At 42.6% G+C, this 72,089-nt stretch overlaps 1 protein-coding gene across 5 annotated transcripts; it reads left to right on the top strand.

Annotated features, from left to right (window-relative positions):
* The first annotated feature begins 20,547 nt into the window (after window positions 1–20,547).
* On the top strand, window positions 20,548–68,647 carry TSPAN33 (tetraspanin 33). 5 transcript variants are annotated; one of them, XM_075857548.1, is made up of 10 exons: window positions 20,548–20,848; window positions 27,246–27,285; window positions 31,106–31,140; window positions 33,325–33,382; window positions 36,630–36,757; window positions 40,273–40,347; window positions 52,621–52,716; window positions 52,860–52,988; window positions 58,759–58,920; window positions 66,341–68,647. In XM_075857548.1, exons 1-10 carry the CDS (start codon window positions 20,696–20,698, stop codon window positions 66,440–66,442), a joined length of 978 nt encoding a protein of 325 aa, XP_075713663.1. In that variant the 5' UTR covers window positions 20,548–20,695; the 3' UTR covers window positions 66,443–68,647. The 5 variants fall into 5 exon arrangements, with proteins under 5 accessions (XP_075713663.1, XP_075713664.1, XP_075713666.1 ...); XM_075857549.1 differs by having other exon boundaries at window positions 66,337–68,647; XM_075857551.1 differs by lacking the exon at window positions 27,246–27,285.
* The last annotated feature ends 3,442 nt before the right edge of the window (window positions 68,648–72,089 follow it).

Below are 72,089 nucleotides of genomic sequence, written 5' to 3'. Positions count from 1 at the left end.
GAAGCGGGTGGCCCCCTTTTTTCTAGCATTGTGGCCGGGTCACTGACTGCAGTACCAGCTGTACTGCCCTGACGGCGGCCCCGATTGTGGCGGATAAGCCTCTGATTTCTACCTCAGATCCAATGGTTAAAATGGCCTATGGCAAATCCGACCTGTATGAATATAGCCTTACCGTTGGTGTTCAGCTCGGACCTTCACCAGACAGCAGACCCAGGTAAATGGACCTTCACTAAAAATAGTTGAGTACCCCTGATGCAGGGAATCATTCCTAGAATTTCATCTACTGTCACATTTTCTGGTTTTCTCAGAACCAATAGATCCTCTTAACTTCGAGTAAGACCTGCTGCAAAATAACAAATTCTGCAAAAATCTCCACATATAGGAAATATATATTTTAATTATTGTATTTTATCTGATTTAAAAATTTATTACAAATGCATTTATATATTTATGTGTGCCACCATTTGTAATTAAAATTTTGACTTTTTCTGCAAATCAAGTCACAAACAAAAAATCCACTTTGATTTATAATGTGGTATGCCAATATATTTATGTAGCCACAAATATTTCTATAAGTTGAATAATAATAATAACAAAAAAATAATACAATTTACATGATTTACTACTTTAAAGTTTGCAGTTCTGTTTTTTTTTTACAGACCATGTACAATACAGGTCACAATACCCAGTCTTTCTATTATTACTAAGCCATTAAATCCCTGTAATATGTAACCTTTTGCATGCTTTTAAAAACTTTTATTTGTGTTCTTTTTTCCTTTTTTTTTTTTTAGAGCAGGAAGGTTTTGAAAAATCCAGTGTAAACTTTGAAAATCCTTTGTCTCATTGAAGCCTGATTCCATCCTATCAGATGTTTGTTTCCTGCGGGGCAGAGCGGTGGACCACTTTATTCTCTTAAGAATGGGAAACTCAGACTAGACTGTGACTAGATTTTAAATTATGTTCTATTAAAAGGTTTACACCAATCGTGGTTTTTAAGAGCATTAGCGCACAACCAAGGACACATTTTATTTTATGTAAACAGCCCCAGATTTTATTACTATGAAAAGCTCTTTTAAGAGTCTAATGGTCTGTTGACACGCTTAGCAAAAAAACTTCTGAAAATACTGAGCTGTTTTTAAGGGAAAACAGCTCCTAATTTTCAGAAGTTTTTGAAGCCACTCGCGATTTTCGCTGCGTTTCGTACGGCCGTTTTTGGAGCTTTTTTTCAATAGAGTCTATGAAAAACAGCTCCAAAAACTTCCCAAGAAGTTCCTGCACTGCTTTCTCGCAGCCGTTTTTTTAAGCGGCCATTTTTAAAATCGGCCGCGTACGAAAACGGCACATCGGAACAGAACGCCGTTTTTCCCATTGCAATCAATGGGCAGATGTTTAGAGACGTTCTGCTTCCGATTTTTCGGCCGTTTTTCGGGCGTTTACGGGCCAAAAAATGGACGAAAATGGGCCGTGTGAACATACCCTTGGGCCTTATTTACACGAACGTGTCCATTTTGCACGCGCAAAAAACGCTGCGTTTTGCGCGCGCAAAAGTTGTGTGGCAACTGTATATGGTGCGAAAATCACGCAGCCGGCATCATTATGACACTGTTTTTATGTTATGAAACAGTAAAGAAGGAGGGGCTTTTATGTTTCCCTTCACTTCTTTAACAACTGTAGCGCGAATCACACGCGTCACTCGGAAGTGCTTCCCTGTACCGCACGCGATTTGCACGCACCCATTGACTTCAATGGGTGCGGGCTGCACGAAACACGGGCAAGTATAGGACATGTCGTGCGTTTTACGCAGCGGACATACGCTGCATGCAAATCACGTCCTGTCAGAACGGCCCCATTGACTAACATAAGTCCGTGCGAAGCGCGTGATTTCCACGCGCGTAGCACAAATGTAATACACGTTCGTGTGAATAAGGCCTAAGGCAGGGGTCTCAAACTCGGCCAGGTAAGTGGGCCACATATAGAAAAATGGGAAGTTGACGGGCCGTATTACTTTAAAATTTGATACAGTACAAAATTATTGTTAATCAATTAGTTATTTGATCTACTATAACACTATATTACTATAATAATAATACTACATTACTACAATAATACCGCTAGGTTTAAAATTTTAGATATTTCTCCACGTGCTTATTTCAACTATCCCGTTTTGCGCGCGTTGCAGGTCCGTGTGGCATCAGTATACGTGCGTGAAAAAACGGAAGGTGGCGTTATGGAGAGGCAAGCCTACAAAAGGCACCCTTGACCAACACATGCTTGCTCTGTGCACATGTTATCAGCCTTTTGCAGCTTGGTAAGAGTTTGTGGAGTTGACAGAGCCTTGTTGTATTATAGGCCAAATTATGGCGTATACGCCGCTGGCCTGTGTGCTGTTAGCGTGGCTGATTTCACGGCGATTTGGCGATCGCCGTCCCATGCTAGAGGACGAACCGCGGAGAGGAAGGAGGCTTTGGGTTCATCCTCTTGTGTCCCAACACACTTCCAAAGGCCACTTTCATACCCTCTATGATGACCTGCGGTGCCACCCTGAGAAATTTAGATCCTTTTGCTGCATGTCTGTGGCCACCTTTGATCTGCTGCTTGAGGAGATTCGTGCAGGAATCACCTATCAGGACACAAACGTGCGGCCATGCATTTTCCCAGAGGAGCGACTCATTGTGACCTTGAGGTATTGCTGTTTTTTTTTTTTGTGCTTACAGGATGATTTGTGTGTGTCATGCCCTACATAACATGTGCTCTTTGTTGTTTGTGTTTTTGCCGTCATGTAGACGGAAATAATTACCATTTGTTACATTTTTAATTTCTTCTGGGAGTGACCACCATTTCATACATTGTGACATCCACCTGTGTCATGCTGTGGCAGAGATTAAAGGGCACGGTGATGCCTCAGCCCACGCCACAACAGTGGATTAGTATTTCTCAAGCATTTTTGAATGCAACGCAATTTCCTCATTGTATTGGTGCACTAGACGGGAAGCACATTCGTGTGAAGAAGCTCCCCCACTCTGGCTCAAGATACTTTAATTACAAGCAGTATTTTTCCATCGTCTTGTTGGCCTTGGCGGACAGTAATTATTGTTTTACAATAGTAGACATTGGGTCGTATGGAAGCTGTGCTGATGCACGCATATTTAGGTCATCCGGAATGGGACAACGGCTTATAACCAATCAATTTGCTTTGCCTGAACCTACCATCCTCCCTGGCTCAAGCGGACCAGCAGTCCCATATGTAATCGTGGTAGATGAGGGTTTTGGCCTGACAAGCCATGTAATGCGTCCATTTGCTAGAAGGGGCTTGGATGAGTGAAGGCGCATGTTCAATTACCGGCTAAGCAGAGCGCGAAGATGTGTGGAATGTGCGTTTGGCATAATGTCCAACAAGTGGAGGGTATTTCTCACAACCATGCAAATGACGCCGCAGAATGTGACTCATGTCATACAAGCCTGTGTAGTTTTGCATAACTTTACACGTATACATGATGCAACTTTTGATGCTGAATATATCCAAATGAATGCAAGCACCCCAAATATTGTGCGGCCAACTCCACAAGGGAGGGCACAAACATCATTATTACTAACCTTGTCAATGTCTTGACTATATTTTCTAGTCATTTTGCAACTCATTTGATAAATATAAGTGTGAGTTTTCATGGAAAACACAAAATTGTCTGGGTGACCCCAAACTTTTGAACGGTAGTGTATATTGAGTTTACAAGCTGTCACCATAAGCCTTGGTTGCAAAACATACCTAAAGAGTTTTAAAAGAATGGAAAAAAAAACTGCACTAATGATGTCGATTTTAATACACAGTCTAAAATCACATTTTTTTAAGAGCGTAATAATGATGTCCAAGTTGTTAGTAATGCAATAAAGGAGGTTGAAAAAAATCGTTGCAGTAGTCAAGTAAAGAAGGATATAGAGAAAATATCAAAAAAAGATGAAACAAGTAAGATGAATGTACCATTCATCACTACATTTTCTGTAGGTGCTGCAAAGGTTAGAGATATTATTAGATGTAATTGGTATTTCCTTAAAAATGATCCAGTATTGGGAGCAATTTTACCTGAAAAACCAATGGTAATATACCGTAGGGCAAAAAGGATATAGTAATGAAAAAGTTATATAAAATCTGAGATAAGACCAACCATATCCATAAAAGGTTCCCTTTCTTGCAATAGGTGCAAGGCATGTAGAGAAGTTGGGCACAGTAAAATTAAAGGTGTATATAAAACTTTGACGCTAAAAATGTGAGGACATATAACATCAACCATTTTATCACGTGACACAAAGGGTGTCATTTATATGCTAGTGTGTCCATGTGGACTGATGTACATAGGTAAAACGGCTCGCAAACTTAAAACGAGAATGGCAGAACTTTGCAACAAAATTAGAAATGGTAAGATGGACCATAGTATTTCTGCACACTGCAAATATCCATGATAAAAATCCCAAAGGGACTAAATTTTATGGGATAGGAATAATTAAGAATCACTGGCGAGGAGAAAATCACATAAAAAAAATTAGCCAGAGAGAAACATACTGGATTTACCAGCTTAAAACATTATTTCCCCTGGGTCTCAATTTAGATTTAGAACTAAAATGCTTCTTGTAAGTTTAGAAATAGTTTCTAAGATAAATTCGCTTGCCTGAAGTATTTATTCTGGGTATGGAGATCACTCTGAGGGTATGTTCACACGGCGGGGGTCCGTAACGGCTGAAATTACGGGGATGTTTCAGCCTGAAAACATCCCCGTAATTTCAGCCGTACCGGCATGTGCAGGCGCTTGAACGCCGCGTCCATTACGGCCGTAATTAGCGCTGCTATTCATTGGAGTCAATGAATAACGGCTCCAATTACGGCCAAAGAAGTGACAGGTCACTTCTTTGACGCGGGCGTCTATTTACGCGCCGTCATTTGACAGCGGCGCGTAAATATACGCCTCGTGTGAACAGACAAACGTCTGCCCATTGCTTTCAATGGGCAGATGTTTGTCAGCGCTATTGAGGCGCTATTTTCAGACGTAATTCGGGGCAAAAACGCCCGAATTACGTCCGTAAATAGGCCGTGTGAACATACCCTAAGGCTGGGTTCACACGACCTATTTTCAGGCGTAAACGAGACGTATTATGCCTCGTTTTACGCCTGAAAATAGGGCTACAATACATCGGCAAACATCTGCCCATTCATTTGAATGAGTTTGCCGACGTACTGTGCAGACAACCTGTCATTTACGCGTCGTCGTTTGACAGCTGTCAAACAACGACGCGTAAAAATACAGCCTCCTCAAAAGAAGTGCAGGGCACTTCTTTCAGACGTAATTTGAGCCGTTCATTGAACTCAATGAAGCACAGCTCAAAATTTACGGCTGTCAGAGAAGCCTCGCAAAATGCGAGGAGGAGAATTTACGTCTGAAACGAGGCAGCTGTTTTCTCCTGAAAACAGTCTGTCATTTCAGACGTAAAAGCCAGCTAGCGTGTGCACATATCCTTAAAATACAGTTGAATTTATGAGTCGGCCACAAAGAAAAGGTGTAACTAATAGTATGTTTATAATGTTCCCTCATTTGTTCTGTTTGGCTAAAAAATGTGTATATATATGCGCTCTGTCTGTATTTATATGTTTCTATATTCTATCTTTTTGTAAAACTATGACACTTGGTAATGATTTAAATCGTATAAATTAGTTCACTTCATATGAATCTAAATAAGATCATGCCTTTTTTGCATTACCTTGTGGAATGGTAGTCTTTTTTAGGGGGAGGTGACAGGGGAATACGTAATGATTTAAATATAAACTAAAATAATGTCATGGCCTTTTTGATTACATTTTGGATGAGTAATCCCAATACGTGTTGATGTCAGGACAACACTCAATGATTTCAACTAGAGTATTTGTCAGTTTAATAGATGGTCACTCTTTATGAATAAAATTACATTGATGTGCGTGTTTTTTGTACATTGGTTGATCCTTTTTAAATTGAGATTGGTTATAATTGATATTGCGTCCTGGAATATAAAGATGTTCACACGGCCTATTTTAGTCCGTTTTTCAGGCCGTAAACGGACGAAAAATCGGAAGCTGAACGCCTCCAAACATCTGCCCATTGATTGCAATGGGAAAACGGCGATCTGTTCTGACGGAGAGTTTTTCGCGGCGTTTTTTTCCGCGTAAAAGAACAGCCGTGAAAAAGAAGTGCAGGACACTTCTTGGAACGTTTTTTGGAGCAGTTTTCCATAGACTATTGAAAAAAGCTCCAAAAACGGCCGTAAAAAACGCTGCAAAACACACCGCGAAAATCGCGAGTGGCACAAAAAACTTCTGAAAAACAGGAGCTGTTTTCTCTTGAAAACAGCTCCGTATTTTGAGACGTTTTTGACTCTGCGTGTGAATATACCCTTCGGGTTTCAGACGTAATGGAGGTGTTTTACGCCTCGAATTACGCCTGAAAGACGGCTCCAATACGTCGGCAAACATGTGCCCATTGCTTGCAATGGGTCTTACGATGTTCTGTGCAGATGAGCTGTCATTTTACGTGTCGCTGTTAAAATACGGCGCGTAAAATGACGGCTCGTCAAAAGAAGTGTAGGACACTTCTTGGGACATTTTTGGAGCCGTTTTCTCATAGAACTATTGAAAACCTGTAAGGGTGTGTCCCTGCTTACCTCTCTCCGGAGGACAGTGAGGGCCAAGCTGTCGGGCGGCTGAAGTGGCTGCAGCTCCGGACGAAGGAGCGTCTTGGGCGTCATGGCAACGGCCGCACTGCCGACAGCCATGACGCCTGCGCCGAACAAGGAGCAGGGCGAACTCTCGCGCGGCGAGACTGGAGGGAGGAGGGGAAGCGCGGCAAGCAAGAGGGGCGGAGCTGTGTGTGGTGCGAAAAGGAGAGAGGAGGAGAGCAGAGTGAGTGTGGGTGAAGAAGGAACAAGAGAGAGGAGAAGAACAGGAGAAAGGAGCAGATAGGAGCCGAGTCTTATTGAGAGAAGAGGAGAGGCGGTAGAGGCTGCTGGATTCGCAGCTGCAGAGAAGAGGATTAACAGTGTGGCAGCAGGAGGAGGAGATTGAGAAGAGGAACGTGCCTCCCTGCAGTGGAACGGAACGGCAGGAGTGCACCTAACGGAGGACTGCCTGAGCAAGAGTGGAGTGGAGCCTCAGCATCCACTACAGGTACCAGCCACACACACCCGTAGCCTAACTAGGACCCTCAGACCTCCCCAGGCAAAGTCCCATTAGCCGCAGTACTACCCGACTCTCCAAGCGTAGTACGGTCCGCGCCTACCCTAGTTACCAAGTACGTGAAAGACTAGCCTTACACTAACTTCAGCTGTTGTAGCCTGAATTAGGCCTAGTACCGGCTCACAACCTCCGTAACCGAGCCAGGGGCCCTATGTGTCCGCCAGAGTGAGCATCACCTGTAACCCTGCATGTAACTGTTATTGCTAAAACACCGCATGTAACCCTGCATGGAACTGTTATTGCTAAAACGCTGCATGTAACCCTGCATGGAACTGTTATTTATGAAGCACCGCATGTAACCTTGCATAGAACTGTTATTTATGAAGCTTGTTGGAGCGGGAGCAGACAGAAGGAACGGTCGGGTTGACGGGACTTTGTTGGACTATTAGCTGGACTTCGTGTAACTCGTAGCGTCAGCCCGCCAGTTCAGTTGCGTCCTAGGGGGTCCACCGTTCGGACCACCGACTGAGGAGCAGAGAGGGTTTGTCATGAAAGGTAGCAGATAGCTCCGCAAGAACCCGTGACGGTGCTAGTAGGTACGTTAGTCGCTGGTTCCCACGACGCGACCCGTGGGCCGAGAGTGTGACTCTTACCCTAGGGTAGGCTGTCAGTAGTGGGTAGCGTGACTGACAGCGGCGTATCCTTAGCCAAGCCGGCAACGTGGGGTCAGGCACAACCTCTCTCCGGGGGACTTCCAGCGGGATCGAAGTCCTCAACCTCAGGCTTCCTGTCTGCTCCGTAGAGAAGAAGTTATTGTTAATTGCTCTCCGCAGTAAAGAAGTTGCCCAAGCAGAAGGTGTGTCTTGTTCATTGTGTACCAACCGCGGTAGTTCCTCCTACAAACCGCTCCAAAAATGGCCGTAAAAAACGCAGCGAAAACGGCGCGAAAAACGCGAGTTGCTCAATGAACGTCTGAAAATCAGGAGCTGTTTTACCTTGAAAACAGCTCTGTATTTTCAGACGTATTTTGTTAAGGGCTTATTCAGACGAACGTATAATAGGTCCGTGCAACGCGCGTGATTTTCACACGCCTAGCACGGACCTATTTTAGTCTATGGGGCCGTGCAGACTGTCCGACATGCCCTATATTTGGGCGTTGTTCGCGCATCACGCACGAAAGCGCGAAAATCACGCAGCCGTGCACCATATGATGATGACACACAGAGCTGTTATGGACCTTTTGCGCACGCAAAACGCTGCGTTTTTTTGCTCACGCTCGTGTGAATCCGGCCTAATCGTGTGAACATACCCTAAGGCTTGGTTCACGCACTCTTTTTACGGACGTAATTCGGGCGTTTTAACCTCGAATTAAGTTTGCCGGCGCATTGGAGCCGTATTTTCAAACGTCTGCCCATTCATTTGAATGGGCTTTACGATGTTCTGTGCCGACGGTCATTTTTTTTACACGCCGCTGTCAAAAGACAGCGCGTAAAAAAGACACCCGCGTCAAAGAAGTGCCTGTCCCTTCTTGGGACGTAATTGGAGCCGTTTTCCATTGGCTCCATAGAAAAACAGCTCCAATTACGTCCGTAATGGACGCTGCGAAAAACGCCTGAAACATGCCATTACGTCTGAAATTCCGGAGCGGTTTTCTCCTGCAACAGCTCCGTAATTTCAGCCGTAATGGACGCTGCCGTATGAACATACCCTTAGGATATGTTCACACACAGTGAGCAAAAACGTCTGAAAATACGGAGCTGTTTTTTGCATTTTTTACGGCCGTTTTTGGAGCCGTTTTTCAATGGAGTCAATGAAAAACGCCTCCAAAAACGTCCCAAGAAGCGACCTGCGCTTCTTTTGACGAGCCGTAAAATAAAGGCTCGTGGGAACAGAACATCGTAATTCCCATTGAAAGAAATGGGCAGTTGTTTGTAGGCGCATTAGGGGCGTTTTTTCAGGCGTAATTTGAGGCATAAAACGCCCGATTTACGCATGAAAATAGGATGTGTGAACATACCCTTAGAGCTCTAAGGGTATGCTCACATGCAGAGTCAAAAACGTCTCAAAATACTGAGCTGTTTTCAAGTGAAAACAGCTCCTCATTTTCAGAAGTTTTTTGTGCCACTCGCGATTTTCGTGGTGTTTTTTACGGCCGTTTTTGGAGCTTTTTTCAATAGAGTCTATGGAAAACGGCTCCAAAAACTTCCCAAGAAGTGTCCTGCACTTCTTTTTCTTGGCTGTTTTTTTACGCATAAAAAAACTCTGCCAAAAACGCTTCGTCGGAACAGAACGCCGTTTGCCCATTGAAATAAATGGGCAGATGTTTGGAGGCGTTCTGCTTCCGATTTTTCGGGCGTTTACGGCTGAAAATAGGCCGTGTGAACATACGCCAACGCCAATTACGTCTGAAATTACGGAGCTGTTTTCAGGCGAAAACAGCTCCTGAATTTCAGACGTTTTGACAAGTGCATGCGTTATTCGCGTAATTGGAGCTGGTTTTCATTGGAGTCAATGAAAAACGGCTCCAATTACGTCCCAAAAAGAGACATGCACTTCTTTGAGGCAGCCATCTTTTTACGCGGCGTCTTTTGATAGCGGCGCGTAAAAAAAAAAGCCTGTCTGCACAAAACACCGTAAGACCCATTGAATTCAATGGGCAGATGTTTGCAGACGGTTTGGAGCCGTTTCTTCAGGCGTAATTCCAGGCATAAAACGCGTGTGAACATACCCTTATATTCGGCTGCGGTAGCGTCAGTGAAGCAGCGTTAATATATATGTTTTGATTTTTGATTTTAATTATTATACATATTTTCTCTTGATGATGTTTTTGGAGTAATCATATTTACTATGATATATATATATATATATATATATATATACACCGTGTTCCAAATTATTATGCAAATGTTATTTTTCGCTGATTTTACTAAATAGTCGATGCAAATGACAGTCAGCATAATCTTCAAGCCATCAACCGTTGGAGTATAATGCGAATTTTATTGAACAAATCTCCTAATGAGAACAGATTTTTTTTTTATAAGTAAAAAAACTCAAAATGCACTGTTTCAAATTATTATGCACAACAGAGATCAAAACATTTTAAAGGTTGTAAAGAGAACTAAAATGGTAATTTGTTGAATTTGCAGCATCAGGAGGTCATATTTACAGAAATCAAAAGCTCTTTCAATCCAAAAAAACATAGCAGGCCAAGTTACACGTTAACATAGGACCCTTTCTGTGATATCACCTTCACAATTCTTGCATCCATTGAATTTGTGAGTATTTGGACAGTTTCTACTTGAATATCTTTGCAGGATATCAGAATAGCCTCCCAGAGCTTCTGTTTTGATGTGAACTGCCTCCCACCCTCAGATATTTTGCTTGAGGATGCTTCAAAGATTCTCAATAGGGTTGAGGTTAGGGGAACATGGGGGCCACACCATGAGTTTCTCTCCTTTTATGCCCATAGCAGCCAATGACACAGAGGTATTCTTTGCAGCATGAGCTGGTGCATTTTCATGCATGAAGATAATTTTGCTACGGAAGGCACGGTTCTTCTTTTTGTACCACGGAAGAAAGTGGTCAGTCATAAACTCTACGTACTTTGCAGAGGTCATTTTCACACCGTCAGGGACCCTAAAGTGGCCTACCAGCTCTCTCCCCATGATTCCAGCCCAAAACATGACTCCGCCACCTCCTTGCTGACGTCGCAGCCTTGTTGGGAAATGGTGGCCATTCAACAACCATCCACTACTCCATCCATCTGGACCATCCAGGGTTGCACGGCACTCATCAGTAAACAACACTGTTTGAAAATTAGTCTTCATGTATTTCTGAGCCCACTGCAACCGTTTCTGCTTGTGAGCATTGTTTAGGGGTGGCCGAATAATAGCTTTACGCACACTTGCAAACCTCTGGAGGATCCTACACCTTGAGGTTCGCGGGACTCCAGAGGCACCAGTGGCTTCAAATACCGGTTTGCTGCTTTGCAATGGCATTTTAGCAGCTGCTCTCCTAATCCTATTAATTTGTCTGGCAGAAACCTTCCTCATTATGCCTTTATCTGAAATAACCCGTCTGTGCTCTGAATCAACCACAAATCTTTTCACATTTTGATGATCACGCTTAAGTTTTCTTGAAATATCCAATGTTTTCATACCTTGTCCAAGGTATTGCACTATTTCACGCTTTTCAGCAGCAGAGAGATCCTTTTTCTTTCCCATATTGCTTGAAACCTGTGGCCTGTTTAATAATGTGGAACGTCCTTCATAGGGTATGTTCACACGATGAGAGGCATTTACGTGTGAAAAGACAGACTGTTAACAGCTGCCTCGTTTCACACGTAAATGCTCCTCCTCGCATTTTGCGAGCCGTCTGAGACGCTCGTAAATCTTGAGCTGTGCTTCATTGAGTTCAATAAAGAACAGCTCAAATTACGTGGCAAAGAAGTGCCCTGCACTTCTTTGCCGAGGCAGTCCATTTACGCGTCGTCGTTTGACAGCTGTCAAACAACGACGCGTAAATTACAGGTCGTCTGCAAAGTACGTCGGCAAACCCATTCAAATGAATCGGCAGATGTTTGGCAACGTATTGTAGCCCTATTTTCAGGCGTAAAACGAGGCATAATACGCCTCGTTTACGTCTGAAAATAGGTCGTGTGAACCCAGCCTTAAGTAGTTTTCCTTTGATTGGGCACACCTGGCAAACTAATTATCACAGGAGATTGATTACAATGATCCAAAGAGCCCTAAGGGTATGTTCACACGTCAGCGTCCGTTACGGCTGAAATTACGGTGCTGTTTTCAGGAGAAACCAGCACCGCAATTTCAGCCGTAATGGCATGTGCAGGCGCTTTTGGAAAACGGCTCCATTTACGTCTGAAGAAGTGACAGGCACTTCTTTGACGCGGGCATCTTTTTTACGCACCGCCTTTTGACAGCGGTGCGTAAAAAAAATGACCATCGGCACAGAACATCGTAAGACCCATTCAAATGAATGGGCAGATGTTTGGCAACGCTTTTGAGCCGCATTTTCGGACGTAATTCGGGGCTAAAACGCCCGAATTACGTCCGTAAATAGTTTGTGTGAACCCAGCCTTAGACACAATACCATCCATGAGTTTAATTGAAAAACTAATACTTGAATGTTTATGACACTTAAATCCAATGTGCATAATAATTTGGAACACTGTGTATTTGTATGTGATTTTTATATTTTATGTGTGTATTAATTATGCAAATCTTTGTCAAAGTACACGCCTTATGTGTCCCAGATGATACTTCTCGTCAGAACGCCCAGCTAGTAAAAGAAGTAAAAATGCCCCGATGTACGCACATAATACACGCCCAGTTGTACTTTTACTTTTCAAAACGCCCACTTGTACTTTTGCAAGCCTCATTTGCATAAATACAAAAATGGTCATAACTTGGCCAAAAATGCTCGTTTTTTAAAAATAAAAACGTTACTGTAATCTACATTGCAGCGCCTATCTGCTGCAATAGCAGATAGGGGTTGCAAAATCTGGTGACAGAGCCTCTTTAAGGCTTTATTCAGACGAACGGGAAAAACGTCCGTGCAACGCGCGTGATTTGCACACGCGTTGCACGGACCTATATTTGTCTATGGGGCCGTGCTGACATGTCCGTGATTTTTCCTCAGCGTGAGTCCGCTGAAAAAAAGTCACGACATGTCCGTTCTTTCGGCGTTTTTCGTGCATCACGCACCCATTGAAGTCAATGGGTGCGTGAAAACCACGCATGCCACATGGAAGCACTTCCGTGCGAACTGCGTGATTCGCGCAAGAGCTGTCAAAAGGATGAATGTAAACAGAAAAGCACCACGTGTTTTTCTGTTTACAAACATCCAAACGGAGTGTCTTTGAGATGAGCGAACCCGGACAACCGAACCGAACTTCACCGGGTTCGGCCGAACTCGTTTTGACCGAACCCGGCAAAAAAATTTCCGGTACGCGACGTCAGGAGATAGTCACTGTCCAGGGTGCTGAAAGAGTTAAACTGTTTCAGCACCCTGGACAGTGACTTCCGATCACAATATACATGAACGTGTAAAAAAAAAAGAAGTTCTGACTTACCGATAACTCCCTGCTTCTTCCTCCAGTCTGACCTCCCGGGATGACAATTCAGTACAAGTGACAGCTCCAGCCAATCACAGGCCGAGCACAGGCTGCAGCGATCACATGGACTGCCGCGTCATGCAGGGAGGTGGGGCCGGATGTCAAGAGAGGGACGCGTCACCAAGGCAACGGCCGGGAGGGAAGTTCTCGGTAAGTACGAACGTCTTTTTTTTTTTTTTAACAGGTTGCTCGATATTGTGATCGGAATTCACTGTCGAGGGTGCTGAAAGAGTTACTGCCGATCAGTTAACTCTTTCAGCACCCTTGACAATGACTATTTACTGACGTCGACTAGCCTCATCTCTATGATGGCGGCTGCGCGAAAATCACGCAGCCGCGCATCATACACTGATTACACACGGAGCTGTCAAGTGGTTTTTGCGCGCACAAAACGCTGCGTTTTTGCGTCCGCAAAAACGCCACTTTCGTGTGAATCCAGCCTAAGATTACCTACAGGCTTGGGGCTCCTGCTCTGCACCAGCCACCACACTGGAATATTTGTTCATTTTATATTAATTTCTTGCATTATAAATTGTAAATATGCAAAGCCATAATCAGATACAATGTGATATATAGAACTGAATAATTTGACATTTCATGAACTCTTAGGGCATGTTCACACTGAGAAAATTTTGTGGTGGAATTGTGCCTCCCATTCATTTCAGTGGGAGTCGGACACTTCTTTTGACTGCTAGCTGCTTTTTCAGCTAGCGGGAAAAAGAAGCGTCCTGCTTTCGCCCAGGGAGGGAGGAATAGCTCCGAGACCGATTTTGCGGTGTGACCAGGGCCTTACGCTCTCCAATCTAACCATATGTCTCTGTACACCACATTTGCCAATCATCTGCAAATTCACAAACAGTTCATAACAATAGGTGAGTAGTATATGTATAAAAAACAGATGCTGTGAGATATACAGATAAGTGTCCTTTATTTTTTTGTGAAAGTTATTATGATTTTAAATATTATTCTACAGTTTACAGTAAATGCTGTTAATGTGTTTATATTAGTATAATAGAGCTAAAACTTGGTATCGCTATATTACTTTTAACCTTTATGATTCATTTTGGTTTTACCAAAATCAGCTTTTTGGCTAAATTGTCAAAAAAAAAAAAAAAAAAAAGGGGCAAGGGGGCCAACTTCTACTTTAAAAGAAAAATTATAGCATACCTCCCAAACATAACATATAGCATACCCCCCAAATTTCAAGAGGGGCAACTGATGTGGCGCGTGTAGCAGGGTGTGGGATTTTTTTTTTCATTTTCAGCCCACACATTATCATGCTCCCATAGTGCCTCCCAACAGTATAATGGCCCCATAGAACCCCCACACAGTATAATGCTACTGTAGCTGCCCCCACAAAATATAATACCCCATAGTGCCTCCCACACAGTATAATACCCAACAGTGCCTCCCATACAGTATAATGCCAAATAGCTGCCCCCACACAGTATAATGCCCACATAGCTGCCCCCATACAGTATAATGCCCCCATACAGTATAAAGCCAACACAGATGCCCTCATACAGTATAATGCCCACACAAATTCCCCCATACATTATAATGCCCTATAGCTGCCCCATACAGCATAATGGCCAGACAGAAGCCCCATACAGTATAATGCCCACACAAGTTCCCCCATACAGTATGATGCCCCATACAGTATAATGCCCAGACAGAAACCCCATTCAGCATAAGGCCCACACAGATGTCCCCCATACAGTATAATACCCCCATAGCTGCCTCCATACACTGTATTGCCCCCTTGCAACCCCCATACAATATAATGTCCCCTTAGCTGCCACCATACAGAATAATTTCCCATATTGACGCAATGCCCCTGTAGATAGTGCCACAGTGCCCACTATAGAAAGTGCCCACATAGATGGTGCCAGTGCACATATACTACCACAGTGCCCACATTTTGCCACAGTGCCCACATATAAAGTCCCATAGTGCTATTTTTGATTGGACATTGAACAAAGTTTGTCTCCTTTGCTTGCTCCAGAGTCGGCACTGGAAAGAATCCCCAAATCTTGGCACCGGATCAAAAGACAAAAAACATTGTTTACAAGAAAGCGTTGGAATAGAAACATGCAGTCCTAAATCAACACTATATAAATCTGTAATGAATATATTGCTTCATTTCATTTCTTTTATGCTTCCAATAACATTATTTACACCATACCTCCCAACCGTCCCGATTCCGGCGGGACAGTCCCGGTTTCTCACCGCTGTCCCGCCGTCCCGGCCCGTCTTCAAAATGTCCCGCTGGGCACTGCATCAAAACAGCTGATCGCTGCTGACTGCAGCAGCGATCAGAAGAAGGCAGGAGTCTGACGGCGGTGTTCTCACTGGGATCGATGCCGGTCCGGGAGTGGACCAGTCCTGTCACCTGACCTGTCACCTGACCTCACCGGTCAGGTGACTGGACTGGTCCACTCCCGGGCTGGCACCGACACCAGTGAGAACGCCGCTGCAAGACTCCTGCCTTCTTCTGACGGTGAGTGAAAGCAGAGTGCATGTGAGGAGGAGGAGAAGGGTCTTTTTTTGCTCCCTGTAGGAGTCGCATTACCTGCCGGGGGCTGGGTGGCATTACCTGCCGGGGGCTGGGTGGCATTACCTGCCGGGGGCTGGGTGGCATTACCTACAGGGGGCTGGGTGGCATTACATAGAGGGGGCTGGGTGGCATTACATGCAGGGGGCTGGGTGGCATTACCTGCAGGGGGCTGGGTGGCATTACCTGCAGGGGGCTGGGTGGCATTACCTGCAGGGGGCTGGGTGGCATTACCTGCAGGGGGCTGGGTGGCATTACCTACCAGGGGGGCTGGGTGGCATTACCTACCAGGGGGGCTGGGTGGCATTACCTACAGAGGGAAGTGTGTGGCAACAAATTTAAATGAAAATCATCCGATTTTAAAACGGACAGGGAGAAAAACGGATGCAAAACGGGTCAAAATCGGCCATTAAAAATGGCAACACGGCCCGGAACGGATGCACAACGGCCTGGAAAAATGGCCCAAAACGGCCGTTTTTTTCGGCTGACACTCGGACCCTGACATGTGACTAAGGCCTAAGGGGCTGTGTGTTGCGCTACCTACAGGGGGGCTGTGTCTGGAGCTATCTACAGGGGGGCTATATCTGGAGCTATCTACAGGGGGGCTATATCTGGAGCTATCTACAGGGGGGGCTGTGTCTGGAGCGATCTACAGGGGGGGCTGTGTCTGGAGCGATCTACAGGGGGGGCTGTGTCTGGAGCGATCTACAGGGGGGGCTGTGTCTGGAGCGATCTACAGGGGGGGCTGTGTCTGGAGCGATCTACAGGGGGGGCTGTGTCTGGAGCGATCTACAGGGGGGCTGTGTCTGGAGCGATCTACAGGGGGGGCTGTGTCTGGAGCGATCTACAGGGGGGCTGTGTCTGGAGCGATCTACAGGGGGGGCTGTGTCTGGAGCGATCTACAGGGGGGGCTGTGTCTGGAGCGATCTACAGGGGGGGCTGTGTCTGGAGCGATCTACAGGGGGGGCTGTGTCTGGAGCGATCTACAGGGGGGCTGTGTCTGGAGCGATCTACAGGGGGGCTGTGTCTGGAGCGATCTACAGGGGGGGCTGTGTCTGGAGCGATCTACAGGGGGGGCTGTGTCTGGAGCGATCTACAGGGGGGGCTGTGTGTGGAGCGATCTACAGGGGGGCTGTGTGTGGAGCGATCTACAGGGGGGCTGTGTGTGGAGCGATCTACAGGGGGGCTGTGTGTGGAGCGATCTACAGGGGGGCTGTGTGTGGAGCGATCTACAGGGGGGCTGTGTGTGGAGCGATCTACAGGGGGGCTGTGTGTGGAGCGATCTACAGGGGGGCTGTGTGTGGAGCGATCTACAGGGGGGCTGTGTGTGGAGCGATCTACAGGGGGGCTGTGTGTGGAGCGATCTACAGGGGGGCTGTGTGTGGAGCGATCTACAGGGGGGCTGTGTGTGGAGCGATCTACAGGGGGGCTGTGTGTGGAGCGATCTACAGGGGGGCTGTGTGTGGAGCGATCTACAGGGGGGCTGTGTGTGGAGCGATCTACAGGGGGGCTGTGTGTGGAGCGATCTACAGGGGGGCTGTGTGTGGAGCGATCTACAGGGGGGCTGTGTGTGGAGCGATCTACAGGCGGGCTGTGTGTGGAGCGATCTACAGGGGGCTGTGTGTGGAGCGATCTACAGGTGGCTGTGTGTGGAGCGATCTACAGGGGGCTGTGTGTGGAGCGATCTACAGGGGGCTGTGTGTGGAGCGATCTACAGGTGGCTGTGTGTGGAGCGATCTACAGGGGGCTGTGTGTGGAGCGATCTACAGGTGGCTGTGTGTGGAGCGATCTACAGGGGGCTGTGTGTGGAGCGATCTACAGGGGGGCTGTGTGTGGAGCGATCTACAGGGGGGCTGTGTGTGGAGCGATCTACAGGGGGCTGTGTGTGGAGCGATCTACAGGTGGCTGTGTGTGGAGCGATCTATAGGGGGCTGTGTGTGGAGCGATCTACAGGTGGCTGTGTGTGGAGCGATCTACAGGTGGCTGTGTGTGGAGCGATCTACAGGGGGCTGTGTGTGGAGCGATCTACAGGGGGCTGTGTGTGGAGCGATCTACAGGGGGCTGTGTGTGGAGCGATCTACAGGGGGCTGTGTGTGGAGCGATCTACAGGGGGCTGTGTGTGGAGCGATCTACAGGTGGCTGTGTGTGGAGCGATCTACAGGGGGCTGTGTGTGGAGCGATCTACAGGGGGCTGTGTGTGGAGCGATCTACAGGTGGCTGTGTGTGGAGCGATCTACAGGGGGCTGTGTGTGGAGCGATCTACAGGTGGCTGTGTGTGGAGCGATCTACAGGGGGCTGTGTGTGGAGCGATCTACAGGTGGCTGTGTGTGGAGCGATCTACAGGGGGCTGTGTGTGGAGCGATCTACAGGTGGCTGTGTGTGGAGCGATCTACAGGGGGCTGTGTGTGGAGCGATCTACAGGGGGCTGTGTGTGGAGCGATCTACAGGGGGGCTGTGTGTGGAGCGATCTGGTGAATGATTTTTCCATTGACCGATAGCCGAGTTACACAACCGGAAAAAAAAATCTCCATCATGTAACTCTGCTACCTGTCAATTGAAAAGTCATCCACCACAGGGTCTCCCTCCTTCATTGTTCTCAGCCTTTTGGTTTGTCCTGCAGCTGCTGCCATGATGAGCAAATGTTATACCCAAGATAGGAAAAGTAACACAAAGACGATATAACCGGATCCATAATATCTGTGATATCCAGACAGTCTAGAGATCCGCAGTGACAATGTGCGCTTGTTATTTGCAGAAGGATCTGGCCGTGATTTGATGTGTTTATGCGGGATATTGGGCGTGGTTAGGGGCGTGGCTTAAAATGTCCCTCTTTTCCGAATTCAAAAGTTGGGAGGTATGTTTACACTATCTCTAGCAATTAAATTCATATCAAGAGGTAGCAATTAAATTTATACTGAGAGATATTTATATAGTGAGCTTTTACTCTATCTATATCGTAAGTCAACCTCCCGAGCAACGCCGGGTATAAAATCTAGTAAGTTATATGTACCTTAAAATTATGTCATTTAAAAATACAAGTCGTATTGCAAAATGAAACCCAAAAATCAATGGCAGAATTGTTTCTTTCCATTCCCCCTCAAAAAAATAAAATAAGTTTTTTTTAATACATTATATGTAATCCACACTGGTACTATTAAAAAATACAAATCATCCCGCCAAACAATCTGTCATATAGCTATGCTGACAGAAAAATGTAAAAGGTATTGGCCTCGGAACATGAAAAAAAATCCACTGTGTCCTCAAGGCCCAAAATAGCTGTGTCCTTAGGGGTTTTTAAATAAACCATGAAATACACCATTGAGAAGGGTTTCCGTCAGCTCCATAGACTTTGACAGGTGCGGCAGTGCGCATGCTCGACAACCCTTCATCCAAACTCCTCTTCACTGTGGTCGTGCAGTGAGGGGGAACAAGGGACTCGGTACCCCTATTCTAGTGATCAGTGGTGATCATTCATTTATCACCTATCCCGTGGAGAGGTGATGAATGTCTTTTGAAGGAAAACCCTATTAAGGGTCTGCACCACAATTTTTTAAACCACCAACAAACCCTGTCCTTGCCCTGTGATTAGGTATTTCTATGTTCCACTGGTTTTTTTCCCCCTCCCTCATATTTACTAACCACTGGGACATCCCACAAGACCTACCATTTTGGAGATGAATAGACCCAGTCGTCTAGCCATCTTAACTTATTATGAAAGTGAGGCACCACCTTTATTTTGCCCAGGGCGGCAGGACCGCACTTTGTATAAAACCGGCCCTAGTTGGGCTCGCAGAATCAATTCCACTGGTGGGCCCTAGGCACCGAAATCTGACACGCACATTGTCAGGAGGCCATTTTATTAACACGCTGTCCAAGCCATAGACAATCACTTTGATTTGTCCAGTACAGGTTACAAAATGAAAGTAGTGACCTGGTTACTATAGGAAATACCTCAACCCCCCACTGACATGGGCCTTACAGAATAAGGGTATGTTCACACGTAGTGACCAAAAACGTCGGAAAATGCGGAGCTGTTTTTTTTTAACAACTCGCGTTTTTCGCTGCGTTTTTTATGGCCGTTTTTGGAGCTGTTTTTCAATGGAGTCAATTGCAGATGTTTGTAGGCGTATTAGGGGCGTTTTTTCAGGCGTAATTCGAGGCGTAAAATGCCCAAATTACGCCTGAAAACACTGCGTGTGAACATACCCTCACTGCAACACAGCCATCCACTAATAGTACAAACAGCTGGTACACAGAAGGTACACGAAGAGATGTATACAAATAGTCAAAGATAAACCCATAGCAACAAATAACATTGCGGTTTTGGTTTTCAAATCTGCCTTAGAACAATGAAAGCTGTTAGTTCCAATTGGTTGCTATCGGCTACGGCTATAGGCAAGTGTCTCTCAGGCCTAGTTTTTAGACATGTATTAGTTTGTACTGCCTCAGTATGATACGTGTATCCAGCAGACGACAATATAGAACGTTAATCACTGTCTGACTAAAGACCATGTTCAGTTTGTGCCTAGTTTCTCAGTTCAGCGACCCGCCACTACCCCATACAGGTGTTCTTCACACTTTGATAGACAGCTGGAAACACCAATCAGCGTGCAGCTTGTGGAGCAGCGCGCCAATCAGCAACAGGTGAACGCTGCCTGCTGTGGAATGAAAACCCGACGGAGCAGTAAAGGCAAGCTGGCTGTGCCGGAGCTGTAGGGGCCGATAATCACATAGCTTTGCCTATGCCTGATCAATCAGTTTTGCGACTCTCAACGCTAGATGTCGCTGCGCTCTTACGTTAATTTAACCCCTCTTACACATGACAGGGTCTATTGCAAAACAAACCCCCTCAGACACTAGAGAGAATTCAGCCATGGCGAGAAGAGCAGCGAGCAGCGTGACTAGGGATAATTTCTCCTTCGTTAGTCCTGTGGTAAAATATCTGCTGTTCTTCTTCAACATGCTCTTCTGGGTGAGTTGTGCTGTTATTCTGCTCTGAATGTGTGTGACTGCCACTGGGGGCACGTGACATGGCTGTACCCACATTCCAAGCCACAGGTCTGTGCTGTACTGTGCTGCCTTGTTTGTCTGATCCTGATACAACTGTGGGCAGAATCACTGGGCTGAAATGCCAAGTCCTAGAAAAGTGCTGGGCACGGCTGTGTCACGGTACCCAGGATGGGTGTTGGCAGCATTACCATGCCTCTTTTTGCTATATTGTGTGGTCACTGAGATTTTTATGTACGTAACATTTTTTATATCTTATAATAACATTAGCTTGATCAGGCTTCCATGGAGCTGAATCCCATAGGTGGAGCCATAATTCAGTATATATGGGGAACATTTATATGTTGTATGTCCTCAGACAGACGGCTGGCAGAATGTGCCCCTGTCATATCTAGGGTTGCTAGCGGTGTAAACTTTACACACATGGATGATTGGAATAGTAGTAGTAGCAATACATGCTGAGTGAATGGGCAAATGGATCATTTCTATTATTTTCAGTGTATTGTGGGCAATTCCATAATATGCTTCAGTTACCTCAATAAATCGCTCCCTTTATAAATGATACAGGTAATAGAGGAGCAGCCATCAGAACAAACCCTCACATCTCTCCAGTGTCAGAATACAGGCGCAACAAACAGACAAATGCTCCTCACTATTATACAAATCACTCCCGCCAGTAATGGTTGGGATTTGGGTAATAGAAGTTTACTAGGAATGCACTGATAATTCCATAAAATATGGGCAAAGGGGTAAAAATTCTCGAATTAGAACTGCATTCCAGGGTCAGTTTTACACACACACACACACACACACACTCGTAAACATTCACACACACACACACACACACACACGTAAACATTCGCACACACACACGTAAACATTCGCGCACACACACACACACGTAAACATTCGCACACACACACACACACACACACACACACATAAACACACGTAAACATTCGCACACACACACACACACACACGTAAACATTCGCACACACACACACACACACACACACGTAAACATTCACACACGTAAACATTCACACACACACACACATTCGCACACACACACACACAAACATTCGCACACACACACGTAAACATTCGCACACACACACACACACACACACGTAAACATTCGCACACACGTAAACATTCGCACACACACACACAAACATTCGCACACACACATTCGCACACACTTAAACATTCGCACACACACTCGCAAACATTCGCTCGCACACACACACACACACACACATGTACAAATTCTCACACACATGTGTCACGTTGGGTTCATGGACCTATTGGGCCGTGCCGCCTTGGCGGTATGGCAGCTGGCCAACAGGGCGCAGTTCAGTCTATGGTTCGTATAGTTTACCTGTGACAGTTCGGACAGTAGCAAGGCAGGCTCGGCTGGGACTAGGCAGCAGGCAGACGTCAGGCGTGGAATACAGCACGAGATACAGAATACAACTACTGGGAACTGGAAGACACTAGGAGACCATTTGCATAGACAAACTTTGGGTACGATAAGAACACTCAGCCATGGGAGGAAGGCGCTGGGCCCTTCTTATAGCCCAGGGTGCTCTGGGAGCAATCAGCTCAATCTCCCACCTGCGTGCGCTTTGGCTTCTTAAGTCTGGACTGAGTGCGCAAGCGCACCCTGGTGGTCACTGTGGAACAGGACGGCCGTATGTGCAGACCTCTCTGGAGAGAAGGGAATCGATATTGTAACGACCACGGACGTTACAATATGTAAGCATTCTCACATACATAGCTAAAGTGAGACATATGGAGGAAGTATGAGTACAGTCCCCTTTCACCTCTGTCACTACCCAGAACAGAGAACCCTCATCTATCAGGCTCTGGAAGCGCCACCAGTTGTAAACCAGGAATGACAATGATTTGCCTTTCTCAGGTGTATTCTTGAATTACTCAATAGGTATAACCACCTTCAATGCTCCACCAGGAGTCGAACAAACCAAACAGGAACTTTAGGCCATCGCAGTGTCACAGATGGAGACTTGAATTTAGGTTCTTATCACCAATGCTCTTTTCTTGAACCCTGTGAAACCGTGGTCTCAGGGAGGACCCCAATGTGTACACCTATGGTACATTGCATACAACAATAGTTTATTGATTAGAAGCTAATATTGTGGTTATATGTACTACACACACAGTTTAGTCTTGCTCCAGAGCTCATTTCGGAGATTTGTGGCATTTCACTTACCATCTTTTTCTCAATCTGATGACTGGAATATCCTATAGGTTATACAGTGCATTGAAGGTATGTAGTATATGTCAAAAACCTGTGATCAAACTTGCATATGAACTAAAAGGTAACACTGCAGCAATGACATAAAATATACAAGTAAACACAAAGCACGTACAATTAAAATATCAATGTCCCTCACCTAGAATTCGTATCCTAGAATTAGAATGCTGTTTCCTAACTACAGGCGAAATGATGATACTGAGAGCATAGATACACATAGGCTTGTCCCAGCAGGTGTAAGCACATACAGGAATAACACGTGTGAATTCCTGAAGCAGATATACAGTCCCTGAGGGCTTTGTTATTTGCGGCACGAGCTGTATTTTTTTTTAGTACATACGACTTTTTGATCACTTCTTATTACATTTTTTTCACGGCTAAAGTGGCCAAAAAATAGCGACTCTGGCATTTTATAATTTTTTTATTTTTACGGCGTTCACTCTGCGCATTAAGTAATGCTAAATTGTACTCACTATCCCAACATACCAGACTCTCTTCCACCATCCAAACTTTCCAAACCAACCTGCAAAGCCACGTCTTTACAAAAGCTTATAACCTGCATAACCCTGCCAGCACTAAAGTATTGGATGATCAGCTTCTAGCCTCACCTTCTGTCTCCTTCCCTCATAGACTATAAGACCTAGCAGGCAGGGTCTTTCCTCCCACAGTACCAGTCTGTCACTCAGCAAGCTCATGTTTATTGTACTTGTTCTTTTTATTGTCTCAAGTTCTATATTTAAACCCTTCTATATTTCATATGTACAGAGCCCTGGAATTAATGGGGCTTTAAAAGAAATAATAATTAAAGACAACATGCTAAATATGTACTATAATATAAACTGAAAAATATTTTAGATTTTTTTTTTAATTTCCACAAAATCAAACTCCTCCATTTTTCTATGCATAAACCTGGCTCTACCTGGATTAAGTTGGGAAGCAATTTAAGTACTAGGCACATACACTCAATGGCCACTTTATTAGAGACACTTGAACTTTCACGATTGGAACTTTCCTGTATGGAAATTAGACACGTGACTGTGGAGTGCAGCATAGAACCAAGTGAGCAAGTTTTCTGTGGATCCGTTTCAGTGTAAATCTACATTAGAATGGGAAAATTTAATGATCTTAGTGATTTAGAATAAGACATGGTCATCCGTGCAAGACGAGCCAGGGCCAGTGTTTTAAAAAACTGCCAACCTTGTGATGTTTTCTCATGCAACTGTATCGAGAATATACTGAGAATGGTTTGATCGAGGAAGAACATCCAGTGAAAGGGGATCCTGTGGCAGTCAAGAACTTGACGACGAAAAGGGTCAGAGGAGGATGTCAGGCAAATTGCAGTCAAATACAACGCTGGTGCTGCAACTAACGTGTCTGAACGCACAGTTCATCGTTCTTTAGCACAGACGGGCTATAACAGTGAACAACCAGTTTGAGTAAAAAGTGCAGGCAAAAGAGCAAAAACTGCATCACTGAGCAGTGAAGAGACATCACCTGGTCAAACTCATCCAGATTTCTGTGGCACCATGCTTATGGGAAGAGTCAAAATTTAACGCAAGCAGCATGAATTGATGAACCCTTCCTGTCAGGTGTGAACTGTTCAGGCTGGTGGAGTTGGTGTGGAGAATGTAATCTTGGCATGCCCTGGGTCCTCTGATACCTGTGGATAAACGTTTTAACAGTAGGACTTACCAAAGCATTGTGGCTGACTCTTCATGGCAGCTGGTTACCGTATGGCAAAAGGACACTTTAGCGGTAACTGTGCATGAGCGAATATTCCTGCACAACAATATCAACACCAAGTGGAGTCTATGCCACTATGAATTGCAGCAGTTCTTAGCGTATGTGCACACGATAACTGCATTTACGTCTGAAATTACGGAGCTGTTTTCAGGAGAAAACGGCTCCTGAATTTCAGATGTAATTGCTCGTACTCGCGTTTTGCGGGGCGTCCATTACGGACGTAATTTGTAGCTGTTCTTCATTGGATTCAATGAAAAACGGTTCAAATTACGTCCCAAGAAGTGTCCTGCACTTCTTTGACGAGGCTGTTATTTTACGCGCCGTCTTTTGACAGCGACGCGTAAAATTACAGGTTGTCGGCACAGTACATCGGCAAACCCATTGAAATGAATGGGCAGATGTTTGCCGACGTATTGGAGCCATGTTTTCAGGCGTAATTCGAGGCGTAAAATGCCTCCATTACGCCTGAAAATAGGTTGTGTGAACCCAGCCTAAAGGCCAAAGAAGGTCCAATGCGCTACTAGATGGGTGTCTCTAATAAAGTGGCCATTCAGTGTATTAGGTAATTGCCCACAGCATAAATGCCATGTATGAATCCAGGGGTGTTCTCATCTTATAAAGTGATGGCATATCGCTAGTATATGACATCACTTTATGATTGGTGGGGGTCCGACCGCTGTGACCCCCTCCGATCCTGAGAATGAAGGGGATTAAGAGCCTTTCATTGTTTTTCCCTACACATCGGCTCCCCGGCCACCCAGCTATGCAGGTAACTGTATCACATTTAAGTGAATGGGGCCGGCTGCACAGTCAGGTGGCTTTGAGTGCTGCTCTACAGCGAAAACTTAGCAGGGGACGCAGCGCTAAATCCTCGGTGAGGCCCCTTCACCTTCATTTTGAGGTTCATGGGGGTCCCAGAGGTTGAATCCCCACTGATCAGAAAGTGATAACATATTTTAGGGATATCCCATCACTACATGAAATGGGAATAGCCCTTTGGCGCCGCAGCCATTTTTGTTTTTTTCATTTTTGTTTTTTCCTTACAGTCTTCCAAATGCCATAACTTTTTCTTTTTCCATCGACATAGCCGTATGCTGGCTCATTTTTTGCAGGACGAGTTGTGGTTTTTAATGTCACGTGTCTTTATTTTGCGGATCAATACGACTACAGGGATACCAAATTGATGTAGGTTTTTTACGATGCAATACTTTTACTACAAAAAAACTATTTGTTAAAAAATACATGATTTTGTGTCATTCTGAGAGGCTCAGTGGCCAGAATAAAAACTGTCAGATTTTAGGAAGTTTTTTAATAAAGATAATGACAATAAACAAAATTATCACAACTTCTTAATAATATGTTTATAATAAAAACTTTATAAAAATGTTTTAATTTTATGATGAAACATTTCCTTTAAAAAGTAGCAATGCTTAAGAAAATAAATAGCAGGTAAAATAAAGCTTTTTCTTTACAATTGTTTACACATACCTTTTAAGGCTGAGTTCACACGGAGCGGATATGCTGCATAAAAGCACGCATCGTATACTGCCTGTGCGCCACAGGGAATTCCAGATGAAAAAAGCACCAAACTATGATGCAGCTTTTCACTTGGTGTGTCCGCTTTGGAAAACTGCAGCAGTTAGCCAATGTTTCTTTCATTCCATATGACCGCTGCTACAGTCTGTGATTGGCTGCAGTGACGGACACACAGGATGAAGCGTTATCCCATTATGCCGCCCATCTGACGTCATCCAGGCCGGCCATCTGGGATGTTTCATCCCATGTGACCGCCACTACAGCCTGTGATTGGCTGCAGCGGTCACATGGGATGAAACGTCATCCCAGCAGTCCGCACTGGAGGGAGGAACACAGACTTCTGGGTAAGTATGAGTTTTTTGTTTTTTTCCTGCGTTGCGTTTTTTGCAGCGTAATCGCTGTGAACCCGCCGTAAAATACACAACAACTGCTATTTTTTTGCGGGATTTACCTCCCCATTGAATTCAATGAGGAAAACCCGCAACAAATCAGCAGCGTTTATGCAAATACAATTGACATGTTAAGGAATAAAATTCCACACCGCAAGTCAATTTCTGAGCGTTTTTTACCACTCGGCATTTACGCATTGTATGGATGAGATTTGTTTTATCTCATCCACTTTGCTGCTACTGTATTTGCTGCAGATTATCCGCATTGCGGAAAAACCGCAGTATTTACTCAACGTGTGAACTGACCCTTTGACTACTGCTGTCATTCTGCCATGAAAATTTGTCAGTGGCCATGTCACCTTTTCCAAATCGTATTTGTTGAGTTTTGACTACGTACTCTTGTCTGTTCTCAGCTGACCTGTAACTGTGATGGCATTTGTCTGAGATTTTCAGGTATGTGTTATTTATGAAGTCAGAGTTCCTAGCATTGTTTTTACTTTCCTGTGATGTGAGAACACTATCAGATGAACATGTCTTCTGGCAGTGTAAGTGATACCCATGTGATTGCTGCAGTTTTGACCTCATTTATTCTGTGCATTGTTTTGTAAGTACCTATTACTAGACTTTGGAATATAACATTTCCCTTTTGAAAAACAATTATGAGTCCACTCTCACCCTATTCTTTTTTTTTTTTTGCCTTGGCTATAAAAACCCTGGTTGCTAAGACAAGACAATCACCTTCTGTAGTTGGCATTCTCTTTATTCTTTATGCTGATGTTACACTGGTAGGGATGTGGGTCCTTTTCTGGCTTCACTTTTAGATCTTTTTAAAGGGAATCTGTCAGCAGTTTTAAAACCTCAGAACTGCTGACGGTGCAATGTAGGGGAGAGTATTGTAACCCTACCTTTTATCTTGGTCAAGTTGCATGACCGAGAAACCGACGTTTAATTCCAAACTCTCTGCTCTGAGTGGCGGCTTTAGGCTGGGTTCACACGTGGCGGAATTTCACTTGAATTCCGCTGCGGACACTCCGCAGCGGAGCCGTTTCTCCATTGACTTCCACTTAAATTTAGAAGTGTTCGTTTAGATGATGCGTAAAATTCCGCTGCGGAGCATAGGCTGCGGAGCGGAATTTGGTGTCCGCAGCATGCTCTGTCTGTTGCGGAGCAGTGGCGGACTGGTTGCGGACTCATGGCGGAATTTCTCCATTGACTTCAATGGAGATTCTAAGTTCCGCAATGAAGTCCGCAGCTGTCATGCACATGTTATGTGTGCTGCGGATGCGTCTTGCTTTTTTGACATGACATTTCTTCATTCTGGCTGGACCTATGTATTTCTAGGTCTACAGCCAGACTGAGGAAGTCAATGGGGCTCCCGTGATTACGGGAGCGTTGCTAGGAGACGTCAGTAAATAGTCACTGTCCAGGGTGCTGAAAGAGTTAAGCGATCGGCAGTAACTGTTTCTGCACCCTGGACAGTGACTACCGATCCCAATATACAGCAACCTGTCAAAAAAATAGAAGTTCATACTTACCGAGAACTCCCTGCTTCTGTCTCCAGTCCGGCTTCCCAGGATGACGTTTCAGTCTAAGTGACGGCTGCAGCCAATCATAGGCCAATCACAGGCTGCAGCGGTCACATGGACTGCGGCGTCATCCAGGGAGGTCGGGCTGGATGCCGAATGAGGGACGCGTCACTAAGACAACGGCCAGTAAGTATGAAATTTGTTTACTTTCACTAGGGAAAGTGCTGTCCCTTCTCTCTATCCTGCACTGATAGAGAGAAGGGAAGCACTTTTTCCGCAGTCCGCAGCAGCTAGTCCGCATCAATTTACTGCACATTTTGGGCAGATCCGCAGCCGTAATCCGCAACCCGGATTAGGTGCGGCATTGATGCGGACAGTTGCGGAGGAAATCCGCCACGTGGGGGCATGCCCTTAGCGTCCAATCAGGAGACCACTAAAGCCGTGACTCAGAGCAGAGGGGAGAGGCTGGCAGCATTCTCTAAGGAGAAGCCAGGAGCACTTGCACAAGTGCCGGCATCAGTGGCATTTGCAAACGCAGCGCTGGGGAAAATAAACATCGATTTCGCCCCTATATCGTGCTGTCAACTGTTTTGAGGCCTCAGAACTGCTGACAGATTCCCTTTAGTACTTTGGATAATTTTCAGGCTGCAGACAACCTGGGATAAATCGGTGGTTTTACTCCTAGGGTCTCACTTCCTGCCGGTTCTTCCTTCTCATGTTCCTCTACAAGGGATAACTCAATTTAAGTAACTGGATATGACGCAATAATTGTCCCTAAATGTTCTACCTATTCTAGTTAATGCCGAATCTACTTTTAAAAGCTTGACCACCTTTTCACTAACTTTGCTATTCAGAATCAACATTTTTACAATGGTATTTCTTCCCAAGTTTCTTTGTGTTTCATGCCTCTCCAATAATGATACCTTAATCCTTTTTTTTTTTTTTTTTTTCACAAACTTAATTCTGCATAATTCGCCAAACCTTTTTGTGGCATGGGGTTCCTGTTAAATTTGCACTTCGTACCCTGCAAGCTATAGAATCAACTGGTGGTTTATCGGCCCCCAATATGTTTTATTACTTACTACCAGCCCAATTGATTTATGGCCATTGATCTGTCTTTGCCTGATACTGATTGGGCGTAGGTTCAGGACGCCTTCATGTCCTCGGTGGTCAGTGCCACAGACGCAAATGGACATCATATCATGGGTGTGCCTAAGAGGAGTTTAAATGCACCAGATTTATTAGCGGTATTCACCATTTATGTGGCGCAAAATACCGATGTATTGTATGCCAGCTAATAGGTGGCATAAGAAAGAAAAAAATAGTCTTACATGTTTGGCGCAGTTTCTGCCTGTTTGGTCTAGTTTTATCCTTATGAAAATCTTCTTCATTCTGTATTCTAGTTCAGTCAGGACAGTTATTGTTCATCCTTTTTTTTTTTTTCTTTAGTGTTTTCTTTATTGGTAAGGGTATTGCATGTGGGGCTATGCAAACACACTATTTTCCTATGATATGAATAATTTTCAATAAGGAAAAAGAATTGTTTATGATGTGGGAAAAATCTTATGTATTCTACTTTCGCAATGTACATCTCAATTGCAAAAAAGAAAGTGGAATCAGCTAATGCATCTGAAAACAACAATTGAGATTATACGTTTCCATAGAAACAGTGGCAGAACTGTATAGTAAAAAATGTGGTTTCACCGAGGTTTGACTGATGCAATAGTGGTGTAGCTGTGTGCTGCTCCATTACCGGTATGTATCCTTAAGCTTCTTTCCCACTCCTGTATGAACAACACATGAGAGAGTAGATTATTTTGAGCCCCAAAAAAAAAAACAGGATTAAAGGCCACCAGGGAAAACAGGACTATTCATACAGTGGTGTGAATGTGGCCTAAGGGCTTTCCACAGATAGTCGTATTGCCCCTGTATTTAACAGTCCATACTACAAACATAACATCCGGACCCCATGGTCCTACTGAAATCAAAAGATCAACCCTAACAAAAAAGTTCCTTTAGGGTAGGAACACACATGCGTATTCAGGGCGGATACACCGTCAAACTTCGCAGCGTATCCGTCCTGAATATCGCAGGGAATGGCGTCCGAAATCCTGCATCACACTGGTGCGTTTTTTTGGGCGTAAATTCTGCTGCGTAAATTATCACACATACTTACCCCCTGCCTCCTCTGACGTCCACTCCGGCCTCCCTGGATGGGGTTGCAGGCTATGTGACCGCTGCACCCTGTAATTGGCTGCAGGGGTCACATGGCCTGCTACTTCATCCAGGGAGGTCAGACTGGAGAAGAAGCAGGGAACTCTGGGTAAGTATATCTTAATTTTTTTCTTACCTGCGATTTTTGCGGCAAAAACACTGTGATTCCGCTGAAAATGTCACTAAACACACCACTTTGTTGCAGGTTTAAGCACCCCATTGAATTCAATATGAAAACCAGCAACTGAAGAGCTGCAATTCCGCAGCAGTAATTGACATGCTGCAGTTGAAGAAACTGCACCGCAGGTCAATTTATGTGCGTTTTTTCAGCTGCGTTTTTCCACAGTGTGGGGACGAGATTTGTTGAAATCTCACCCACACTGCTGCTAAAGTAATACACTGCCTATTTTCTGAAATGATTCCTTTGCGGAAAATCCGCTGTGTTTACGCTGGGTCTGTTCGTACCCTTAATGTTGGCTTTTCCTATTGTGAAGAAGATTTAACCAAGAATTGGATTTTTCACCCACTAATAGGAAGCGTGAGCAAGGATGGGACTGTCATGAGACAGGTTCGTTTTAGCCTACTAATAATGTGTTGTTAAAATTGAATGTCACATGAGGTTTGTGAATGTGTATTTACATAAGCAATTTTTATTACAGTTTATGTCCAGTTTTTGCCATGATTTTCGTAATCCTAGCAAAACAGTGCCAAGTGACATGGTTCTCAACCACACCTCGCCAGGATTCAATAAAACCATGGGACTTACCTTCTAAATGGACTATAAAATTGGCAGCTGCATTAGAATGACGAAAGCTCTTGACAAAGGTTCTCGAAGCTGTTAACAAAACTGCAACTGTATTGTACAAATTGAATGAAAAAGAAACCTTATCGTGAGATATTTTGTACAGAACATATTATGCAGAGACACCTGTGTACATGGGCTGAATGCTAATTCACTGTGGTTATAGAGCATTATACCTTGTACATATTAACATTTGGAAAGTATGTGAAAGGTACGCGAACATCCAGCTTCCGGTTTTTACTGCTAGTTAATGATTAGCTGGTTCTTTGGGGCAGTAGATGCAATGCCAAGTCCCTGTAAGTAATCCGCATAACTATTAAATATGAAATACTTATTAGGGGGGATTCACACGAGCGTGTATTCGGTCCGTGCGGGCCGCGTGGTTTTCACGCGGCACGCATGGACCAATACAAGTCTATGGGGCAGTACAGACAGTCCGTGCTTTTTGCGCAGCGTTTATCTGCTGCGCAAAAAGCGCGACAGGTTCAATAAGGCTATGTTCACACGGGGTATTTTGCCGAGTTTTTTGACGCGGAAACCGCGTCGCAAAACTCGGCAGAAACGGCCCGAGAACGCCTCCCATTGATTTCAATGGGAGGCGTCGGCGTCTTTTTCCCGCGAGCAGTAAAACTGCCTCGCGGGAAAAAGAAGCGACATGCCCTATCTTCGGGCGCTTCCGCCTCCGACCTCCCATTGACTTCAATGGGAGGCAGGAGAAAGCGTATTTCTCGCTGTTTTATGCCCGCGGCGCTCAATGGCCGCGGGCGAAAAACGGCGCGAAAATCGGCGTGCAGGGAGAGGAATATCTGCCTCAAAGTTCCAAACGGAATTTTGAGGCAGATATTCCTCCCCCAAAATACTCCGTGTGAACATAGCCTAACTCTGCGTATTTCGCGCATCACGCACCCATTGAAGTCAATGGGTGCGTGAAAATCACGCGCACCACACGGAAGCACTTCCGTGGGACGAGCGTGATTCGCGCAACAGCAGTGAAAAGGATGAATGAAAACAGAAAAGCACCACGTGCTTTTCTGTTTCCGAACATCCAAACGGAGTGTCTTTGCGATGAGCGAAGCCGGACAAGCGTACCGAACTTCACCGGGTTCGGCCAAACTCGTTTTGGCCGAACCCGGCAAAAAAATTATCGGTACGCGACATCAGGAGATAGTCACTGTCCATGGTGCTGAAAGAGTTAAACTGTTTCAGCACCATGGACAGTGACTTCCGATCCCAATATACATGAACCTGTAGAAAAAAAAACTACAAAAATGGTCATAACTTGGCCAAAAATGCTCGTTTTTTAAAAATAAAAACGTTACTGTAATCTACATTGCAGCGCCTATCTGCTGCAATAGCAGATAGGGGCTGCAAAATCTGGTGACAGAGCCTCTTTAAGCTTTTTTTACATACTTTTTTCTTTGCTGTGTACCGGCCAGACGATACTTTTCTGGCCTTTGTCTGACAGCAGAGCCCTATGGACACGTTTAGCATGTATGCCGGGAGTTTTCCCAAAGTACACACTAAAAGTAAACAAAAAACGTGATGTGAACATGGCCTGACCGTTCCATATGTTCGCCTCAGTGTTTCACAATACGTATTCTAGGTGGTCTTGGGATATTTTAGATAATATGGATGAAGATAACAGCCTATCCACTTATAGGGGACATGGACAGTCCTGGGAAAGGAGACCGTGCACATGCTTTTATCAATAACGTTTTTGACTGTTACTGCATGGCACTGTCGAGTGGCTGGGACTATTGAATGGGCACTATCTCACACGAAAATATGCAGCAAACAATTAGTTAAAGCATTGCTCCGCATGTATACTTTTGTGGCTACATGAGGTGACAATAACTTTTTCAGTAGTCTCTGCACTAACTGTCAGGAAATATATATTATATATATATATATATAGATATAGATATATGTGTTTCATTCCTGTTTTTTCAGGTTATATCCTTGGTGATGGTGGCTATTGGAGTCTATGCACGGCTAATGAAACATGCTGGTAAGTTCACAATGTGCTTTGCTATGCTTCCACTGCCTGACAGTGTAGAATACAATGCATGTTCTCTAATATACAGGACACAAGAACATTGAGAAGTATATTGGACTATGAATGGATGGACACCATAAATATTTGTGAAGGCTAGTTATTGGAGCACAACCACTAACATTAAACTTACTAGCTATCCCTGATTCAACTTGGTAGAACCCCAATAAAACGTTTCAGATATCAATTGTTCATTTAAGAGTCTTTCAGGTTTTTGGCTAACAGGGAACCTTTCTCAGAATACTGGCAAACAGATTAATAGATTTAAAAATACAGGAATTAGAAAGCACTAATCCACTGTATACAGTTGCACACTTTGCCTATGGACTACAATTGGAAAAAAACGTACAGTACTGTGCAAAACATTTTAGGCAGTTGTGGAAAAATGATGCAAAGTAAGGCTTCATGCACACGACCGTTTGTGCCTGTAATTACGACCCGTAATGACGGGCATGGACAGCCTAGGACAGCCGGACGTTTTTACAAGCCGTGCTCACATTATAAAGTATAGGAGCACGGTCCGTAAAATAAAAAAATAGGACATGTTCTATTTTTTTCGGCCGGTTTCTACAGCACGGGCACCCTCCCGTAGACATACGGGAAGGTGTCCGTCGGCCATAGAAATGAATGAGCCCGTAATTACGGTCTGTAATTACGGTCGATTTTACGGTCGTGTGCATGGGGCTTAAGAATGTTTTGAAAAATAGAAGTTTTAGGCCTCGTGCACACTAATGTGTTTTTGCGGCTGCAATTCACCCGCAAATCTGCGGGTGAATTGTGGACCCATTCATTTCTATGGGCCCATGGACACGACCGTGGAATCCACAGTTCTTGAATTGGTCAGGAGCCCGGACCGGAAAAAGATAGAACATGTCATTATACAGGCCGCATTTGCGGTCTGGGCCCATTGAAATCAGTGCTGCAATCACGGGCCGTGCACAAAGCTACGGTCGTTTTTTTTTTTATCATTTAACAAAATGCAAAATGAATTAACGGAAGAGAAATCTAAATTACATCGATATTTGGTCTGAACACCCATTGCCTTCAAAACAGCATCAATTCTTCTAGATACACTTGCACACAGTTTTTTAAGGAACTCGGCAGATAGGTTGTTCCATACATCTTGGAGAACTAACCACAGATCTTCAGTGGCTGTAGGCTTCCTCAAATCCTTCTGTCTCTTCATGTAATCCAAGACAGACTCGATGCTGTTGATATCAGGACTCTGGGGGGCCATATCATCACTTCCAGGGCCCGATCTTCTTCTTTATGCTGGAGATGGTTCTTAATGAAATTGGCTGTATGTTTAGGGTCGTTGTCCTGCTGCAGAATAAATTTGAAGCCAATCAGACGCCTTCCTGATGGTATTGCATGATGGATAAGTATCTGCCTGTATTTCTCATCGTTGAGGACACCATTAAAGGGGTTTTCCAGCCAATAAAAATTGATAGCCTATCCTCAGGATAGTCCATCAATAGCTGATGGGTTGGGGTCCGACTTCCGGGACCCCCTCCAATCAGCTGTTTTGAAGGCAGTGCAGCGCTCGTAGGAGCGCTGCTTCCTCTTCATTTCTTCCTGCTCACTGAATCGTCAACACGCATTTAGCGGCTGTTCACAGGTATTGCAGCCTTTTCTCCCATTGGCGGGGGTTTCTCCCATTGGCAGGTATTGCAGCTGATCATCGGGGGTCCTGGAAGTCTGACCCCGACCCGTCAGCAATTGGCCATTCATATTTACTGGCTCGAAAACCCCTTTAATCCTGACCAAATCCCCAACTCCATTTGCTGAAATGCAGCCCCAAACTTGCAAGGAACCTCCACCATGCTTCATTGTTGCCTGCACACACTGATTATTTTACCACTCTCCAGCCCTTCGGCAAACAAACTTCCTTCTGTTACAGCCAAATATTTCACATTTTGACTCATCAGTCCAGAGCACCTGCTTCGTTTTTCTGCACCCCAGTTCCTATGTTTTTATGCATAGTTGAGTCACTTGGCCTTGTTTCCACGTTGAAGGTTTCATGAAGACCACTTCTGGCGAGCCTTCTCCAAACCATAGATGGGTGTACCTGGGGCCCACTGGTTTCTGCCAGTGCTGATGGCATTGCTGGATTTCAAAGGGAAGTAAGCATGATGTGTGTTTGATTTGCTGCACTAAGTTTTCTTGGCCAACCACTGCGTCTATGGTCTTCAATGTTGCCTGTTTCTTTGTGCTTCTTCAAAAGAGCTTGAACAGCCCATATTGAAACCCCAGTCTGCTTTGAAATCTTTGCCTGGGAGAGACATTGCTGATGCAGTATAACTATCTTGTGTCTTGTAGCTGTGCTCAGTCTTGCCATGGTGGACCTGTGACATGAAACTGTATTCCACAACCTCAACTTTTTAGCAAAGTTTGGCTGTTCCTCACCCAGTTTTCAGCCTCCTACTGTTACAGTTAATGACTGTGTTTCATCCTACATATGAAAATTATGATCATTATCACCTGTTTGGTATAATTGGTTAGTCATCCACCTGACTATTATCCTACAAAATCCTGGCTTTGTTTCAGTGTATCTAGAAGAATTGATGCTGTTTTGAAGGCAAAGGGTGGTCACACCAAATATTGATTTGATTTAGATTTCTCTTCTGTTCATTCACTTCATAATTTGTTAATTGATAAAAACTATGAACACTTCTATTTTTGAAAGCATTTTTACTTTGCAGCCTTACAACTGCCTAGAACTTTTTCACAGTACTGTAAATGAACAGTATACTTTTTAGAGGTGCCCGGCTGTATAGGAATTCACGAAGGGAAATAAATATACAGAAGTTTAACAGTCTGGCAGATGCCAAACAGACACTCTTTTGGCATCCATTGAGCAAACGGGGGTCTACATACACTTTCAGTAGAGAGCAGTTCACAATGCATATACTAAACGTCCATTGCAAACGCAGTGTGAATAAATCTTAGCTTGAAGGAATTGTCAGATAATTATTTATACAATTATTTATACAATCAAGGTTGAGAATAAAGAATAAGGTCACCCTCATCCAATATTGTAAGATTCCATAAAAAATGCTATTCTTTTCTTTTTCTGTCATTTTATGATTTGTGTCATTGTAGATGATCTGGTTTTCAGTGATAGCTTGAATCTTTGAATATTAAGATGGTATCATTACCTTGCATCTCCTATACTAATTCTGTAATTGTAAATCCTCCCCAGAGGCTGCCATGGCCTGTCTTGCTGTGGACCCTGCATTACTCCTTATTGCAGTTGGCGTTTTAATGTTCCTTATTACGTTTTGTGGATGCATTGGGTCTCTGCGGGAAAACATCTGCCTCTTGCAAGCGGTGGGTTACACTGACCAGGAATTTTTACATTAATTTCAAAATAAGCTCCCTAAAAAAAAAAAATCACATTCTGTAATCAATAGCTTTGTGGTGTGTAATGCTTAATAATTCCTTCTTTACTTCATTATGTCTTCTTATATGTCAACATTTCTAAATCTTCAAGAAACTGTTTAATTGTTTAGTCTCTTCATTCTGAAGTATACTTCTACTCTTCTCCTGTGTGTCTCCTGTTGTCTTGCCATCTGTCAGAAAATGTCACATGCTTAAATGGTATGGTCTACCATTGAGCACAACTTTACAGTTTAAATGTACAGTAAAGCCTCGTTAAGATGATTTTCCAAAATTGTGGTGCAGCCGTTTAGAGTGGTGCTCTCAAAGAAGGGGGCAATATATACGATATGGCCAAAAGTACGTGGACACCTGACCATCATACCTACTGTATATGAGCTTGTTGGACATAACACTCCAAGATATGCTATGGGAGTTGAACCAGCGATCGTTGGATCACTTGCACAATATACTGCAATGCTAATGTTAAAAAATGTATTGCAGTATATTGTGTCTGGCATTGCTTCATAAGAGCACAGAGATGGCGATCGGGTCACGTAGGGTGGAAATGCACAGTCGGAGGGGGGTTGGTCCCTCTTTCTAATCGCTGAGATGCCATAGTCGCTATTGACCGCAGCATCTAAGTGCTTAAACGGGAGTGATTGGGGTAATCTCCAATTCCGCCTGTTGCAGTGTAGTGTCGGCTGTAATATCCAACAGCCGCTCTGTAGGGCGGCTCTGTCGGCTCACGACTCTGCGGCTCTGCCGCTCTGTTGGCTGTTACATCCAACAGCCGCTCTGTAGGGCCGCAGAGTCATGGGCCCGCTCCATACTTCCCCCTTGGTGACTGTCAAGTATATGTGCGTGACATTTCGCCAAGGGGGTTAAACCCTTAGCTCTTCCTTAAAGGGGTTTTCATGCGAGCATTGTCCAGTGAACACTCCATCCCCATAATTATTTTCTCAGGTACAGTTCCATACATTTGGTTGTGGCTGTGCCTGTTCTGCACCACACAGCAGCTCCGTCTCTTTCAAGTAAAGGATAGGTGATTGATATTACAGTCCTGGAAAACCGCTTTATATGGTTCCTACTATAAATCATACACTTTCCAGAATTAAAATCACCAGCAAAAGCTTTGTGTAGATATTGATTCAGAAAAAAAATGCAGGTACATTTCAGTCCTGAAGCCTGCAGAATTATGAATGCAGCTCTGGACTTTTATAGACAGGCTGCAACTCAGGATTATTATAAGATAAATAACCCATTTGGGTTTACAAATAAACTTTTATGTAGATTATATTTATATATAAACTGTAAAATTATGTTCAAAGATGAACAAACAATTTAATATTAAAGGCTATGTTCACCTTTGAAATAGTTTTTTTTTCTTTTTTTAATAAAAAAATGTCGATCAGTGTGTTTTGTGCAACTTTATAAATACTTTTTATTAAAAATTATTTTGCATTTTTGAGACACACCTGCTTTGTATCCTGTATACAGAGCAGCTGTATCTAGCGCTGAAACCTCTATCCGTCAGGTCAGCGGCACTAACAGGTTCATTGACAGCGGGTCCTGTGTGTCTCTGACATGCAGAATCCACCTGTAATCGATCACATCCAAGTTATGAACTTAGATGTGTTCGGTAACAGCTCGATCTTGAATGTCAGAGAAACGCAGGACCTGCTGTCACTGAACCTGTCAGTGCCGCTGATCTGACAGATACAGGTGTATTGCTTTCAGCCAACAGCCTAGGCATAAGATCCTTTCGCATGTAATGAAAGTTGGTAAAATTCACACAAAAACAACTGCATACACCAATAATAGTTTTGTGTAAATAGAGTGAATGACCAAACACTAAATAGCAAATGATATATGAAATTAATAATTTACGCATAAAAAGGGTCTCTCATTTGGTAAATTTTACATGCCAAAACTGGTCCTCTGACTTCTTTTTACTGTACTCTGTTACTATTTTGTTAGAATAATTCATAGTATATACAATAATGTATAAACCTCCACCTTAGGGTTTATTTACACAAGCGTGTTAAACATCCGTGGGACGGTCGTTGAAACAGCAGCCGTCCCACGGACCTATGTAATTCAATGTGGCCGTTCACACAGCCGTTGTTTCAACGGACTGTGTGAAGGGTCCGTGCGAAAATAGGACATGCCCTATCTTTTCACGCATCACGCACCCTCCATAGATTCTCAACTATGGGGGATGCGTGACATCGCATCCCGCAGCGCTGAGCACGGATGCACCTCAGACGTGAAAAACTGCAGTTTTTCATGTCCGAGATGCGCAGCCTTAGGTTGAGTTCATATGTCGATTTGTCGTGGGTTTTTGGTGCAATTTCTGCATTCAAAATCCGTAACAATTTACAGTACAATGCAGAAGGAGGAGGTTTTGAAAGCCCACCCACATGTAGGGGAAAAAAAATCCCTGAAGTATTCAAGGTGGATCTGACACAGGTTTTTTACCTCAGAAATTCCTGTTTGGTTTTTTTTATAGAAAAATTTCCATTGTGTATTGTTTAGGCACAGTAGGTTGGATTTTGTGTTTTTTTTAGGTTTTGCATTGTTTATATTTCAGTAGATCTTATATCTATAGCCTTATGACACTTTTTGCGATTCATGAATGAAACATCTAAAATGTATTTCTGATTACACTGGGTGCAATGTGCAAGTATTTGGGCAGATTCACACGTGGCGGAATTACTGTTGAATTCCGCAGCGGACAGTCCACAGTGGAATTCCGCAGCAGCCGTTTTTTACATTTGTTTCTATACATTTTTAGGAAAGTTAGTTTAGACGTTGCGGAAATCAGGATGCGGTGCAGAATTTCCCCTTCGCAGCATGTTCATGACGTTGCGGAGAAGAAGCGGAATTTCACTTCAGATTTCAGCCTTTGCAACGCAAAAACTGAACTCTGTGGCAAGTCCGCTGTGTTTTCTGCAACGTCTGAATTGCCTGTCAAATATGCAAATGCTGGTGCAGATTCGTTGCGTAATTGCCCAAATCTGCACCAACATTTGCAGCGGAAAACTTCCGCCACGTCTGAACGTGCCCTTTTACAGAACCTTTAGGCCACATGCACACGATGCATACAGTATGCATCAAAATATTTGATAAATAACCAAAAACCTGGGTGAATATATAAGTACATTATAATCTAAATAAATTGACATACTCCGGATTAAAAAATACAACATAGATACATAGATTAATTTATGAACATTTTCTTAGCTGATTTTGTCTGCAACATGTGGATGAGATTTGTCTAAATCGAATACACTTGCGGAAAATCTGCACTCTTTACGCTGTATGTGAACGTACCCTTATACTTAAAAGAATAAAAATAACCTTACATTCTGCTTGCCTCTAGATAAAACATATTGTCTCATGTTTGTCTCTTGATTTTTCGACATAACGTATACTTATGTTTATTTATTGATTTCTCTCTGCAGTTCTCTATATGTCTGACATTGGTTTTTCTACTCCAGCTGTCTGCGGGCATAGTGGGCTTCGTCTTCTCTGATAAGGTGATGTTTGATAGTCAATATATTAAATTTTTTATTAGAATATTTTTTGTTGGCTCACTTTTAGGGCTTATTCAGACGAACGTGATATACGTCCGTGCAACGCACGTGATTTTCACGCGCCTGGCACGGACCTATATTAGTCTATGGGGCCGTGCAGACAGTCCGTGATTTTTGCGCAGCGTGAGTCCGCTGCGTAAAACTCACGACATGTCCGTTCTTTGTGCGGATTTCGCGCATCACGCACCCATTGAAGTCAATGGGTGCGTGAAAATAACGCGCACCACACGGAAGTACTTCCGTGGGACGCGCGTGATTCGCGCAACAGCAGTGAAAAGTATGAATGAAAACAGAAAAGCACCACGTGCTTTAATGTTTACAAACATACATATAGAGTGTCATAATGATGGCATCTACGCGAAACTCACGCAGCCACGCATCATACGGGGATGACACACAGAGCTGCGTTTGTTGCACGCGCAAAACGCACACGCTCGTGTGAATCCAGCCTTAAGCTACAGATCTAGTTAATAGTTTCTACATTATAGACCGAAAAATACGGCAAAGCCAAACTGTATGTTGCAATTTTTGTTACATTACTTCATTCTTCATACTCTGGATCAACACCACATAGTTGACTACTAATGAACATTAATAAGAGATTGCACAAATAAAATATTTGATAAATAATTAAAAGCCTGGGTGGATATATTCATACGTTATAATCTAAATGAAGCAGCATTCTTATTAATTTTACGGAGGTCTAAATAAACTCCTCATGTCTTACTTGGCATTAGAATGCATCCATCTGTTCTCTGGATGTATAATATGTGATCATGGAGATGCTGATTACTTGGCACAGATGTTTGCCCTTGTAATAAATACTGAAATATTTATTGCATAGAGGGACTCTAGGGTTCATTCACACGTGGCTGTTGAGGGGCAGTTACAACTGCGTCGAAAAAGCACATCATTTAACCACGTGTTTTCTTGCGATTTGGTGCGTTTTTCGTTGTGGTTTGAGCGCAACCGCATCAAGGAATGAACCAAATCGTGTTAATAACACATGCATTTTTAGGATGCGGCTTTTCAATGCGGTTCTAAACTTACCTTTACTGCAACGTGCAGCTAAAGACTGGGGCTAGACCTAGACTGTTTTTTTTTTTTAAGTGAGCAATAAATCGATGTCCATAGGAATGCATTGAGTAGCTTGAAAATCTATTCAAAATCATTCATAACAAATGTGTAGCTCTGAAATCCCAGCATATAGCGATTAAAAAAAAATGCAAGGAAATAGGAGCTGCCATAGATTTCCACTATAATTTAAGGCAGTTTTCTGGCGTAAATTTGTTGGGCCACTATGGCCCCACCTCCTTTTCTGAAGCCAAGTTCCCTTTCCACAAAAGTGGTGAGGGCGCTGTAAGGGTATGTTCACAAGTCTTAATTTTCGGCCGTTTTTCGGGCCGTAAACGGCCAAAAGATCGGAAGCAGAACGCCTCCAAACATCGGTCCATTGATTTCAATGGGAAAAACGGCGTTCTGTCTCGACAGGGCGATTTTTTTACACGGCCGTTTAGAAAAACGGCCACGTTAAAAGACCCCCGTGAAAAAGAAGTGCATGTCACTTTTTGAGCTGTTATTGGAATCATTTTTCATTCACTCTATTGAATAACGGCTCCAATAACGTCCGTAAAATACGAAGCGAAAAACGCGAGTTCTTAAAAAACGTCTGAAAATCAGGTATTTTCAGATTTTTTTGTTAAGCGTGTGAACATACCCTAAGGCAAAAAGGCCAACTTTTGGGCCCTTTTAAATTACCTCCACTGTTTCCCAGCAGAAAGCTTTCCTGTTTTTCCTGCTTCCAAAACATCAACTTTAATTCTGGGTTAACATGTTGCGTTTTTGTAGTGCTTTTGTTGCTTTTTTGAAAACGCATGTGCAAAATGCATCTAAAAAAAAACGCTCCTAAAAATGTTTTAATTACCCACGTGTTTTACAAAGTGTTTCAGCTGTAAGCCTATGACTAGAAAATTAAAAATGAGATTACAGCTGAAACACTTTATAAAACACATGGGTAATTAAAAAAACGCATGCGCATGGATGAGAGGGCCGGGTTCGCAATCTCCATTATAGTTCATCTCAAAGGTGTTCAATGGGGTTGAGGTCAGGGTTCTGTTCGGGCCAGTCAAGTGCTTCCCCACCAAACTCACCCAGCCATGCCTTTATGGACTTTACTATGTGCACTGGGGCACAGTCATGCTGGAACAGAAAAGGGAAATTCCCAAAACTTTTGCCACAAAGTTGGAAGCATAGAATTGTCCGAAATGTCTTGGTATTCTAAAGCATTAAGATTGCCCTTCACTGGAAGTAAGGGGCCTAGGCCAACCCCTGAAAAACAGCCCAATAGCATTATCCCCTACACCAAACTCTACAGTTTGCACAATTCAGTCAGGCAGGTAACGTTCTCCTGGCATTCGCCAAACCGAGAATCTTCCATCAGACTGGCAGATAGAGGAAGGTGATTAGTCACTCCACAGAACACGTTTCCACTGCTCCATCGTGCTTTACACCTCTACATCCGACACTTACCATTTTGCTTGGTAAAAGAAGGCTTGCGTGCAGCTATTCGGCCATGGAATCCTATGTAATGAAGCTCCCGGGGCACATTTTTCATGCGGATGTTAATATTTTATATATAAAAATATCGGCACAAGAAGCGCGACACTCCAATAGGCTTAAATAAATATTTATTCACCCATAGTGAGAAGGCCTTCTCACTATGGGTGAATAAATATTTAGTTTTTGACTAAGCCTATTAGAGTGCCGCTCTTCTTGTGCCGATATTTGTATTAAGTCCGGGTTTGGAGGTCAACCTGGTGGGTGGATATAGTAGTAATACTTGAATTATCATTGGTATAAACTGTTATACTGGGTGTACACCACCAATATATTGATATAAAGTGTAAGGGGGAAGGGAAAGAGGATTTGGAAAAGTTGGTACAACACAAAAAATTTACTTTTATTGGATATATCTAAGATATTCGAGTATACAAAATAAAATATAGACAGAGTAATATTTTTACCCTTCTGAATCAATAGGTTGGATGTCCCCAAGTGATAGAACAACCTAATTTGGAAAACCTCTTTGAAGAACCAAAGCTTCTTATAATTTTATTGTGGCCCTAATGTGCACCACCAATGGTGGATAATTAATAAAGTAGGGGGAAGCATACGGAAGCATTACCATTGAAATCAATGGTAATGCAAACGGAAGCTATGGTTTCCGTTTGGCTTTCCGTTCATCGGTTCCTCCGACCGGAAAGGTCGAACAGAACCGATGAACGGAAGCCCGACGCTGATGTGAACAGGCCCTAAGACTAGCACAAGATGCCTCTATTGTATAACACGATAATAACTAGACAAATACATTTCTTGAAGAATTTTCATGGGTGTTCAGCAAGACATAAGTATATAAACAGTAGCGGACTGACTATGTCAACAACATTTTTGGAAATGTTTAACACAAAAGCAAAATTTTTTTTATTTCTTGTTTCCAATGTTACTACTGTATGTTTGATTCACTTCTTTATTCTGGTATATATATTTAGAAGCATTTATCTATCCTTATCCACCGTCATCTAGTTCTGAATTTCATGTCAATGTCATTATTAGGCTTAGTCATATCATATCTCAGAACATTAAAATGTCTTAAGTGATGACAAAGGAACCCAGCTGTGGGTTTCGATCCTCCAACACTATGCAGACCGGCATACTTGCTATCCTACTCATTTATGAACTTGTTTCTTGTCTTCCTATGTCCATCATTGTAAGCACCTGTATCGTGCTTCATTTCATGTTATTAATATTTAACCATACATCCAAATTTCTTACTACTTTTTATAGACCATGAGAATATAAAAATATAAATTGTATTGAAAAGCTGAAGTATAAATTATAGAGACTTGAGTCATTACTAAATGTACAGACTTATTTAACCCCTTCAGGACACAGCCTGTTTTGGCCTTGTGGACGCAGATGATTTTTTCAAATCTGACATATATTAGTTTATGTGGTAATAGCTTTGGAATGCTTTTACCTTTCCAAGCGATTCTGAGATTGTTTTCTCGTGACATATTGTACTTTACGTCTGTGAAAAAATTTGGTCAATAAATGCAGTATTTATTTGTGAAAAACACCAAAATGTAGAGAAAATTTGCAAAAAATAGCATTTTTCTAAATTTGAATGTATCTGCTTGCAAAACAGATATTAATACCACACACAATAGTTACTAGTTAACATTTCCCATATGTCTACTTTATGTTTGCATAGTTTTTTGAACGTCCTTTTATTTTTCTAGGACGTTACAAGGCTTAGAACTTTAGCAACAATTTCCAAAACCTATTTTTTCATGGACCAGTTCATTTCTGAAGTGGCTTTGAGGGCCTTATATATTAGAAACGCCCCATAAATCACCCCATTTTAAAAACTGCACCCCTCAAAGTATTCAAAACCGCATTAAGAAAGTTTCTTAACCCTTTAGGCGTTTCACAGGAATTAAAGCAAAGTAGATGTGTAATTTACAAATCAAATTTTTTTTGCAGAAATTCATTTGTAATAGAAAAATTTCTCTAACACAGAAGGTTTTACCAGAGAAACGCAACTCAATACTTATTTCCCAGATTCTGCAGTATTTAGAAATATCCCACATGTGGCCCTAGTAGGCTACTGGACAGAAACACCGGCCTCCGAAGCAAAGGAGCACCTAGAGGATTTTGAAGCCTCCTTTTTATTACAATATATTTTAGGCTCCATGTCTGGTTTGAAGAGGTCTTGTGGTGCCTAAACAGTGGAAACCCCCAAAAAGTGACCCCATTTTGGAAACTACACCCCTCAAGGAATTTATGTAGTTGTATAGTGAGCAGGTGTTTTGCTGAATTTATTGGAATTAGTCTGTGAAAATGAAAATCTACATTTCTTCTGAAGAAACATAGACATTTTAAATTTTTGCAAGGAATAAAGGAGAAAAAGCACCCCAACATTTGTAAAGAAATTTCTCCTGATTACGGTAATACCCCATATGTGGTCATAAACTTATGTCTGAATACACGACAGCCCTCAGAAGGGAAGGAGCGCCATTTGGCTTTTGGAGCTCAAATTTTGCTATAATGGTTTTTGGTACCATGTCGCATTTGCAACGCCCTGGAGGGACCACAACAGCGGAAACCCCCCAAAAGTGACATTCACTATCAGATAGAAACAGATAAAACAGACACGGCGCCACATAGTGCAAAATAAAAGCGATAAAACCAAGGGGAAAATGGAAATTAAATTTGCTCACCTAGGGTTGTGGACACCGGTTAAGATGTCACAAACGTATGAGAGCTGCTGCCAGATCCGTGCACAAACAAAGCAAGTTTGTTGTCAAGAGGTACTGCAAATTCAGCGGAGAAAAAAGGACCAAACGGCGCTGCTCAGAAAGGATGTCAGATGTAATGAATTGTAAATAAATAAATAATAAATTTATTAGGAATATAGTAGGCTACGCGTTTCGACGCCGGACCGGTGTCTTCATCAGGCCAATGCATACAGTGCGGTAGTTGCACCTTTATATACATGGAGGAAGTGACAATGAGTTGGCTAAAAATTAGAAAAAAACCGCCAACATAGGCGGGTCAGAGGTCAGACAGAACAATTGTACAAGCGTTTACCTGATGTTTACAAACATGTTAAGATTTACATAAAAACATAATGACATAATTGTTTTAAAGGATGCCTCTAAGGAAAAACCACAAATTGAACCTTTTATGAAGCATTTAACATTTCTAGGGAGAAATATGTATCTAAAGAACGGCTGGTGACACGCAGGGTTTGAACCGCAAACCAGTTCAACATGTGGGACATGAGCCGCACGATGGAACGCAGCAAGTAGGTAGGGCCGATTTGTGAACGAATAGGCTATGGAACGCAACAGGAACGCAACCAATGGGTCACGTGGGGCACAAAATGGACCGCAAACAGTTAGTCATCTGGGACATGGACCGCATATTGGGCCGCAAGAATACAAGGGCGATTGAACCGGAGTAAAGCACGTAAGTAAAATTTTTTTTATTCAAGTTGCTTAATAATAATGTGTGTCAGAAATTGCATTTCGGACCGTAATATTATAAAATCGATATGAATGTATGATTGTTAGGAATAAGAATAGATAATAGGATAAAAAGAGACGTATAATAAAATGATATGAAAAGAGGGGGGGGAGGGTGATGTGATGTAAAAAAAGCTTGAGGGTGTATGCGTACTAACATTGGATAGTCAAAACAAGGAAAACATGACAGGGACATAAAGCATTTTAATCTAAGGACGTTTCTGTAAGGTCATTCAGGCCGTTAGGGTGCAGGGTCTCCAATTTAAAAATCCAAAAATTCTCTCTCTGTTTAAGTTTTAAAAACCTATTAGGTATATCCACTGGGATCTGTTCGATCGGGGTAACAACTAAATCTTCAAATTTACAGTTATGTTTGAGGGCACAATGACGTGACACACTCTGTTTTAAAAATCCTTGCTTAACATTGGATCTGTGCTTGTTAATTCGGTTTCTTAACGTTTGGGTGGTACGACCTACATATTGCAGGTTACATGTACACTGCAGTAGGTACACCACATAAGTGCTGCCACAATCTAAGTGACTTTTGATAGGATAGTTTCTATTGGTTTTTAATGAATAAAATGTAATGAATAGTTTCTATCCTATCAAAAGTCACTTAGATTGTGGCAGCACTTATGTGGTGTACCTACTGCAGTGTACATGTAACCTGCAATATGTAGGTCGTACCACCCAAACGTTAAGAAACCGAATTAACAAGCACAGATCCAATGTTAAGCAAGGATTTTTAAAACAGAGTGTGTCACGTCATTGTGCCCTCAAACATAACTGTAAATTTGAAGATTTAGTTGTTACCCCGATCGAACAGATCCCAGTGGATATACCTAATAGGTTTTTAAAACGTAAACAGAGAGAGAATTTTTGGATTTTTAAATTGGAGACCCTGCACCCTAACGGCCTGAATGACCTTACAGAAACGTCCTTAGATTAAAATGCTTTATGTCCCTGTCATGTTTTCCTTGTTTTGACTATCCAATGTTAGTACGCATACACCCTCAAGCTTTTTTTACATCACATCACCCTCCCCCCCCCTCTTTTCATATCATTTTATTATACGTCTCTTTTTATCTTTTTATCCTATTATCTATTCTTATTCCTAACAATCATACATTCATATCGATTTTTATAATATTACGGTCCGAAATGCAATTTCTGACACACATTATTATTATTAAGCAACTTGAATAAAAATTTTTTTACTTACGTGCTTTACTCCGGTTCAATCGCCCTTGTATTCTTGCGGCCCAATATGCGGTCCATGTCCCAGATGACTAACTGTTTGCGGTCCATTTTGTGCCCCACGTGACCCATTGGTTGCGTTCCTGTTGCGTTCCATAGCCTATTCGTTCACAAATCGGCCCTACCTACTTGCTGCGTTCCATCGTGCGGCTCATGTCCCACATGTTGAACTGGTTTGCGGTTCAAACCCTGCGTGTCACCAGCCGTTCTTTAGATACATATTTCTCCCTAGAAATGTTAAATGCTTCATAAAAGGTTCAATTTGTGTTTTTTCCTTAGAGGCATCCTTTAAAACAATTATGTCATTATGTTTTTATGTAAATCTTAACATGTTTGTAAACATCAGGTAAACGCTTGTACAATTGTTCTGTCTGACCTCTGACCCGCCTATGTTGGCGTTTTTTTTCTAATTTTCAGCCAACTCATTGTCACTTCCTCCATGTATATAAAGGTGCAACTACCGCACTGTATGCATTGTCCTGATGAAGACGCCGGTCCGGCGTCGAAACGCGTAGCCTACTATAGTCCTAATAAATTTATTATTTATTTATTTACAATTCATTACATCTGACATCCTTTCTGAGCAGCGCCGTTTGGTCCTTTTTTCTCCGCTGAATTTGCAATTCACTATCAGAATCCAAGAGAGCAAATGCCTCTTCAGTGGTATATAACTTGCGTGCCATTTTTTTACGTATTTTTTTAAACACATTTTTGTAACAATTTTAATAAAAGTAACAAAGAAAAAGTCCACTAATCAATGGATCAATAAATTCATAAACCACCCTAACAATTAATCAATTAGTATCTAGAATTAATAGAACTGTAAAATATAGGAATAAAGTATTTTATCTAAATGTGTGTGTATATGTATATATTACGTATACATACACTACTGTTCAAAAGTTTAGGGTCACTCAGAAATTTCCTTATTTTTGCAAGAAAAGCACAGTTTTTTTCAATGAAGATAACATTAAATTAATCAGAAATACACTCTATACATTGTTAATGGGCTAAATGAATATTCTAGCTGCAAACGTCTGGTTTTTAATGCAATATCTACATAGGTGTATAGAGGCCCATTTCCAGCAACCATCACTCCAGTGTTCTAATGGTACATTGTGTTTGCTAACTGTGTTAGAAGGCTAATGGATGATTAGAAAACACTTGAAAACCCTTGTGCAATTATGTTAGCACCGCTGTAAACAGTTTTGCTGTTTAGAAGAGCTATAAAACTGACCTTCCTTTGAGCTAGTTGAGAATCTGGAGCATTACATTTGTGGGTTCGATGAAACTCTCAAAATGGCTAGAAAAAGAGAGATTTCATGTGAAACTCGACAGTCTATTCTTGTTCTTAGAAATGAATGCTATTCCATGCGAGAAATTGCCAAGAAACTGAAGATTTCCTACAACGGTGTGTACTACTCCCTTCAGAGGACAGCACAAACAGGCTCTAACCAGAGTAGAAAGAGAAGTGGGACGCCCCGCTGCACAACTGAGCAACAAGACAAGTACATTAGAGTCTCTAGTTTGAGAAATAGACGCCTCACAGGTCCTCAACTGGCAGCTTTTGAACGGTAGTGTGTATGTGTGTGTATATATATATATATATATATATATATATATATATATACATATGCACACACACAGTATATACATATATATACACTACCGTTCAAAAGTTTGGGGTCACCCAGACAATTTTGTGTTTTCCATGAAAACTCACACTTATATTTATCAAATGAGTTGCAAAATGACTAGAAAATATAGTCAAGACATTGACACGGTTAGAAATAATGATTTTTATTTCAAATAATAATTTTCTCCTTCAAACTTTGCTTTCGTCAAAGAATGCTCCATTTGCAGCAATTACAGCATTGCAGACCTTTGGCATTTTAGCTGTTAATTTGCTGAGATAATCGGGAGAAATTTCACCCCATGCTTCCAGAAGCCCCTCCCACAAGTTGGATTGGCTTGATGGGCACTTCTTGCGTACCATACGGTCAAGCTGCTCCCACAACAGCTCTATGGGGTTGAGATCTGGTGACTGCGCTAGCCACTTCATTACAGATAGAATACCAGCTGCCTGCTTCTTCCCTAAATAGTTCTTGCTTAATTTGGAGGTGTGCTTTGGGTCATTGTCCTGTTTTAGGATGAAATTGGCTCCAATCAAGCGCTGTGCACAGGGTATGGCATGGCGTTGCAAAATGGAGTGATAGCCTTCCTTATTCAAAATCCCTTTTACCTTGTACAAATTTCCCACTTTACCAGCACCAAAGCAACCCCAGACCATCACATTACCTCCACCATGCATGACAGATGGCGTCAGGCACTCTTCCAGCATCTTTTCAGTTGTTCTGCGTCTCACAAATGTTCTTCTGTGTGATCCAAACACCTCAAACTTTGATTCGTCTGTCCATAACACTTTTTCCAATCTTCCTCTGTCCAATGTCTGTGTGCTTTTGCCCATATTAATCTTTTCCTTTTATTAGCCAGTCTCAGATATGGCTTTTTCTTTGCCACTCTGCCCTGAAGGCCAGCATCCCGGAGTCGCCTCTTCACTGTGGATGTTGACACTGGCGTTTTGCGGGTACTATTTAATGAAGCTGCCAGTTGAGGACCTGTGAGGCGTCTATTTCTCAAACTAGAGACTCTAATGTACTTGTCTTGTTGCTCAGTTGTGCAGCGGGGCCTCCCACTTCTCTTTCTACTCTGGTTAGAGCCTGTTTGTGCTGTCCTCTGAAGGGAGTAGTACACACCGTTGTAGGAAATCTTCAGTTTCTTGGCAATTTCTCGCATGGAATAGCATTCATTTCTAAGAACAAGAATAGACTGTCGAGTTTCACATGAAATCTCTCTTTTTCTAGCCATTTTGAGAGTTTCATCGAACCCACAAATGTAATGCTCCAGATTCTCAACTAGCTCAAAGGAAGGTCAGTTTTATAGCTCCTCTAAACAGCAAAACTGTTTACAGCGGTGCTAACATAATTGCACAAGGGTTTTCAAGTGTTTTCTAATCATCCATTACCCTTCTAACACAGTTAGCAAACACAATGTACATTAGAACACTGGAGTGATGGTTGCTGGAAATGGGCCTCTATACACATACTTTTATATATGTTCTTAAATAGTGCACGTTAGTGACAAACATTCTGATAATTTATACAGTATATTTTGAATTTGCTTTATTTTATGTGTGTGTTAAGTTTCATTAACAATAATATTTTCTTTGTTTACCATCTCTTTGTGATACACATGCTCTGCTATACGGTCATGTAAAACACATTAAAATAAAATTCTGTTTAACACTTACAGACATGATAGCATTCTTATATGCTCAGTGTAAGTTAAAAAGTGTTTTCCCACAAATGACATATTTGTGAGCTTCAAAACCAAGAGCTCCTATGTGACCTGCTCTATTTTGTGAAAACCAAAGAATGATTCTCTTAAACCTAGGCCCCTTCTTCATCCATACAGTTTATCATGGATAAACACAGCTGTGGAGTAGATACACTCTGCACACAAAGAACAGATGTACAACATCCAATATACCTTCTGCGTCATTTAATGGGGTGTTTTGTGTACAAGAGAACATTTTTAGCTACAAAAGTATAGAGTTCTTGTCAACAAATTAATATTAAATGCTACACTAAAAAAGAGAAGTCATCTTTTAGGACACAATATCCAGAGGGTAGAACATTCAAAGTCAGACATGAGAGGAATGGACTGAATACTCATTTTAAGATATTTGAAATGTAATGTTTCTCTCGGTTCTTGACATTGGTATTTGGTTTAATTCACTTATGAGAATATAATAATATAGGTAAGTACTTACAACATCCATCCAGAACATTAAAACCACTGACAAGTAAAGTAAATTGATTATTTTGTTACAACGGCTAGCCTTCTGCTGGGAAACATTGTGTCCTGGCATTCATGTAGATGTTACTTTGACACGTATTACCTTCCTAAACATTGTTTCAGGCCAAGTGCGCTGCTTCATTGCAATGGTATTCCTTGATAGCAGTGGCCTCTTTCAGCTGTATTATGCCTACCAAACTGCAAAAATTGTTCAGGAATGGTTTTAGGTATATGAAAAAGCATTCAAGGTGTTGACTTGGCATCCAAATTCCCCAGATCTCAATCTGATCGAACATCTGTAGGATGTGCTGGTAAAAGTCTGATCCATGGAGGCCCCACCTCGCAATTTACAGGATTTAAAGGATCTTCTGCTAATTTCTTGGTGTCAGACACCACAGGAGACCTTCAGAGGCCTTCTGGAGTCCATGCCTGGACAGGTCAGAGAAGTTTTGGTGGTACGAGGGAGACCTACACAATATTGGGCAGGTGGTTTTAGTGTTGTGGCTGATTGTTGAATTTGAATTTAATTGTAGTTCGATAGTAAGCGTTAAATTTTTTTGGAAATCTCCCTCTAAATCTACTATTTATGGTTTATTTATAGCTATACTCTACATAAAAATTTAGCAACTTGCAAATTGTCCATAGCTTGCCAGAAAATAAATCCCCAGCATATTCTCTGTGCAGACACTAAACAAGCGGGGGATGCTGGGAGATGTGAGCTCAAGAGTTTGTATACTTATGAATGCCACTATAGGGAAGACGCCTTGAAGATATGCTATAAACAAGATCATTAATGAAACAGTTTATGTATATTATAGCAAGATCTAAAATGGTGTTCAAAAATGTTAATCTGTCATTCAAATATTCATGTTATTGTTTTTATTTGCATTTTAGCCTGTTTTTTTTAAATTAAAGTTAATATTCTTCGTTTATAGTGACTATGTAGAAGGCAAGTCCTATTAATATTGAAAATATTATGTCCTACTCGATTATAAATATGCTTGTTCTCTTAAAGGCTCGTGGGAAGGTCAGTGAAGTGATTAGTAATGCAATTGTACACTACAGGGATGATCTAGATCTACAAAATCTCATAGACTTTGGACAAAGAGAGGTCAGTGCATTCAACAAAACAAAAATGGTAGTCTATAATATTCCCCTTGTACATGTTTCAGGTTCAGTCCTGTTATATAGTACAATGCAATGCACTACAAAACAAATTTAGTGATCTTGTCTCATGTTTTTCTTCTCATTCAGTTTAACTGTTGTGGGGGAATCTCCTATAAAGACTGGTCCCAGAACATATACTTCAACTGTTCCTCAGAAAACCCAAGTCAAGAACGCTGCTCCGTACCCTTCTCTTGCTGCCTATATAGTGAAGATAAGGTAGGCGTTTCCACCATGAGAAATTTTGGACCACTGACAGATGGAAATCTCTTTCTAATCTGTTGAAAATTCATACCGAGTACATGATTTACATATACACCTTTTCTGGGATACTTTCCCACTTTTTCTTAAACTGTCTCCATAGACCCCTATACAGGGGTGAACCTAGCCCCTCTGCTGCCTGAGGCGAACTATAAAAAGAGGCCCCCCCCCACCATATCTATCCGAGTTTTCTCATTACTAGCTTTACACAACAAACACGCAATATATAAAAAAATTTAAATAGGAAAACATTTGTTGTTTATTTGCTAAAGTGCCGTTTGAGGCATAGAAAAGATTTAAAGAATTCTACTTACTGTATTACTTTAGTATCATAGATCAACAACGCAGCATTAACACTGAAAATGGTTTAACATCTTCTATGCCCCCTTTTTATTACCTAATTGACTTATGATTTTTAACTGAGTTCAGTGGCCCGGCGTGGACGGCATGATGCAGTGACTTCATCGTGCTGGGCAGTTGACGTCATCAGCGTGCTCCCGATCTCTTGCAGGCCTCGACCTAAACCAGGCTGTGGCCTACAAGAGTAGATTAATTGGACTACTTCGATCTACTTTTTAAATGGTGAAAGAGGATTGTATGGGGGAGTTTTGATTTCAATAAAAAATAAAATTCTTATGTCTGTTTTTTTTAATACTTTATTATGGCCTTAGGGTTGCTGTCTGATTGACAGCGTTTAATTACTAAGGCTGGGGCTTAGCATTAGCCAGTAACAAGGCTATCACTAACCCCTATTATTGCCCCGGTTCCCACTGCCGTCAGGGATACCGGGAAGAGCCGAGTATGATCCAGTACCTGACCATCTCAAACGACGTTTAGGCAGCGGGGCGGCCGCAGGCTGATATTATCAGGCTGCGAAGGGACAAAAATCGTGTCCCTTCCCACCCTGGTAATGCTAGGCTGCAGCTGCTTTATTGTATCTGGCTAGTTATGAAAAATAGGGGGGACCCCACGTCATTTTTTAAAGATAAATAATTGAAAAAAATGACGTGAGATCCCCTCGATTTTTCATAACCAGCCAGATACAATAAAGCAGCAGCAGCCTAGCATTACCAGGGTGGGAAGGGCCATGGTTTTTGGCCCTTCCTAGCCTGATAGTACCAGCCTGCGTCCACCCCAGTACCCTTCACTTCAGATAGTCGGGTACTGGATCGTACCCAGCTCTTCCCGGTACTCCTGGTGGCGGTGGGTACCTGGGTAATAATAGGGGGTTAGTGCTAGCCTTTTTACTGGCTAACATTAAGCCCCTTCTTCGTAATGGACGCTCTCAATCAGACAACTGCCATTACGAAGGTGGTAAAGAAGTATTCAGAAACAGAGACAAAAAAAAAAAGTTTTATTGAAATAACAACTCTTCCACACAATCCACTTTAACCATTCTATTGCAAAAAAGCTTAAATCAGCGAAGTAGTCCAATGAATCTACTACGTAGTCCAAATGTTCCAGCGGAACCTGCAAAACAAAAATTAGCAGTAAGAAAAATAAAGATGGCTGCCCCCACAGAAGTACAAACATATGAATAGTTACTTTAGGGAACATTAAAATAATTAGAAAAAATAGGCCCATAAAGTAAAACTTCAATAAACTATCAAATAAAAAATAAATAAATAATTCTAACACCTTTCCTTTAAAGAGAACCTTTCACCTGCCCATACGTGTGCAGAATGTAATGGGCCGGGCTGCACAAACCCTGGGGCACTTTAAATTTTTTCATAGCCTCCTCTGTTATTTAGAGATCGGTGCCGTAATATTTGGCGGCCAATATTTAAATAACCCCCTGAACTGTCAATGGGGCGGTAATTGGCAAGGGGGTGTGTAACATGGCTGTGACACTGTCCAATCACCTATGGACAGTGTCACAGCAAGAGCTGGAGAGAGGAGAGCGTGTGCGCGCAGCTCCGCCGCCACAACAGAACAGAAGAGGAGAAGAAAAGTGTGAATTCTTCTGTTCCATGGCATCGGAGCTGTGCATGCACACATGCTCTCACTCTTTAGCTCTCGGCAGACAAGGACGACAAGACTGATCTCTCGCGAGAGATCATACAGTCTTGTACTTGCCTGCCGAGAGCTGAAGAGTGAGAGCATGTGCACGCACACCCTCTCTATCTCCTGCTGTTGACACTGTCCGTAGCTGATTGGACAGTGTCACAGCGATGTTACACGCCCCCTTGCCAATTACCGCCCCATTGACCGTTCAGGGGCTTATTTACATATGGGACGCCAAATATTACGGCACCGATATCTAAATAACGAAGGAGGCTAGGAAAAAAATGTAAAGTGCCCCAGAGTTTGTGCAGCCCTCCCTATTACATGCTGCACTCAGCTGCACATGTATGGGCAGGTGATGGGTTCTCTTTAAAGTGTAACAACATTTTATAACAACTTTTGACATGTCAGAAGTTTTGATCAGTGGGGTCCGAGCACGGAGACCCCCACTAGTCGCTAAAATGAAGCAGCAGAAGTGTTTGGGTGAGCGGTGTGCTGCTTTGATTCTGCTTGGCTTTCTTTGGAGCAGTGTACCGCTCACTTGGCCGCAAGTCGATCATAAATGAAGCGGCACAGCGCTCACCCGTTTTATCGATCGGTGGGGGTCTCAGTTCTCATGATAAAAGTTTAGTTATAGTTTAAAGGCTATGTACACCTTTAAAAACTTTTTTTTTTTATATATATAAAGATATCTATCAATGTGATTGGTGCAAGTTTTAATTACTTTTTATTGAAAATTATTTTAACTTTTTGAGATACAGCTGCTTTGTATCCTGTATACAGAGCTGTTGTATCTAGTGCTGAGACCTAAATCCATTAGGTCGCCTATTATCAATCACATCTAAGTTATGAACTTAGATGTGATCGGTAACAGCTCGATCATGCCCCTACTAATTTAAAAGGTGTCGGCCGACGCTGGGGGGCCGGGAGTATACTGCAAGGGGGCGGGGGTCTGGGCATTTTACTGACAGCAGAGGGCTCTATAGGTGGGGAATAATCCCCCCCCCCATAGAGCCCCCACTAGTTACTATACTGAAAGGTTAGGGGGGGGTCTGAGCATCCGACTGACTGCTCTAAAGGGGGGCAGAATACTCCCCCCTATAGAGCCCTCTGCAGTAAGTCAGACGCTCAGTCCACCCCTCCCCTGCACCCGCCTATCCTTCCATTATAGTAACGTGAGGGCTCTATGGGGTGGCCCTTCATACGGCACGTCAGGTAAGTAAAATAAGGCATGCCCCCTCCCCCCGGTCCAGTCCGTCCCTGGTTCAAAATGCTGCCACCCATTTTCGGCTAGGTGGCGCCGCCTGAGGCTGTTGGCTCACCTCGCCTCATGGCAGGTGCGGCACTGCCCCATAATGTCCTTTTAACATCTGCCGGACAGGTATAAGTCGGTATACGCAGCCTGCTGTGCTTTTCTATAAATTGCCACCACCAAAAAACATGTGGTATACATATTTTCTTTTTACATGGAGTCTAATGTATATGGTTGCAAACGACGACATTTATGTTGGTGCATATGTCGGGAAATTTTCTTGCCGTATGCGACGAACGTAAGCCAGCGTTCACTGCCCATGCTCATCGTTTACTGTTGTACAATCAATAAAACAATTCTCTTTTAGATGATTTTCGTTCCATTCTTGAATGTGCTGCGTGTGCAGTTGCTGTACAACAAACATTGCATATTGTGTGCAAAGAGAAGAAAAAAGTCAGGACAGGATCATTAAATCTTCATCAAAACTTTTAACTTTGTGACGATCATGTTAAGAATATTCAAAGATTTCCTAGATCCCAGATGTCTTGCTTGCAACTATTTTATAAAGCCTTATTCAGACGATGTAAAACTCGTCAGGGTTTAATCAGGGAAAACTGCCAATTTTTACATCATAGTTCAATCAGAATAGTGTCAGTGTGTTCAGTTTGTCAGTTTTCTCCTGTCCGTGTATCATCAGGGCTCATCAGTTTTTCATGTCAGTGAAAAACGAATGCTGCTCTGGCAGTACTTTCTGCTTTCTTTTAAGCATCTGCAACCCATCAGTGAAAAACTGACTGCATTCAGGTGTCATCGGTGTGCTGGGAGTTTTTTTTTTTTGCGCTGACCCATTGAGTTAAATTGGCGAGTCTAGTGCAGGAATTAGACCAAACTAGTGCATGCTGCGATTTTCTCTGCACGGACCACTCAGACGGCACACGGACGTGAACATAGTTTCTCTGAATAAGACCTAAGGCTAGCCTTGGCCACATGTGCAAATGTATGTAAACTTGTAGTTCAATGGTTACCAATTTCTAGTCTTAGTACTGTAATGACGTGGGGTAGGGAAACGGACAAGTGAGCCCTAGTCTACCCGCCACTCTGTCCCTGCCTACTTGCAACGACCCGCCCTAGGCGACGGGGTACAACTGGGCGGCGGTCCCTGCGCTCAGTAAGTGCACGACAAACATACAAGGGAATACAAGCAAGGGAAAGGGGCAGTTGCCCACGGCAACACCGTGAGCAACCAGAGTGGTGAACGAGCCGAGTCAAGCCAGGAGTGTGCGAGGTACCAAACGAAGAGCAGAAGAGTAGTCAGTAAGCCAGGGTCTGTATGGAGCAGGATCAAAATAGAAGGAGCTGTAGCTGGGCCAGGAAACCACACGAAAAGAATCACAAGCACCGAGGGACAGGAAGGGCAGGCTTAAATAGACCGAGGGCGGGAGCTAGCTGAGTCTGGCCAGGTTGCGATAGGCTCTCCCACTCCTAAGCCTGCCAGCCTGAGTGGTGGAAGCTGGAGTCCGTCTCAGGGATGTAGATTCAGGTGCTGACTGATTAATTATGGGAGTTAACCCCGAAGCTGTGCCTGGCAGATCCTTTACAAGTACCTTCAGGAAAGTTATAGTGTCATTTAAAGGGGTTATCTGGGATTTTAAAATTGATGGCCATCAATATTAGATCGGGGAGGGTCCAACTCTCGGCACATTCATAGCGGCTGTTCAAGGTATTGCAGCATTGTCTCATTGAAGTGAATGGGACAATGCTGCAATAACTTGCACAGCCACTACTGATGTAACTGTGCGTGCAAGTACAAACACAAATTTAATCCATGTGAACAATTAAGAGGCTGCAGCCCCCTCAAACAGCTGCCGAGAGTCAGACTCCTACCGATCTACTATTGATGGCCTATCTTAAGGATAGGCCATCAATTTTAAAGTCCCGGATAACCCCTTTAATACATAATGCAGACAACGTCTTGATCATCTCTTATTACTATCAAGCTATCGTTTGAGAGCACTACACACTTCTAGATGTGAGAAGCAATAAATAAGACTTTCAAATACAGAACCCAGCTAGATTCTTACTGTGCACAAGGAGGACATCATTGGCCTGTTAATATCAGGGACATTATGTAAATACCCATATATAAATATAGCAGAAGAAAATTTGCAGCACTCCAACATGAAAAAAATGGTGGTTTATTCAATCCAAACTAACAGCAACGTTTCAATCCTACAATAGGATCTTTATCAAGGCTTGATAAAGATCCTATTGTAGGATTGAAACGTTGCTGTTAGTTTGGATTGAATAAACCACCATTTTTTTCATGTTGGAGTGCTGCAAATTTTCTTCTGCTATATATCATTATACGTCCTAGGATCGGGACGTTTTGCTGGGCACCTGGTCGATTATTCATTAGTGAGTGCTGCTGTCTTCTTGTGTGCCATATATAAATATATATATATTCTTTTTTAGGCTGTGGTGAATACTATGTGTGGGTACGGCATGCAGACTCTCGACTATTTAGAGGCAGGAGAGTTTATACACACTAATGGCTGCATTGACAAACTGGTTAACTGGCTGCATAGTAACCTTTTCTTGCTTGGAGGGGTTGCGCTAGGTCTGGCTATCCCACAGGTAACATTATATTACAATTATATTTAAGACCTTGTACTTATATGCTCTGCTGTTATGATTGTGTATTAAAAATAACTTGATATAATGATTTCTTGGCATCACAATGCACATTTTGCCTCTATGTAAGATAATTCATACCATGAAATATTTGTACTTAGAAATGTCAGATTCGGTGACCATACAAGAATTAAATGAGATTTAAATTATTTGTTGATGTATTTAATATTTGCTAAAAAAAAATTGTTCAGAAAGCGACTGCAGGAGTTAAGAATATTATATCCAGCCTTAAACTGGCCATAGATATAAACATCTCCCAACAATCTCTTTTACAATTGTGTGGGAAACATAAAATATAGACAACCTACTTATATATACTCATTAGGGTATGTTCACACGCAGTAGCAAAATACATCTGAAATTACGGAGCTGTTTTCACTTGAAAACAGCTCCTGATTTGAAGAAGTTTTTTAACAACTCGCGTTTTTCGCTGCGTATTTTACGGACGTTATTGGAGCTGTTTTTCAATGGAGTCAATGAATAACGGCTCCAAAAACGTCCCAAGAAGTGACATGCACTTCTTTGACGTGGGCGTCTTTTTACGCGCTGTCTTTTGACAGTGACGCGTAAAATGACACCTCGTGGGAACAGAACATCGTAAAACCCATTGAAAGCAATGGGCAGATGTTTGTAGGCGTAATGGGGCAGTTTTTTCAGGTGTAATTTGAGGCGTAAAACGCCCAAATTACGTCTGAAAATAGTGCATGTGAACGTATCCTTAGAAGTTCTGTGCCATTTATTCACATTGTGAAATTATGCCCACTGGTTAGCAAAGCCTCTCTGTCCCCCGACAGCATACCGCTCCCAGACAGAAAATTGCCAGAGATGAAGGGTCATGGGAAGCGACCATCAGCAACCTACATTGGAACACACTGCGCATGCGCTAGTCAATTGGATGTCCAAGAACAGATGAAAGTATTCGGTCATCTGACTACCAAGCTTTCATCTACGCTTGTGCAGGTCCTGGACATCCACGAAACTAGTGCTTGCACGGTGTGTTTCAATGGATGTTGCTGATGTACAAGTTGCATCATATGACCTTACATCAACTGCCATTTTCTGTACGGGGGCGGTGTGCTGTTGAGGTAGAAAGGATTTGCTAACCAAGGGGCATGGCTTCACAGTGTTAATAAGCCGGGCAGAACTTCTAATGAGGATATATAAGTAAGTTGGCTATATTCATCTTTCTCAAACATTGTAAAGATTTTACATAAAGTGGCCAACCCATTTAATGATCATTCGATCAACAACCATTTTCTGCATATGTCCAAATTAACAGCAGATTTCCTGCACTGAACTAAAGCATCATTCCACCCATTAGTAAGTTGGGTCAGATCAGTGAAGTCTCTTAAATACGTTCTCTACCAACTGTACTGTTATGTTTGCTGTAGTGTTCTGACTGATGGAGCTGGTTTCATAGATGTTATCAACATCATTAACAGTAATATCAATATGAGAGACTAGACATGGACCGCTCATCCTATATATTCTATGATCAATCGCAGCTAGGCAAAATTTATAAACATGAACATGAGGTTCTTTGTTAACATTTTGATCAACGTGTATGCAAGCCCACTTGCCACTTCACGGCGACCTCTTTAAAGTGGGTCCCTACTCTATCAGTTGCGGCACCGTGTGGCGGTCACCGCCACTGCAGCAATGCTCCTGCAGAAGGGAGCAAGCCAGAGGCCCAAAAGCATCCATGCCATCAGGCCATGCCAAGCCTCCCTGGCTCTGGGCCTTGTCCCCCCACAAGTGCAGCACCACAGCAACAGACACCACCCCACAGTAGCACAACGTATGAACAGCTGGAATAAGCTCACCTTACCATGCACTCCCAGTGGACAACCAGGAGTACAAGCAAGAGCAGAAACACTTATTAGGTCATTCCTAAAAGTGTGGAGTGCTGGTACCAAGTAAAACAAAAGAAATGAGGGGGATACACTATATAATATCAATATGAGAGACTAGACATGGACCGCACATCCACTATATACTATGATCAATCGCGGCTAGGCAAAATTTATAAACATGAACATGAGGTTCTTTGTTAACATTTTGATCAAGTTGTATGCAATCCCACTTGCCACTTCACGGCGGCCATGTCTAGTCTCTCATATTGATATCATTAACAGTAATAAAACAGTTTGAACCATTGATCATTTTAAGATTGGTCTGAGCTGGCCATTTACACGCACATGTGAATCATGACAGTCTCTGTACAGTGCTGCAGAATTTGTTGCCACTATATTAACATGACAGTCTCTGTACAGTGCTGTGAAATTTGTTGGCACTATATTAACATGACAGTCTCTGTACAGTGCTGTGAAATTTGGTGGCACTATATTAACATGACAGTCTCTGTACAGTGCTGCGGGATTTGTTGGCATTATATTAACATGACAGTCTCTGTACAGTGCTGCGGAATTTGTTGGCACTATATTAACATGACCGTCTCTGTACAGTGCTGAGGAATTTGTTGGCACTATATTAACATGACCGTCTCTGTACAGTGCTGCGGAATTTGTTGGCACTATATTAACATGACCGTCTCTGTACAGTGCTGCGGAATTTGTTGGCATTACACCGTGTTCCAAATTATGCACATTGGATTTAAGCGTCATAAATATTTAATTATTAGTTTTTCAATTAAACTCCTGGATGGTATTGTGTCTTAGGGCTCTTTGGATCATTGTAATCAATCTCGGACACCTGTGATAATTAGTTTGCCAGGTGTGCCCAATCAAAGGAAAACTACTTAAGAAGGACGTTCCATATTATTAAGCAGGCCATAGGTTTCAAGCAATATGGGAAAGAAAAAGGATCTCTCTGCTGCCGAAAAGCGTGAAATAGTGCAATACCTTGGAGAAGGTATGAAAACATTGGCTATTTAAAGAAAACTTAAGCGTGATCATCGCACTGTGAAAAGATTTGTGGCTGAATCAGAGCACAGACGGGTTCGTTCAGATAAAGGCATAATGTGGAAGGTTTCTGCCAGACAAATTAATAGGATTAGGACAGCAGCTGCTAAAATGCCATTGCAAAGCAGCAAACAGGTATTTGAAGCCACTGGTGCCTCTGGAGTCCTGCGAACCTCAAGGTGTAGGATCCTCCAGAGGTTTGCAAGTGTGCATAAAGCTATTATTCGGACACCCCTAAACAATGCTCACAAGCAGAAACGGTTGCAGTGGGCTCAGAAATACATGAAGACTAATTTTCAAACCGTGTTTACTGATGAGTGCCGTGCAACCCTGGATGGTCCAGATGGATGGAGTAGTGGATGGTTGGTGAATGGCCACCATGTCCCAACAAGGCTGTGACGTCAGCAAGGAGGTGGCGGAGTCATGTTTTGGGCTGGAATCATAAGGAGAGAGCTGGTAGGCCCCTTTAGAGTCCCTGATGGTGTGAAAATGACCTCTGCAAAGTACGTAGAGTTTATGAATGACCACTTTCTTCCGTAGTACAAAAAGAAGAACTGTGCCTTCCATAGCAAAATTATCTTCATGCATGACAATGCACCATCTCATGCTGCAAAGAATACCTCTGTGTCATTGGCTGCTATGGGCATAAAAGCAGAGAAACTCATGGTGTGGCCCCCATGTTCCCCTGACCTCAACCCTATTGAGAACCTTTGGAGCATCCTCAAGCAAAATATCTATGAGGGTGGGAGGCAGTTCACATCAAAACAGAAGCTCTGGGAGGCTATTCTGACATCCTGCAAAGATATTCAAGCAGAAACTGTCCAAATACTCACAAATTCAATGGATGCAAGAATTGTGGAGGTGATATCAAAGAAGGGGTCCTATGTTAACATGTAACTTGGCCTGTTAAGTTTTTTTTCATTGAAAGAGCTTTTGCTTTCTGTAAATATGACCTCCTGATGCTGCAAATTCAACAAATTACCATTTTAGTTCTCTTTACAACCTTTAAAATGTTTTGATCTCTGTTGTGCATAATAATTTGAAACAGTGCATCTTGAGTTTTTTACTTCTAAAAAACAATCTGTTATCGTTAGGAGATTTGTTCAATAAAATTTGCATTATATTCAAACGGTTGATGACTTGAAGATTATACTGACTGTCATTTGCATCGACTATTTAGGAAAATCAGCGAAAAATAACATTTGCATAATAATTTGGAACGCGGTGTATATTAACATGACAGTCTCTGTACAGTGCTGTGGAATTTGTTGCCACTATATTAACATGACAGTCTCTGTACAGTGCTGCAGAATTTGTTGCCACTATATTAACATGACAGTCTCTGTACAGTGCTGCGGAATTTGTTGGCACTATATTCGCAACAGGAAATACATAAATAGTAGCCTACAATTACAAAATGTCTTGGGCCAGTTGTTTTAGCATGAGCAGAACACAACAGATGAAATTTATGAGCACCGGTCTGGCGTCCACAGCCAGATTATAGCCAGACATTGCATGTAACGTTTTTCTGTCCAGCAAAGGTAGACATCCGGTGTTAAAAGACATGCAACTGATGCCAGAAACAATCCCATAGGAAAGGATATGATCTGTTCTGGCATCAGTTTCCCTCTGGCGTTTCTGTACCACACCGGAAGCAATCTATGATGAATCGCTGGACATATGTTTCGGGGCCTTAAAACTTTGCACCAAAAACCACAACATAGGTCACACAGACAGTTTGTAGTTTTTGTTGCCAAAACAAAAACCGCCAGAAACAGAAATGTGTGTATGTATATATGTATGTATGTACATTGAAAATGCCTTCATTGAGAAGGAGAAACAATGTGAATAAATCCACTTTATTTTTGAGTGCTTCTTCCTCTCTGCTTGATTTGTATCAAGCAGATTTCTCAAGCTTGAGAAAGGCTCTAGAGAACAGAGCTGAAACGTTGCACAGGGGGCAATAAAAGTACCCTTTTTTCACATTTATTGCGGAGTGCTGCCTATTTTTTGAATATTATATATATATATACATGCAAAGAACTACATTCTTTCTTACTGACTAACCGCAAAACTTACCACTGCATTTTTAGTTACAAACACACTTCAATTATAAATCATTAAGCGTCTGTTCACATGGTGAGGTCAAAACACATTTTTTTGGCCGCAATTATCTTTAAATCGCACAAAGTGCTGTGGTTTTGCCACGATTTTGCAATAAACCGCAATTTGACTTCACCATGTGAATAGCCTGTGCGTTAATCCAACCAAAAGGAGATACCAAAAAGTATAACACAACCTTTTAGTGTGTCCCTTAAAGAGGACCTGTCAGCAGGTCATATAAGTTGAACTGGTAAACTGACCTGAATAGCACTCTCTCCCTGATTCCAGCTCTGTCTTTTTTTTCCCTCCTGAAACAACTGCTCTAGAGACTGTTGTTTTGGCTCTGTATATTCTAATTTGCTGTAGTTAGCCAATGGGGTGAAGCTAGCTTCCCTGCCTCTGATGCTGACCAATCAGCGCAAGGCAGCTTAAGGGTAGTTCACGCTCTGTTGGCTAACTACAGCAAAATAGCATAGAAGGATACAACGCAACAGTGGGCTATATCTCTGGAACAGTGGAGTCCAGGAAAAAAAGAAAAACGGTGCTGAAATCAGAGAGACAGCACTATTCAGGTCAGTAAACCAGTTTATCTTATATGTTATCTCTTTAACTCCTTTGTGACCGCCCACTGTCTTTTGACGTAAGGCGGTGCAGGTGCTTAGTCTACAGAGACGTCTTTTGGCGTCGCTGTGGATCAGGCTGATGAGCGCTCATGTGAGCGCTCATCCTCTAAGCAGGAGCTGTAACTAACAGCTCCTGATCTTAGAGCAGCCTCCTGAAAACATTCGGACCCCAGCTGTTTAACCCCTTGATTGCCGCGGTCCGTGATCAAAGGGATTTCCCCTCTTTGATCGCATCACCGGGATTCAGGTGATGCGATCAAACACCAAGGAATCCCTCTGCAGTCAGCCCTGGGGACCTACAAAGGACCCCAGGGCTGTCTGTTCCGTTTGCCTGCTGTTCGGGCACACTATGTGCTGCCCGATCAGCAGCCTGTGTCATATAGGGACACAGTGTAATGTATTAGCATACAGGAGTATGCGAATACATTAAAAGTAAAAAATAAAGTTATCCCTTGATGGGATTAAAAAAAAAAGTAACAAAGAAATAAATAAATAAAAAAAGTCCCAAAAAAAGTCATTATTTTGCATAAAATACATTTTATAGCCCCTACACTAAATAAAAACAAAAAACCTACACATATTAGGTATCTACACAACCGTAATAACCTGAAGAATTAATCGAATGGGTTACTTAGCGTAAAACGTGAACGGGATAAAAAATAAACAAGAAAAACAATGTCGAGAATCGCTTTTTCCTATATTCACACCGTAAAAAAAAAAAATTCTACCCCCCAAACTGTGGGGAAAAAAAATACTATTCCTCTCACATAAAACAAGGCCTCATACGGCCCCGTCAATGAAAAAATAAAAAAGTTATGGCTGCTGAAGGGCAGAGAGGCAAAAACAGAAAAATGTAGCTGGTCTTTTCAGGCCTGGTCATTAATGGGTTAAGACCCTTTTTTTAATTGCCCAATCTAAAAGCGCAACATGGTTAATGATAAAGTATAAAACTATTATTTATCATTGATTTAAAGATCTTGCATCTATAAAAAAATAATTGCTATCATCTGTGAAGTTGTATAATGTAAATTTTCATCTGACTTTTCATTATAAACAAACTTGCATGTAAATATTTTAAAAACCCATTTATATGTTTGTTCCAATTTAGCTGCAGTCCATATAAGGCTGGGTTCACACACACTATTTACGGACGTAATTCGGGCGTTTTAGCCTCGAATTCCGTCAGAAAATGCGCCTCAAAAGCGTCGGCAAACATTTGAATGGGTCTTACGATGTTCTGTTCCGACGGTCATTTTTTTTACGCCCCGCTGTCAAAAGGCGGGGCGTAAAAAAGACGCCCGCGTCAAAGAATTGCCTGTCACTTCTTCAGACGTAAATGGAGCCGTTTTCCATTGACTCCATGGAAAAACAGCTCCATTTACGTCCGTAATGGACGCAGCGAAAAGCGCCTCAACATGCCATTACGGCTGAAATTACGGACGCTGCCGCGTGAACATACCCTAAAGGTTCAAGGGGTTAAAAGAAAAGTGACAACCACTGACTGCTAGGTGGTATATTGCATACATTTATAAATCTATAATGCTCATATATAGTACAGTTATAGTATTGAAATTTGATTTATTTTATTTACTAGAGGTACAATATTGCAGTATGTAAGGTCATTGGTGAACCTTAATCTCATGCATCACTTAAAGATGAAACACTTTGAAATACTCTTGGTAATTCTTGTTTGTTCTTTCTTTTCTTTTGAGAAAGCTGGTTGGAATTCTCCTTTCTCAGGTTCTGATTAACCAGATAAAAGACCAAATCAAACTCCTAAGATATAACCTACAGCATCGGTCAGACCCTTGGTACTGACAAAAGGATAGGCGTTTGCGCCCAACACTGCTCTGAACAGCAGCAATGCAGTTGGCAAGGAAAACCACACAGGAACCTGAACACAGTGTGATGATGCAGCAGAACGCAACAGTGCAGAAAGGAAGAAGCAATCCGTCTGGGTCAGAACCGTAGTGTCGATTGTTGAATTTCATTGTTAGCGATTTGAAGGACTAAAATTAACCCTTGAAGCTGAGCCTGAGCCTATGTACTGTTACAATGATCACATTGCCTAGATTACATATTTAACAGAGCTTTATTCTTGGATTAGTTATAGTGTATTTCTGATACTGGTATATGCATTTCTGAAATGACATTGTATTAAATCTATACTGATGATTGCCTTAAAACTCTATATACACCATTCTCCTAGGGACAACATTCAATGGGTGCTGCTCTCCGGTGAAAGGTGGTGAATGACCACATATTTCAAAGAAACTTAAAATTAAGATATGTGAGAAATGTAGGTTATCCCACTTAAATGCACAGTTCCCTTTCTGTGGATTCTAGCAGGTTACATATGAACCTTTGTTGAATTGAGTATGAATATGAATATGGTGAAGTAACTTTTTTCACACTTACTACTCTGTCCATTTAACACACGTGCACCCAGTCTGTGAAGTTGGGGTGCCACCATTTTCGGAGCAGTTCCTAACTAAATTAGCCATACACAGGTCAGGAGATTCAGTGACGATTGTACATATTCAATGGATTAGAATTATTGTGAGTAAAATAACAAACACTTCATAAGTTATGTGTTTTACTTCAACAAGAAATTGTTTTTCTTGTGAGTGTTGATTGTTTCATCTTTTCTATCAGATATGGTTTTATTATTGTTTCTTGAATGTTAAATTATTATTGCGATGTGTATAATAATCTAAGATTATAGTAAAATCTTCATTGAATCTTCTCAAAAGTGTCTCATAATGGACATCAGGGACCACAGATTTTTATCTACACCAGACATCTTTAGAGATCATACAAGCAGGAGAAAAGTAGAATGTATTCTGAAGACTATAACTTCAAGGTAATCACATTGTCAGCTAAGTAAATATTTTTTATCGCATAGAGCTATGATTGATAAAAGTGTATGCCTTTTTCTAGAGTTTGACTACAAAATATGATTTTCCAATGTTAGTGTAAATGCACTGTATCACTCACTTTACTTGACAGGTTAAGCAGTCAAATTCTGCGTTTAAAGGAACCAAAAAGCCCTGCGCTGAAAACCTTTGAATTGCAGCATTGGTGAAATTATCAGGTCGGTGAATACAAGACTGATACAAATAAATATTTGGTGAGATAAGATGAATGTAAATTGTTGGTAAGGTATTGTAGATTACTATGATGATTATTATATTGTTGCATATTTTAATATAAAAATATATGTACAAACAATTAAATGTGAATGGAGGCAACTGGAGAAATATTGCTACATGCTAGATATAGTACAATGACTATCTGTGTCTTGTCTCACTGATGTGGTAATAAAGCCGAAAATGGACTATAGACATTAGATTTTTGTCTGCAAATCCACCATCAACCTAATGTCTATAGTGGTATCCCCTAACGTCTCTTACCAGGATGTGACAGTCACGCCTGCAGAGTATTGACGTTTCTAGGCCCCCCACCTACAATGTAACATTTAAATGGAGGTGTTTTCTTATGAGGCAGTAGGGTCTTTGGGCCCTCTCAGGCACCAGGGCCTCTATACCCCCTAAAGTTATGCTCCTGCACTCTTGCATTTTCAGGTTTTGAGTGGGGCTTGACTTTAATACAGACCAATATACCATTGCTCTATTCGACACTAGAATTGAGGATTTCTAGTGTCAGATGTGCCTCTCTGTGTTTAGCTGATATCCATCATTGTAACTTGGCATTTTCTAATCGAATGCTTCTTGAAGAATGTGCTTGTCCAGAGGGACTACAAAATAAACAGATCATTTCAACTAAAGGGCTTCACTCACAAAGCTATCTTTTTATGTCCTGTGTATAAGAATAAACTGTATTTTTGTATGTGTTACAAGAAAAAATGACTAATTCTCTTATGCTCTCAAAGCTATGTTTGCAATTTGGAACAGTACTGTTTAAATATTCATTCTATTTGGACTGTATGTAATACTTGGAGAAGAATGTATTGTACAAACATATATACTGGAGGATGAAATATAGTACAATGTGATGTAGTAACATCTGTCTCACTGGTATACTTTGACGCATTAGGGCCTTTTTCACACTGCGTTGTGAGTCTTCCATCGGTGGTATACATTGGAAGGACTCCTGACATATACTGGAAGGCTGCAATGTATACCACTTTGTAGGCATATATGGACAAGGATGCCAGGAGCTTTATAATGGCAGAGTCCCTGGCCAGAGCATCAAATGCACTCTGGCTGGGGACTCCCGACTTAAACGTTAAACGCATCCATAGGGCTCATTACACTGGCGGAAGACAGTTACATTAGCAGCTTCCCCAGGGCCAGAGTCCCTGGTCAGAGTGCATTCCCGCAGGCAGCATAGGTAAACTACCTGGTAGAGGAGCCAGATATATAGAGGTGCCGTGGCTCTCCACTTCTCTCACCCCGCATCCTTTGTCGACGGACGCTAGCGGCTGGAGTCCCCAGGCTGCAGGTGAGAAGAAGAGAACTTCGGCACCTCCACAAACCCAGCTACTGTTCCGGGTACTTCAGCTATGCTAGAGGAGCAGAGGGAGGGAGTACACTAGCAAAGGAGATGGCACAGCAAGCTGCCCGCTCCAGAGAGTCGGACAGCACCACTCCGCACTGAGAAGCTCTAGTGATAACTGTTCATAATGGGCAGTGACTTCAATGGAGCTTCCAGATGCTTACATTTAATGAAGGCCTGATATGTTTTTTTACTGGATGCTTCTGGATAGATTAGCATACTTGACTACTCTATTCTATCCATCAAAAAACGGTATACCCGAGCACTCTTTTGGCTGCTGTCAGTATAATGGAGACATATGGACGCGTTTAATGAGTTGGATTGAGATTCTTCTACAAGAATATTTTTTAGAATGAAGAAAACAAAAGCAACTCTTTTATATAGTAAATAAGGATAATCCTGTGTGTGTCATAGGCTGGTTTTAGAATGACATAATACGGTTGCATTATAGTGTCCATATACAGGGGCATAACTAAAAAAGGCTGGGCTCCACAGAAAACTCGAATGACCCATCCCCCCTGCCCCGGACATCAACATTAACCATCTTCATGTAAAACTTAAGGCCCTGTTCACACTAAGTTTTTGGCACTGTTTTTGACGCAGAAACCGCGTCAGAGGCCGCGCCAAAAAACATCCGAAAACGCCTCCACTAGGGGAAAAAAAAGCGTCCTACCCTTTCTTCAGACATTTCTGTCTCAGACCTCCCATTGAAATCAATACAAGCCAAATAATACCTCCACACCATGACCACATATCTCCCACAATACAATTTGAACCAATAATATCACCATACAGTGGTCACATACCAGCAGGGGTGTTGCTAGTATATAAAAAGTTCAGGGGCACGAGACCCAAGGTATATTTTTCACCCCCTTCTTCCCCACAACAAAATATATTGAAGACAGCATAGTTTTAAAACAACTTTTAGAATACTATAGGCTTAGATACAACACCTCATCTGTACATTGGACCTGGTAATTGCTGTGTAAGGAAATTTGTACCAATAAAAACATCTGCCCTTCTCCTAAATAGTTTGCCCAATCATAAACACTAATGTATATATGTAGTAGCGTATCTCCAAATATTAGTCACCCTAGTACCCCCCACTCTATAATGCTGCCACCCCATAGTGCCCCCCACTCAGTAATGCTGCCCCCCCTAGTGACCCATACTCAGTAATGGTGCCCACCTTTAATTTAAGTAATACTCACCTAGTCCTGTTCCCACGCCAAACCGCTCAGTCTCTTTAGGCTTGCAGCCTATGAGTCACCAAGACAGGATCCCTGGTGACTCCCTGGAGTCTCATCCTGCCGTCTTATAGGTTGCAGGCCTGAAGTGGCCTATAGCGTGTAGCCTATGAGAGTAAATGGCGGTGCTGGGAGCTGATAGCAATCAACTGCATCTGCATCCAAAGGACGCAGATGCAGTTGAAAGTGACGACGCCCCTGCATATCAGTAGTACATTGGCGCTTTGCAGAGTTTTACCACACTGTTACTACAGTGCAATGAATACAGTACAATTATATCCAGTGACTCACAGGTAACGCCTCCTCTGATTCGACTGGTTAACTTTCCCTTTTCTCTCCATACGACTCAGACCATTATGAAGACTTTTCCTGACCACGACTTTCCTCTGTAGAGTTCGCTGTCCAGATAATCGTTAGCGCTTCACTTTTCCAGCATATTCTCGCCCTGTACAGTATCTTCCCATCCTGCTAACGCCTTTAACAATGTCCTACTGCTCCAAAAACAGTGCCCCACAGATATTGCCCCCGAATACAGTAGTGGCAAACAGATAGTGCCCGACACATTAAAAGTGTCACCCTCTGTTCAGTACACAGCACTTGTGCCCCCACACTGGGATGATGCCCCCGCACAGTTCTAATGCCCCCTTAGTACCTCTCACACAGTTAAGATGCCCCTCACAGTAAATATGTCCTCTTAGTTGCCCGATACACAGTAATAATGCCTCTTAGCACCCCACATAGTAAGGATGTCCCCTTAGTGCCTCCACATAGAAATGATGCCCCTCACAGTAAAAATGCTCCACACACCGCAAGGATGCCCCTTAATGCACCCACATAGATTGCTCCCAACACAGTGAGAATGACTCACATACAAATTATTCCCCCTTAGTGCCTCCCTCACAGTATTGATGCCCACAGTGCCCCCTTCACAGTAGGGATGTCTCCTTAGTGCCCTCCACATAGTAGTGATGCCCCTTTAGTGCCTCCCCAAACAGAAATAATATATTAAAATAATAAGAGCAAAACTCACCTAGCCCCGTTCCCACGATGAAGGGACCAGCTCACTCTTTATGACTCTTCAGGTATCCCGCCAGCCTGCGCTGACATCAGGGGTCGATGGCTCCTTGCCTCATCATTGTCACCATGGTATTCAACTGTATCTGCGTTCTGAGGAAGCAGATAAAGTTAAATATGGTGCTGGCGGTAGCAGCCACTGGCTGGGCATCACATACAATTGATGGGGCGGGACAGGAGGCAGGGCCATTCAGCCCATGGGCCCCATAGCAGTTGCGTGATCTGCCTCCATTGAAGGCATGCCACTGTCCTTATCACTGACAAAATACCTGGAACTCCCATGGTTTTAGTGAACCACGCTAAAAAAAAACAATGTGTAAACGTGTCAAATATGCTAGCGTTTTTGTATAGCGCTTTTTAAACTACATGCGTTTTTTGACGCGCTTTGTGCGCTCATTGATTGTTTTTTTGGCGCGTAATTAGGACTCCCATTGACTATGGGAATTAGGCACGTTTTATGCGGCAAAGAATAGACCTGACGATATGATGACGTAAAAAAACATGTCATATGCACTAACGGCGCACTTTCCCATTGATGTCAATGGGAAGCTTAAATCACGTCTGCTTTACGGGCCGAAAAGCGCGCCAAATACGCGCTATGTGAACAGGCCCTTAATGACTCAACA

This window comes from Rhinoderma darwinii, chromosome 3 (genome assembly GCF_050947455.1).
Source record: "Rhinoderma darwinii isolate aRhiDar2 chromosome 3, aRhiDar2.hap1, whole genome shotgun sequence".
Classification (NCBI taxonomy): Eukaryota; Metazoa; Chordata; class Amphibia; order Anura; family Rhinodermatidae; genus Rhinoderma; species Rhinoderma darwinii.
This window is presented reverse-complemented; position numbering and strand designations above follow the sequence as displayed.

Bases quoted from the DNA above. Each gene is read 5' to 3' on its own strand.
- TSPAN33 (XM_075857548.1), top strand. From the start codon at position 20,696: ATGACAGGGTCTATTGCAAAACAAACCCCCTCAGACACTAGAGAGAAT. The intron at 36,758-40,272 runs GTGGGTTACACT...TTCTCTCTGCAG, and splicing joins ACATCTGCCTCTTGCAAGCG to TTCTCTATATGTCTGACATT. The intron at 58,921-66,340 runs GTAACATTATAT...CTTTTGAGAAAG, and splicing joins TAGGTCTGGCTATCCCACAG to CTGGTTGGAATTCTCCTTTC.